Raw genomic sequence first — 56,576 nt, forward strand, 5'->3', positions numbered from 1 at the left:
CGTCCCTATATGTTGCCGACTTGTACTTCCCAAGCGCTTAGTACAGTGCTCTGCACACAGTAAGCGCTCAATAAGTACGATTGAATGAATGAATGAATATATGTTGCCAACTTGTACTTCCCAAGCGCTTAGTCCAGTGCTCTGCACACAGTAAGCGCTCAATAAATACGAATGAATGAATGTATGTTGCCAACGTGTACTTCCCAAGCACTTAGTCCAGTGCTCTGCACACAGTAAGTGCTCAATAAATACGATTGAATGAATGAATGAATATATGTTGCCAACTTGTACTTCCCAAGCGCTTAGTCCAGTGCTCTGCACACAGTAAGCGCTCAATAAATACGATGGAATGAATGAATGAATGAATATATGTTGCCAACTTGTACTTCCCAAGCGCTTAGTCCAGTGCTCTGCACACAGTAAGTGCTCAATAAATGCGATTGAATGAATGAATGAATATATGTTGCCAACTTGTACTTCCCAAGCGCTTAGTCCAGTGCTCTGCACACAGTAAGCGCTCAATAAATATGATTGAATAAATGAAAGCTAATTAGGTTGGACGCAATCCGTGTCCCACCTAGGGCTCACGGTCTTAACCTCCATTTTACAGGTGAGGTAGGTGAGGCACAGAGAGCTCAAGTGACTTTCACAAGGTCGCACAGCAGGCGAGTGGCGGGACTGGGATTAGAACCCGGGTCCTCCGACCCCCCGGGCTGGTGGTCTTTCCGTTAGGCCCCTCCGCTCCCCTGGGAGAGTACAATACAGCGTCCCCTGCCCATCGTGAGCTTGCTCTCCGCCCTGTACCCCTTCCACGTCCCGCGTCTCCGGGACGGTGGATTCAGACAATCGGAGATGCGTCACGTGGGAGAGCCGGGCCCGACGTTTTCCCAGATGTGGGAGTTCTCTCTCTCCGAATTCTGGGATCTTCGGCCCGGAGAGGGTCCCCTGGGACCGTCTCGGGATTGGTAGTCCTACCCCCGTTACCTGTAAAAGATGACGTGGCTCTGCCAGGCCGGTGAAACAGAGTAGGGGTGGGAGGAAAGGGCATCCGGATCCCATCCGGATGGGAGGAGAGGGCAGAGGCGGGAAAACCGAAATTGGAATGGCCAGAACCGAGGGGACCAGGAAGTTGGGCACAGAGGGGACTGAGTGGTGAAGTCCTCCCGCGGAGGAAAGCTGGGGATCGGTGGTCAGAATGGCACCCGTCCGAGCCGTCATTCATTCAATCGTATTTATTGAGCGCTTACTGTGTGCAGAGCACTGTGCTATCCGTCACTGGTGGATAAGGATGTGCCGCGTTGATACCCCGATATCTGCTCCTGCGAGGTGTGAAGCCCCCATCGTGCCATCCCCGTGGGCAGGGAAAGCGTCTTGTCCACTCTGTAATTTGTGAGAGTGCTTAGTATAGCGCTCCTCCCACATTAAGTGCTCGATATATACGATTGATTGATCTCTTATCTGGCTCCGATTGGCAAGTTGGTTCCCCCTGTTAAGGAATCCCGGGAAAGGACAGGCTCTGGGTGGAATAGGGAAGGGAAACAGAAGGGAGCTAGAAACAGTTCCACCAAAGCTGCCCTCCCTTTCCGCGACTTCCTCCAGCCTCCCTGTTTGCGGTAGGACAGGGAGGAGGATGAATAAAGTCCGGCCAGGAATGGATCTGAATCCGTGTCACTTTCACCACCCACCCTCGTTCAGAACCACGGGGAATTTGTCATGTGGGAATCCCAGGACAGGGAGGAGGATGAATAAAGTCCGGCCGGGAATGGATCTGGATCCGTGTCGCTGGAGGGGAACCTTTCCCCACCCTCCCTCGTTCAGAGCCTCGGCGAGCTCCTCATGTGGGAATCCCAGGACAGGGAGGAGGATGAATAAAGTCCGGCCAGGAATAGATCTGGATCCGTATCACTGGAGGGGAACCTTTTACCACCCACCATCGTTCAGGGCCTTGGCGAGCTTGTCATGTGGGAATCCCAGGACAGGGAGGAGGATGAATAAAGTCCAGCCAGGAATGGATCTGAATCCGTGTCACTGGAGGGGAACCTTTCACCACCCTCCCTCGTTCAGAGCCTTGGTGAATTTGTCATGTGGGAATCCCAGGACAGGGAGGAGGATGAATAAAGTCCGGCCAGGAATGGATCTGAATCCGTGTCACTTTGACCACCCTCCCTCGTTCGGAACCATGGCGAATTCGTCATGTGGGAATCCCAGGACAGGGAAGAGGATGAATAAAGTCCAGCCGGGAATGGATCTGAATCCGTGCCACTTTCACCACCCTCCCTTGTTCAGAACCACGGGGAATTTGTCATGTGGGAATCCCAGGACAGGGAGGAGGATGAATAAAGTCCGGCCGGGAATGGATCTGGATCCGTGTCACTGGAGGGGAACCTTTCCCCACCCTCCCTCGTTCAGAACCACGGCGAATTCGTCATGTGGGAATCCCAGGACAGGGAGGAGGGTGAATAAAGTCCGGCCGGGAATGGATCTGGATCCGTGTCACTGGAGGGGAACCTTTCCCCACCCTCCCTCGTTCAGAACCACGGCGAATTCGTCATGTGGGAATCCCAGGACAGGGAGGAGGGTGAATAAAGTTCGGCCGGGAATGGATCTGGATCCGTGTCACTGGAGGGGAACCTTTCACCACCCTCCCTCGTTCAGAACCACGGGGAATTTGTCATGTGGGAATCCCAGCACAGGGAGGAGGATGAATAAAGTCCGGCCGGGAATGGATCTGAATCCGTGTCACTGGAGAGGAACCTTTCACCAACCTCCCTCGTTCAGAACCACGGGGAATTTGTCATGTGGGAATCCCAGGACAGGGAGGAGGGTGAATAAAGTCCGGCCGGGAATGGATCTGGATCCGTGTCACTGGAGGGGAACCTTTCCCCACCCTCCCTCGTTCAGAACCACGACGAATTCGTCATGTGGGAATCCCAGGACAGGGAGGAGGGTGAATAAAGTCCGGCCGGGAATGGATCTGAATCCGTGTCACTGGAGGGGAACCTTTCACCACCCTCCCTCGTTCAGAACCACGGGGAATTTGTCATGTGGGAATCCCAGGACAGGGAGGAGGATGAATAAAATCCGGCCAGGAATGGATCTGAATCCCTGTCACTGGAGGGGAACCTTTCACCACCCTCCCTCGTTCAGAACCACGGCGAAGTCGTCATGTGGGAATCCCAGGACAGGGAGGAGGGTGAATAAAGTCCGGCCGGGAATGGATCTGGATCCGTGTCACTGGAGGGGAACCTTTCCCCACCCTCCCTCGTTCAGAACCACGGCAAATTCGTCAGGTGGGAATCCCAGGACAGGGAGGAGGATGAATAAAGTCCGGCCAGGAATTGATCTGGATCCGTGTCACTGGAGGGGAACCTTTCACCACCTTCCCTCATTCAGAACCTCGGGGAATTTGTCATGTGGGAATCCCAGGACAGGGAGGAGGATGAATAAAGTCCGGCTGGGAATGGATCTGAATCCGTGTCACTTTCACCACCCTCCCTCGTTCAGAGCCTTGGTGAATTTGTCATGTGGGAATCATCATCATCATCATCAATCGTATTTATTGAGCGCTTACTATGTGCAGAGCACTGTACTAAGCGCTTGGGAAGTACAAATCGGCAACACATAGAGCCAGTCCCTACCCAACAGTGGGCTCACAGTCTAAAAGGGGGAGACAGAGAACAAAACCAAACATACTAACAAAATAAAATAAATAGGATAGATACGTACAAAAAAATAAATAAATAAATAGAGTAATAAAAATACGAATGACTGAATCATCATCATCATCAATCGTATTTATTGAGCGCTTACTATGTGCAGAGCACTGTACTAAGCGTTTGGGAAGAACAAATCGGCAACACGTAGAGACAGTCCCTACCCAACAGTGGGCTCACAGTCTAAAAGGGGGAGACAGAGAACAAAACCAAACATACTAACAAAATAAAATAAATAGAATAGATATGTACAAGTAAAATAGAGTAATAAATATATACAAACATATATACAGGTGCTGTGGGGAAGGGAAGGAGGAAAGATGGGGGGATGGAGAGGGGGACGAGGGGGAGAGGAAGGAAGGGGCTCAGTCTGGGAAGGCCTCCTGGAGGAGGTGAGCTCTTGAAGGGCCCTACTGTATATTTTAAGCGCTCACCAGCCCGCTGAAGGCCGTGGCCTGTTCATTCAATCGTATTTATGGAGCGCAGGCAGTCTGGATCCTGAATCATCCCAGGACAGGGAGGAGAATGAATAAAGTCCGGCCAGGAATGGAATGGATCTGAATCCGTGTCACTGGCGGGGAACCTTTCAATCAATCAATCAATCATATTTATTGAGCGCTTACTGTGTGCAGAGCACTGGACTAAGCGCTTAGGGAAGTCCAAGTTGGCAACATACAGAGACAGTCCCTACCCAACAGTGGGCCCACAGTCTAGAAGGGGGAGACAGAGAACAAAACCAAACATATTAACAAAATAAATAGAATAGATATGTACAAGTAAAATAAATAAGTAAAGTAATAAATATGTACAAACATATATGCAGGTGCTGTGGGGAAGGGAAGGAGGTAAGACGGGGGGGGATGGAGAGGGGGACGAGGGGGAGAGGAAGGAGGGGGCTCAGTCTGGGAAGGCCTCCTTTCCCCACCCTCCCTCATTCAGAGCCTTGGCGAGCTCGTCACCCGCAGTCCGAGTGGGAATCCCCTTTCCCCGGAATGGACTTGGATCTCCATGGTCCCACTCTCTGGATTTCCACCCCATCGGAGGCCCTCTCAGATGTACGTCACTGGGAAATCTCTGCTCCGGAAGAGTCCTACGTGTCTCCCATTACCCACCCCTACTCTATCCCGCCGCCTCCTTGCCGGTCTGCGTTGGAGAGTTGTCGGGTGTCATCGCATCTGATGAATTAACGTCCAGAGACGCGCTCTCATCATCCCAACCCCTTTTTTGCCGTGATGTTTCCCTGTCCCCAGGTCCTGGCCTGCGCCCTTGGACAGGAAGTGCTTGGGGAGGATGCAGGGGCCCTGGAAACAACAGAAGAAACTTTTCCAGCTTCTCATGTCAGCTCTTCACTGGAAGGTACGGCGTTCAACTCCCTAGGGTGACCCATACGGCACTCATTCAGTCCGTCGTATTTACTGAGCGCTTACTGTGTGCAGAGCACTGGACTAAGCGCTTGGGAAGTCCAAGTTGGCAACATCTAGAGACGGTCCCTACCCAACAGCGGGCTCACCGTCTAGAAGCCTCCGCCAGTTGTCCGCTGTGTGACATTGGGCAAGCCACTTAACCTCTCTGTGCTTGTTACCTCATTCATTCGGTCGTATTTATTGAGCGGTTACTGTGTGCAGAGCACTGGACTAAGCGCTTGGGAAGTTGGCGACATGGAGACGGTCCCTACCCAACAGTGGGCCCCCAGTCTAGAAGGGGGAGATGGGGAACGAAACAGAACATATTAACAAAATATAATAAATCGAATAAATATGTACAAGTAAAATAAATAAAAAAAATAGAGTAATAAATCCATACAAACATATATCTGTATATACAGGTGCTGTGGGGAAGGGAAAGAGGTAAGGCGGGAGGGATGGAGAGGGGGAGAGGAAGGAGGGGGCTCAGCCTGGGAAGGCCTCCTGGAGGAGGTGTAAAATGGGCGTGAAGATTGTGAGCCCCACGTGGCTACCTAATATCTACCCCAGTGCTTGGCACGTAGTAAGCGCTTAACAAAAACCATCATTATTAGTATTATTATTATGAATATATGTTCCTGTATATATGTATATACGTTTGTACATATTTATTACTCTGTTTTACTTGTACATATCTATTTTATTTCTTTTATTTTGTTAGTATGTTTGGTTTTGTTCTCTGTCTCCCCCTTCTAGACTGTGAGCCCACTGGTGGGTAGGGACCGTCTCTATATGTTGCCAACTTGGACTTCCCAGGCACTTAGTCCAGTGCTCTGCACAGAGTAAGCGCTCAATAAATACGATTGATTGATTATTGTTGTTATTAATTATTTTATTCGTTGATAAATAATAAAAAACAATCGTCTGTTGTCCGTCTCCCCTTTCTAGACTGTGAGCCCATCGTGGGGTAGGGACCGTCTCTATAGATTGACGATTTGTACTTCCCAAGCGCTTAGTGCAGTGCTCTGCACATAGGAAGCGCTCAGTAAATCCGATTGAATGAATGGATGTATCTCAGTGCCCATCCTTCATCAGTCGTAGTTCATCAATCGTATTTACTGAGCGCTTACTATGTGCCAGAGCACTGTACGAAGCGCTCCTTCCCACCAGATGGTAAGCTTGAGGGTAGGGTGTGCGTTCAGCGACTCTGCCCTATTGTACCCTTCCAGCCCTCAGTGCAGTGGTTTGCACGCCGTGAGCACGCAATAAATACTGTCGATTGATTGGGAAAAAAACCCGTTCAGCGGCTCCCCTGCCTTCCAGCCATTAGCTGCGACTTCGGCCCGTCCCAATTTCGTGCCGTCTCTGATGGGAGGAGAGGGAGCGGTTGAGGGAGCCGCGGCTCCGTGGGGGCATTGCCGTCCTTTATCAGCCTCTAAGCAGCGGGACTCGCCCCTGGAATAAAGCCACCTCGGTCTCCCGGCCGACGGGCTATGGCGTAGCCGCGGAAACCCGGCCCAAAGACGTCGTGGAGCGTGACCGAATCGAGTTGGCCCCCAGCCATGCGGCGCCAGGGTCGGCTATCGGGCCGTCAGGGCCCCGGTTTAACCAAAAGATAAAAAATTAAAAAAAAAAATTGTGCCGTGTGAAGGTGGGTGGATCGCCACGTTAGGCGGACTCCGGGCCCCGGGAATGGTGAAGGGGACGGGTCGGGAGTGATTTAGAGGATAATCTTTTAATTAGGTTTAATGCTCAGTTGGCACGTCAAAGCCTGGCCTGGCGCAGGAACCGAACGGATTACGTTAAGTCCCTGGAGGAAATGGAGCCCTTATTTTCGAGGAAGCGCTCAAGGAGAGGAACAGGAAGCGCTCAATAAATACGATCGATGAGGAGGAGGAGGAGGAGGAACGTATTTCGCGTTTCCGGGGGGTTGGCCCGCACCAAAGTGCTGAGGTAACAGTAGGGGAAAATTCATTCAATCGATCGTATTGAGCGCTTACTGCGTGCAGAGCACTGGACTGAGCGCTTGGGAAGCCCAAGTTGGCAACGTCTAGAGACGGTCCCTACCCAACAGTGGGCTCACAGTCTAGAAGACTGTATTATTTATTCAGTCGTATTTATTGAGCGCTTACTGTGTGCAGAGCACTGGACTGAGCGCTTGGGAAGTCCAAGTTGGCAACATATAGAGACGGTTCCGTACCCAGCAGTGGGCTCACAGTCTAGAAGACTGTATTATTTATTCAGTCGTATTTATTGAGCGTTTACTGTGTGCAGAGCACTGAACTCAAAATAGGTTATAAATGAAGCAGGGAGGGCCTTCTGGAGGAGATGGGAAGAGCTCTGGTCCGTGGATACGAAGGAGGTGGGAATTCCAAGAGAGGGGAAGAGTGTGAGCTAAGGGGTCAGCGGAGAGAGACGTGAGACCCAGGACCGGCGAGTAGTTGAGCTTGAGGGAAGTCCGGGGCCTTCTGGAGGAGATGGGAAGAGCTCCCGTCTGAGGATGTGAAGGAGGTGGGAATTCCAAGAGAGGGGAAGAGCGTGAGCTAAGGGGTCAGCGGAGAGAGACGTGGGACCCAGGCCCGGCAAGTAGTTGAGCTCGAGGGAAGTCCAGGGCCTTCTGGAGGAGATGGGAAGAGCTCCGGTCCGCGGATGTGAAGGAGGTGGGAATTCCAAGAGAGGGGAAGAGCGTGAGCTAAGGGGTCAGCAGAGAGAGACATGGGACCCAGGCCTGGCGAGTAGTTGAGCTCGAGGGAAGTCCAGGGCCTTCTGGAGGAGATGGGAAGAGCTCCGGTCCGCGGATGTGAAGGAGGTGGGAATTCCAAGAGAGGGGAAGAGCGTGAGCTAAGGGGTCAGCGGAGAGAGACGTGAGACCCAGGCCTGGCGAGTAGTTGAGCTCGAGGGAAGTCCAGGACCTTCTGGAGGAGATGGGAAGAGCTCCGGTCCGCGGATGTGAAGGAGGTGGGAATTCCAAGAGAGGGGAAGAGCATGAGCTAAGGGGTCAGCAGAGAGAGATGTGAGACCCGGCGAGTAGTTGAGCTTGAGGAAAGTCCAGGGCCTTCTGGGGGAGATGGGAAGAGCTCCGGTGCTCCGGGAGATGTGTGCCAGATGATCCCAAAAGGCGATCCGGGCAGCGGAGGGTGACGAGGCAGACACACCATTTTGTGACGTGCCTGGACCAGTGTGGTGACAGTCCGGGTGAAGAGGATGAGAAGCAACCACGGCCTTGTGGACAGGACACCTGTCCGGAAGTCAGAAGGAGCCGGCTGTACCGGGTCTGCCGTGTGACCTTGGGAAAGTCACTTTGCTCCTATTTCCCTCGGTGACTTCATTTTCAGAGCGGTGAGCCCTCGGTGGGACAGGAACTGTGCCCAACGTGATTAGATCGTATCTACCCCGGGGCGTAGATTAGCGTCTGGCATATAGTAAGCACTGAACAGATACCATTGGAAAAAAAAATGGAAAAAAGACCAACGAGATGTGATGGAGTGAATATGGAAGTGGCAAGTCAAGGATAATATCGACTGACTTTGGTCGGGAAAGTGACGGTGACATCGGTGTTGGGGAAAGTTAGGTGGAGATTGGAAGGGAAAATGCCCTCAGCATCAGGCACTGAACTTCATTCATTCAATCGTATTTATTGAGCGCTTACTGCGTGCAGAGCACTGTACTAAGCGCTTGGGAAGTACAAGCTGGCAACATATATTCATTCATTCAATCGTATTTATTGAGCGCTTACTGTGTGCAGAGCACTGGACTAAGCGCTTGGGAAGTACAAGTTGGCAACATATATTCATTCATTCATTCAATCGTATTTATTGAGTGCTTACTGTGTGCAGAGCACTGGACTAAGCGCTTGGGAAGTACAAGTTGGCAACATATATTCATTCATTCATTCAATCGTATTTATTGAGCGCTTACGGTGTGCAGAGCACTGGACTAAGCGCTTGGGAAGTACAAGCTGGCAACATATATTCATTCATTCATTCAATCGTATTTATTGAGCGCTTACTGTGCAGAGCACTGGACTAAGCGCTTGGGAAGTACAAGCTGGCAACATATATTCATTCATTCATTCAATCGTACTTATTGAGCGCTTACTGTAGGTGACAGAGGAATATCCACAGGCAACTGGCTTGGAAATCCCCTCATTGAGTCGTATTTATTGAGCGCTTACTGTGTGCAGAGCACTGGACTAAGCGCTTGGGAAGTCCGAGTTGGCAGCATACAGACGGTCCTTACCCAACAGCGGGCTCACAGTCTAGAAGGGGGAGACGGAGAACAAAACCAAACATATTAACAAAATAAAATAAGTAGAATAGATATGTACAAGTAAAATAAATAGAGGACGGAGGGATATCCATAGGGAACCATCCTGGAAAGAAGAGGTGCGGAGTAGCTAGATAGATTTGGAAGCCATCTACAAACAGGTGGTAGTCGAATCATTCGATTGTATCGGAGCGCTTAGTCCAGTGCTCTGCACACAGTAAGCGCTCAATAAATACGATTGAATGAATGAAGCGTGGGTCAGACGCTGTTCTGAGTGCCAGTCATCTGCTGCTGCACTGGGCTAAACTCTTATTTGGGGCCGGGAAGTGGGAATTTCCAGACCCGTTCACGGTGATTCAGAGGGTGGCATTGGCCCGGAAGCGCCTTGCGGGCAGGGAAGGCGTCCGCCGACCCCGCGGTGTCGCACCCTCCGAGGTGCCTAGTCGAGCGGTTTGCGGAGAGTGAGTGCCCGCCAACCACTGTCAATTGGGTCGTTGCTCTTCTCTTGCCGCAGAGTGCCCCGCCATTCCTCAGGAGGGGAGCCCTGGAGACGGAGCGATGGGAGCCGCCGTTCACGAGGCCGGGACTCAGGTGAGTTTGGTTCTCTTCGCCTCGCCTCCGTTCCCGTTCCTCCACCGGAATAGCGATCCCTCCCCCCGGGAGCCTTTTCAGGACACCCCCATCCTGAAGACTCAGCCCGCTTCTCCGCCCGTTTTTCCCGTCCCCCCGGCCCTTATCCCGTCCGTTCCCCCCGGAGATCCCCTCCCTGCGGGGCCGAGGCGTGGGTTGATTCTCGGAGGTTGGAACTGAGCGGGCCCCGCGCGGTGTTTTCAGGACCTGGAGGATGCGGCGGTCCCCTTCGCCCGCAAGGAGAGGGGCCATTTGGTCCCGGCGCGGTGCAACATGCACTGGGGAATGATGCTGGGGAATTATCGGAAACGCTCCTCGCTCAGTAAGTACTCTCTCGCCGCTGCACGGGGGGGACGGGTTGGACGGAGGCACGAGGGATGCGATCGCGGCCGCGTCTTCCGTCTTTCCGCGTCGGCTTCTTACTGGGGATGAAGACCGCGAGCCCCCCGTGGGACAACCTGATCACCTTGTAACCTCCCCAGCGCTTAGAACAGTGCTTTGCACGTAGTAATATTTATACTCTATTTTACTTGTCCATATCTATCCTATTTATTTTATTTTGTCGGTATGTTTGATTTTGTTCTCTGTCTCCCCCTTTTAGACTGGGAGCCCACTGTTGGGTAGGGACTGGCTCTGTGTGTTGCCAATTTGTACGGAATTCCCAAGCGCTTCACCTTGTGACCTCCCCAGCGCTTAGAACAGTGCTTTGCACGTAGTAATATTTATACTCTATTTTACTTGTCCATATCTATCCTATTTATTTTATTTTGTCGGTATGTTTGGTTTTGTTCTCTGTCTCCCCCTTTTAGACTGGGAGCCCACTGTTGGGTAGGGACTGGCTCTGTGTGTTGCCAATTTGTACGGAATTCCCAAGCGCTTCACCTTGTGACCTCCCCAGCGCTTAGAACAGTGCTTTGCACGTAGTAATATTTATACTCTATTTTACTTGTCCATATCTATCCTATTTATTTTATTTTCTTGGTATGTTTGGTTTTGTTCTCTGTCTCCCCCTTTTAGACTGGGAGCCCACTGTTGGGTAGGGACTGGCTCTGTGTGTTGCCAATTTGTACGGAATTCCCAAGCGCTTCACCTTGTGACCTCCCCGGCGCTTAGAACAGTGCTTTGCACGTAGCAATATTTATACTCTATTTTACTTGTCCATATCTATCCTATTTATTTTATTTTGTCGGTATGTTTGGTTTTGTTCTCTGTCTCCCCCTTTTAGACTGGGAGCCCACTGTTGGGTAGGGACTGGCTCTGTGTGTTGCCAATTTGTACGGAATTCCCAAGCGCTTCACCTTGTGACCTCCCCGGCGCTTAGAACAGTGCTTTGCACGTAGTAATATTTATACTCTATTTTACTTGTCCATATCTATCCTATTTATTTTATTTTCTTGGTATGTTTGGTTTTGTTCTCTGTCTCCCCCTTTTAGACTGGGAGCCCACTGTTGGGTAGGGACTGGCTCTGTGTGTTGCCAATTTGTACTTCCCAAGCGCTTAGTACAGTGCTCTGCACATAGTAAGCGCTCAATAAATACGATTGATGATGATGATAGTAAGCACTTAATAAATGCCATTATTATTATTGGGTTTAAATGAAGGTGGCATTGGTATTCCAGAATTTCGTGGGGCGGGGGGCCCGGCGTTTGTCTTGCTGCTGACTAAAATCCCGTCTGGGAAGGATTTGACGGGATTAACGCACGGGCTTCCGTAGTCCGCAAGGAAAGAAGGCCGGAGAGAGCCCGGCTACTAACTGGGCTAGTCGCCCCCTCACACCAGAGGGAACTTGGGCCAAACTTCGGCCCACAAGAGATGGGTCGATCAATGGGCGCCGGAAGGTCCTGGGTTCTAATCCCGGCTCCGCCACCCGTCTGCTGGGTGACTTAACTTCTCTGCGCCTCAGTTACCTCTCATCTGTAAAATGGGGGTTAATAATAATACTAATAATGGCATTTATTAAGCTCTTACTATGTGCGAAGCACTGTTAAGACTGTGGGACCTTGTATCCCCTCCCGCCCAGCGCTTAGAAGAGTGCTTGGCACATAGTAAGTGCTTAGTAGATACCACCTGTATATATGTTTGTACATATTTATTACTCTATTCTACTTGTACATATCTATTCTATTTATTTTATTTGGTTAGTATGTTTGGTTTTGTTCTCCGTCTCCCCCTTTTAGACTGTGAGCCCACCGTTGGGTAGGGACTGTCTCTAGAGGTTGCCAATTTGTACTTCCCAAGCGCTTAGGACAGTGCTCTGCACATAGTAAGCGCTCAATAAAGACAATTGATGACGATGCTGATGATATTTATAAGCTCGTTGTGGGCGGGGAATATGTCGACCGACTCTGTTGTATTGCGCGTGAGAAGCAGCGTGGCTCCGTGGAAAGAGCCCGGGCTTTGGAGTCCGAGGTCATGGGTTCCAGTCCCGACTCCGCCGCGCTTAGCAAATACCGTAATTGTTCTTATTATCATCCTTGTCAGCCGGGTGACTTTGGGCAAGTCATGTCTCTGTGCCTCAGTGACCTCATCTGTAAAATGGGGATGATGACTGCGAGCCCCCAGTGGGACAGCCTGGTCACCTTGTAACCTCCCCAGCGCTTCGAACAGTGCTTTGCACCTAGTAAGCGCTTAATAAATGCCATCATTATTATGATTATTACTCTCCTTAGAGCGTAGTAAAATGCTCTGCCTTCAGTAAGCACTCAAGAAATACAGGCGATTGAGGGCTTGTCAATCAATCAATCGTATTTATTGAGCGCTTACTGTGTGCAGAGCACTGTACTAAGCGCTTGGGAAGTACAAGTTGGCAACATATAGAGACGGTCCCTACCCAACAGTGGGCTCACAGTCTCATCTGTAAAATGGGGATGAAGACTGCGAGCCCCCAGTGGGACAGCCTGATCCCCTTGTAACCTCCCCAGCGCTTAGAACAGTGCTGTGCACCTAGTAAGCGCTTAATAAATGCCATCATTATTATGATTATTACTCTCCTTAGTGCGTAGTAAAATGCTGTGCCTTCGCTAAGCCCTCAAGAAATACAGGCGATTGAGGGCTTACGTGCAGAGCACAGTAGAAAGCGCTTGGGATGAGACCCGAAAGGCTGGTGAGATTGGGCAAGTCCCTTCACTTCTCTGGGCCTCAGTTCCCTCATCTGCAAAATGGGGGTGAAGATTGGGAGCCCCCCGGCGGGACAACCTCATCATCATCATCCTCATCAGTCGTATTTATTGTGTCCTCCCAAGTGCCATATAATGGTAAGACCCCCTACCCCGGCAGGCCTTTCCCCCTTCCTGATGAATATGACGGGAAATGAGGCGACTTTTTCAAGCAGCGGGAAGTGAGGGATCAGTCAATCAATCAATCAGTCGTATTTATTGAGCGCTTACTGTGTGCCGAGCACTGGACTAAGCGCTTGGGAAGTACAAGTTGGCAACATCTAGAGACAGTCCCTACCCAACAGTGGGCTCACAGTCTATAAAGGGGAGACAGAGAACAAAACCAAACATTCTAACAAAATCAAATAAATAGAATAGATATGTACAAGTAAAATAGAGTAATAAATATGTACAAACGTATATACATAAAATAAATAGAATAGATATGTACAAGTAAAATAGAGTAATAAATATGTACAAACGTATATACATAAAATAAATAGAATAGATATGTACAAGTAAAATAAATAGAGTGATAAATATGTACAAACATATATACATATGTATACATATACACATATATATACAAACCTGATCACCTCGTAACCTCCCCAGCGCTTAGAACTGTGCTTTGCACGTAGTAAGCTCTTAATAACCATCATTATTAGTATTATTATGACAGTGCCTTTTGCACATAGTAAGCGCTTAACAAATACCCAAATTATTGTTATTATAAAGGTAGATAATTAACTAATGAACGCTCTCAATCACTGCCGTCCAGAAGAGTGTCCCAGGGAGGATTTGCCTATCAGCTGGCGACCCCAAGTTTTTACAACCTTGGCCACACCTGTAAATCTCTCTAGCCGCATGTCCACCACCGAATGATCGGGCGTCGAGGAGGCCGGAATATAATTTAATTAATATAAGCAAGGCCAGTATGAGAAAACAACAAACCTGCGTGGAACATAAGTCTCTTAGACTGTGAGCCCACTGTTGGGTAGGGACTGTCTCTATAGGTTGCCAATTTGTACTTCCCAAGCGCTTAGTACAGTGCTCTGCACATAGTAAGCGCTCAATAAATTCGATTGATGATGATAAGTAAACCTAAATCCTCTTATCAAGCCTTCATTATTGTATCTGTAACGTGTAAACAAAACCTGAAGTCATGAGGAAGTCCCATGCGGCTCTTTCTCCTAGTACCAGGCTGTCCCCCGTGAGCTCGTCCCGAGCAGGGAAGGCGTCTTTTCTGTTGGTATAGTGTCCTCTCCCAAGGGCTTAGTAATAATAATAATAATAATGGCATTTATTAAGCGCTTACTATGTGCAAAGCACTGTTCTACAGTGTTCTGCACACAGTAAGTGCTCAATAAGTACAAGCCCGTGTCCTAGAGACGAGGAGGGGAAAGAGAAAATAGTACCATCATCATCATCAATCGTATTGAGCGCTTACTATGTGCAGAGCACTGTACTAAGTGCTTGGGAAGTCCAAGTTGGCAACATCTAGAGACGGTCCCTAACCAACAGTGGGCTCACAGTCTAAAAGGGGGAGCCGGAGAACAAAACCAAACATACTAACAAAATAAAATAAATAGGGTTTATTTATAAATCCTGGATTTATAAATACCAGGCACCGCGGTCGTTGTTTGGACACAAGGGACAGTCCTTTGGTGTGCATAATAGGGCCCCCTTGCCGGCCTTTCAATCGCACAAACACGGCCAGAGGCCAGTGGTGTTGTCTTCAGTTCGAAGGCCGTCGACGTAGATGAAACCGGACTAGCCGAAAATAAAGTTTCAAAGTACGCTTGGACATTCTGTTTATATTCTCTTCCTCCCTTCCTCCCTTCAAGGCCCTGCTGAGAGCTCACCTCCTCCAAGAGGCCTTCCCACACTGAGCCCCTTCCTTCCTCTCCCCCTCGTCCCCCCTCCATCCCCCCCTTCTTACCTCCTTCCCTTCCCCACAGCACCTGTATATATGTTTGTACGTATTTATTACTCTATTTTATTTGTACATATCTATTCTAGTTATTTTATTTTGTTAGTATGTTCGTTTTGTCTCCCCCTTCTAGACTGTGAGCCCACTGTTGGGTAGGGACTGTCTCTAGATGTTGCCAATTTGTGCTTCCCAAGCGCTTAGTCCAGTGCTCTGCACATAGTAAGCGCTCAATAAATCCGATTGATCGATTGATTATATAATTTCAGAGTTCTGTCTCGGAAGGCTCCCTTTCCCCCCACTCCCGCACCCCAACTCCGTTAATCATCTTAACTGTTTCTGCCGCCGCGCAGGTCCATCCTAGCCGAAGCCCAAAGCAAACCCGGAATCTTATTTAAACATCACCTTCCGTTAGCGTGCAGATCCATCCTAGCCGAAGCCCAAAACAAACCCGGAATCTTATTTAAACGTCGCCTTCCGTTAGCGTAGCCGGCTCAGTAAGGGAGCGGCAAAGTGGAGGGTATAAAGGCCCAGTTTGGGGGCCAGTGTGGATTAGACAGTTGCAAGGTCGCGTGCTCAGAGCCCGGCGTTGTGAAGAATAGCGGGACACAAACCGGCTTGTCGATTCCCAGTCCTCGGAGAATTGAACCCGCTCCCCTCCGGCGCTCCTTTCTCCGACCCACTTCCCCGGCCCGAGTGAGATCCCTGGAGGGTTATCACCTATTGCGGATCTCGAGTGCGGCCTTCTGCCGGGTGCTCTATTAAAAGGTACTGGCGACTGTTACTTCAGACACGACGCCTGGTTCACGGCGGATTTACGGTCTGATCCTGGCAATCCAGCGCTTAGAACAGTGCTTTGCACATAGTAAGCGCTTAAATGCCATCGTTATTATTATTATTATCTAGGCCAAAGTTACTCCGGATTTATTCCATTAAATCATCATCATCAATCATATTTATTGAGCGCTTACTGTTAAAGAGATGACAGCCTCAGAAACAAGAGCCGCAGAACCCTCCTGCTGAAGGAACCTTTTTTTTCTCTTTCCCTTTGCTCTGGCCATAGCTTCCATCGTCTTAAGAGTTCATTTATTCATTCATTCAACCGTATTGAGCGCTTACTCGGTGCTGAACACTGTGCTAAGCACTTGGGAAGTGTGCGTCAGCAACATGTAGAGACGGTCCCTACCCAACAACCGGGCTCTCACTCTAGAAGGGGGAGACAGGCAACGAAACAAGTAGACAGGCTTCAGTACCGTCAGAATTAATAGAATCATAGCTATATACACGTCGTTAATAAAATAGAGTAGTAAATACGTACAAATAAATATAAAATAAATAAAAGTAAATAGTAAAATAGTATAAATGTATAGTTATATACACATTGTTAATAAAATAGCATAGTGGATATGTACAAATAAATATAAAATAAATGTAAATAGTATAAATGTATAGCTATATACACATCGTTAACTAAATAGCATAGTAGATATATACAAATAAATATAAAAGAAGTAAATGTAAATAGTAAAATAAATAGTATAAATGTATAGCTATATACATATTAATAAAATAGCGTAGTAAATATATACAAATAAATATAAAATGAATAAATTTAAATAGTAAAATAAATAGTATGAATGTGTAGCTATATACACATCGTTAATAAAATATAGTAAATATATACAAATAAATATAAAATAAAATCGTATTGAGCGCTTCCTCTGTGCAGAACACTGTACTAAGCACTTGAGCAGTGTGCGTCAGCAACATATAGAGACGGTCCCTACCCAACAACCGGGCTCTCACTCTAGAAGGGGGAGACAGGCAACAAAACAAGTAGACAGGCTTCAATGCTGTCAGAATAAATAGAATAGCTATATACACGTTGTTAATAAAATAGAGTAGTAAATATGTACAAATAAATATAAAATAAATGTAAATAGTAAAATAGATAGTATAAATGTATAGCTATATACACATTGTTAATAAAATAGCGTAGTAAATATGTGCAAATGAATATAAGATAAATGTAAATAGTATAAATGTATAGCTATATACACATTGTGAGTAAAATAGCATAGTAAATATATACAGATAAATATAGTCGTATTGAGCGCTTACTCTGCGCAGAACACTGTACTAAGCACTTGCGAAGTATACGTCAGCAACATATAGAGACGGTCCCTACCCAACAAACGGGCTCTCACTCTAGAAGGGGGAGACAGGCAACAAAACAAGTAGACAGGCTTCAGTACCGTCAGAATAAATAGAATCGTGTATAGCTATATACACTTAATGGCATAGTAAATATATACAAATAAATATAAAATAAAATCATATTGAGCACTTACTCTGTGCAGAACACTGTACTAAGCACTATAGAGACGGTCCTTACCCAACAGCTGGGCTCTCTAGAAGGGGGAGACAGGCAACAAAACAAGTAGGCTTCAAAACCGTCAGAATAAATAGAATCATGTGTATAGCTATATACACATCGTTAATAAAATAGCATAGTAAATATGTACAAATAAATATAAAATAAAATCGTAGTGAGCGCTTACTCTGTGCAGAACACTGTACTGAGCACTTGGGAAGTATGCGCCAGCAGCATATAGAGACGTGTATACGTATATACGTATACACATTGTTAAAATAGCATAGGAAATATGTACAAATAACTATAAATAAATGTAAATAGTAAAATAAATAGTATGAATAGTCAATAGTAATAGTAAATAGTAATATATTACTAATAGTAATATAGTAATAGTAAAATAAATAGCAATAGTAAATATATATAAACAGTATGAATGTATAGCTATATACACGTCGTAAATAAAATAGCATAGTAAATATGTACAAATAAATATAAAATAAAATCGTATATGCATATACGTACATGTGTAAATATGTACAAATAAATGTAAATAAAAGTAAATAGTAAAATAAATGGTATGAATGTATAGCTATATACACATTGTTAATAAAATAGTGTAGTGAATATATACAAATATAAAATAAATAAATGTAAATAGTATAAATGTATAGCTTACATTTAATAAAATGTATTAATACATTAATACATTAATACAATAATCGTTAATAAAATTGCATAGTAAATATATACAAATATAAAATAAAATCGTATTGAGCGCTTCCTCTGTGCAGAACACTGTACTAAGCACTTGGGAAGTGTGCGTCAGCAACATATAGAGACGGTCCCTACCCAACAACCGGGCTCTCACGCTAGAAGGGGGGGGACAGGCAACAACACAAGTAGACGGGCTTCAATGCCGTCAGAATAAGTAGAATCATAGCTATATACATGTCGTTAATAAAATAGAGTAGTAAATATGTACAAATAAATATAAAATAAATGTAAATAAAATAAACAGTATAAATGTATAGCTATATACACATTGTTAAAATAGTGTAGTAAATATGTGCAAATGAATATAAGTGTAAATAGTATAAATGTATAGCTATATACACATTGTGAGTAAAATAGCATAGTAAATATATACAGATAAATATAAAGTCGTATTGAGCGCTTACTCTGCGCAGAACACTGTACTAAGCACTTGGGCAGTGTGCGTCAGCAACATCTAGAGACGGTCCCTACCCAACAACCGGGCTCCCACTCTAGAAGGGGGAGACAGGCAACAAAACAAGTAGACGGGCTTCAATGCTGTCAGAATAAATAGAATCATAGCTATATGCACGTCGTTAATAAAATAGAGTAGTAAGTATGTACAAATAAATATAAATAAATGTAAATAGTAAAGTAGATAGTATAAATGTATAGCTATATACACATTGTTAAAATAGCGTGGTAAATATGTGCAAATGAATATAAAATAAATGTAAATAGTAAAATAAATAGTATAAATGTATAGCTATATACACATTGTTAGTAAAATAGCATAGTAAATATATACAAATAACTAAATAAATGTAAATAGTAAAATAAATAGTATAAATGTATAGCTATATACACATCGTTAATAAAATAGCATAGTAAATATATACAAATAAATATAAAATAAAATTGTATGGAGCGCTTAGTGCTGAACACTGTACTAAGCACTTGGGAAGTGTGCGTCAGCAACATACAGAGACGGTCCCTACCCAACAACCGGGCTGTCACTCTAGAAGGGGGAGACAGGCAACAAGACAAGTAGACGGGCTTCAATGCCGTCAGAATAAATAGAATCATAGCTATATGCACGTCGTTAATAAAACAGAGTGGTAAATATGTACAAATAAATATAAAATAAATGTAAATAGTAAAGTAGATAGTATAAATGTATAGCTATATACCCATTGGTAATAAAATAGCGTAGTAAATATGTGCAAATGAATATAAGATAAATGTAAATAGTATAAATGTATAGCTATATACACAAATAGCATAGTAAATATATACAGATAAATATAAAGTCGTATTGAGCGCTTGCTCTGTGCAGAACACTGTACTAAGCACTTGCGAAGTATGCGTCAGCAACATATAGAGACGGTCCCTACCCAACAACCGGGCTTTCACTCTAGATGGGGGAGACAGGCAACAAAACAAGTAGACAGGCTTCAGTACCGTCAGAATTAATAGAATCATAGCTATATACACGTTGTTAATAAAATAGAGTAGTGAATATGTACAATTAAATATAAAATAAATGTAAATAGTAAAATAAATAGTATAAATGTATAGCTATATACACATCGTTAATAAAATAGCATAGTAAATGTATACAAATAAATATAAAATAGGTAAATGTAAATAGTAAAATAAATAGTATAAATGTATAGCTATACACACATTGTTAATAAAGTAGTGTGGTAAATATATACAAATAAATATAAAATCAATAAGTGTAAATAGTAAAATAAATAGTATAAATGTATAGCTATATACACATCGTTAGTAAAATAGCCTAGTAAATGTATACAAATAAATATAAAATAGGTAAATGTAAATAGTAAAATAAATAGTATAAATGTATAGCTATACACACATTGTTAATAAAGTAGTGTGGTAAATATATACAAATAAATATAAAATAAATAAGTGTAAATAGTAAAATAAATAGTATAAATGTATAGCTATATACACATCGTTAGTAAAATAGCATAGTAAATATATACAAATAAATATAAAATCGTATTGAGCGCTTACTCTGTGCAGAACACTGTACTAAGCACTTGAAGTATGCGTCAGCAACATCTAGAGATGGTCCCTACCCAACAACTGGGCTTTCACTCTAGAAGGGGGAGACAGGCTTCAATACCATCAGAATAAATAGAATCATAGCTATATGTTAATAAAATAGCGTAGTAACTATGTACGAATAAATATAAAATAAATACATGTAAATGGTAAAATAAATAGTATAAATGTATAGCTGTATACACATCGTTAATAAAATAGAGTAGTAAGTATGTACAAATAAATATAAAATAAGTAAATATAAATCGTAAAATAAATCGTATAAATGTATAGCTATAGACACATCATTAATAAAGTAGCACAGTAAATATATACAAGTAAAGAGAAAATAAATACATGTAAATAGAAAAATAAATAGTATAAATGTATAGCTATATACGCATCATTAATAAAATAGCGCAGTAAATGAATATAAAATAAATGTAAGTAGTAGAAGAAATAGTATAAATGTATAGCTATATACACATGTTAATAAAATAGCATAGTAAATATATACAAGTAAATATAAAATAAATACATGCAAATAGAAAAATAAATAGTGTAAATGTATAGCTATATGCACATCATTAATAAAATAGCGTAGTAAATGAATATAAAATAAATGTAAATAGTATAAATGTGTAGCTATATGCACATCATTAATAAAATAGCATAGTAAATGTATACAAGTAAATATAAAATAAATACATGTAAATAGAAAAATAAATAGTATAAATGTATAGCTGTATACACATCATTAATAAAATAGCGTAGTAAATAAATGTAAATAGTAAAATAAATCGTATAAATGTATAGCTATATACACATCATTAATAAAATAGCATAGTAAATATATACAAGTAAATATAAAATAAATACATGTAAATAGAAAAATAAATAGTATAAATGTATCGCTATATACACATCATTAATAAAATAGTGTAGTAAATGAATATAAAATAAATGTAAATAGTAAAATAAATAGTATAAATGTTTAGCTATATACACATCGTTTATAAAATAGCATAGTAAATATATACAAGTAAATAGAAAATAAATACATGTAAACAGAAAAATAAATCATATAAATGTATAGCTATATACACATCATTAATAAAATATCGTAGTAAATGAATATAAAATAAATGTAAATAGTAAAATAAATAGTATAAATGTATAGCTATATACACATCGTTAACAAAATAGCATAGTAAGTATATACAAGTAAATATAAAAAAAAAATGCAAATAGAAAAATAAATAGTATAAATGTATAGCTATATACACATCATTAGTAAAATAGCATAGTAAATGAATATAAAATAAATGTAAATATAAATGTGTAGCTATATGCACATCATTAATAAAATAGCATAATAAATATATACAAGTAAATATAAAATAAATACATGTAAATAGAAAAAAAGTAGTATAAATGTATAGCTATATACACATCATTTATAAAATAGCGTAGTAAATGAATATAAAATAAATGTAAATAGTAAAATGAATAGTGTAAATGTATAGCTATATACACATTGTTAGTAAAATAGCATAGTAAGTATATACAAGTAAATATAAAATAAATACATGTAAATAGAAGAATAAATATAAATGTATAGCTATGTACACATCATTAATAAAATGGCGTAGTAAATGAATATAAAATAAATGTAAATAGTATAAATGTGTAGCTATATACACGTCATTAATAAAATAGCATAGTAAATATATACAAGTAAATATAAAATAAATACATGTAAATAGAAGAATAAATAGTATAAATGTATAGCTATGTACACATTAATAAAATAGCGTAGTAAATGAATATACAATAAATGTAAATAGTATAAATGTGTAGCTATATACACATCATTAATAAAATAGCATAGTAAATATATACAAGTAAATATAAAATAAATACATGTAAATAGAAAAATAAATAGTATAAATGTATAGCTATATATACATCATTAATAAAATAGCGTAGTAAAGGAATATAAAATAAATGTAATTAGTAAAATAAATAGTATAAATGTATAGCTATATACACATTAATAAAATAGCATAGTAAATGAATATAAAATAAATGTAAATAGTGAAATAAATAGTATGAATGTATAGCTATATACACATCATTAACAAAATAGCATAGTAAATATATACAAGTAAATATAAAATAAATACATGTAAATAGAAAAATAAATAGTATAAATGTATAGCTATATATACATCATTAATAAAATAGCGTAGTAAATGAATATAAAATAAATGTAAATAGTATAAACGTGTAGCTATATACACATCATTAATCAAATAGCGTAGTAAATATATACAAATGAATATAAAATAAGATCGTATTGAGCGCTTACTCTGTACTAAGCACTTGGGAAGTATGCGACAGCCAACATCTAGAGAGCTTCATGGCATCTCCAGAGAAGCAGCGTGGCTCAGTGGAAAGAGCCCGGGCTTTGGAGTCAGAGGTCATGGGTTCAAATCCCGGCTCCTCCACTAGTCAGCTGTGTGACTTTGGGCAAGTCACTTCACTTCTCCGTGCCTCAGTTCCCTCATCTGTAAAATGGGGATGAAGACTGTGAGCCCCCCCGTGGGACAACCCGATCACTTTGTAACCCCCCAGCGCTTAGAACAGTGCTTTGCACATAGTAAGCGCTTAATAAATGCTATTATTATTATTATTATTATTATTATTATTATTATTATTATTATTATTATTATTATTATGGCAGCTTGGGACCGGTCTTCATTGTGAGGGATTTTAGCCGCGGACATTTGCTCCGCTCGTCGTATTCGGCGACCGCTTAATGGAACAGGTCCCCTGCCCCTTTCCCTCTCGAGTGGGACGCGTCTTCATCCCCGTGGAGGAAGAACGTCGGGATGCACCTCGTTAATAAACTAGCATAGTAAATATATACGAGTAAATAGAAAATAAAGACATGTAAATAGAAAAATAAATAGTAGAAATGTCTAGCTATATACCCATCGTTAATCAAATAGCACGGGAAATGCGTGGGGTCGCGTCTTCTGCCGCCCCGTTCGGGTGGGTATAGTAAATATATACAAGTAAATAGAAAATAAATACATGTGAACAGAAAAATAAATAGTAGAAATGTATAGCTATATACACATCGTTAATCAAATAGCGCGGTAAACGCGTGGGATCGCGTCTTCTGCCGCCCCGTTCGGGTGGGTTGAATCTTCGGTAAACCTTTGCATCCCCGGCAGGACGCTAAATCGAGGCCCCCGTGGTTGCGGTATTCAGAAACTGCCCATACACCACCGGCAAAAAAAGCCTCTTTACGTGGCTCAATCGGTAATTTCGTGGCAGACTCCTGTGAGTCAGCTTGGACTGTTAATAAAAATAATAATAATAATAATAATGGTATTTAAGCGCTTGCAGGGTAGGAACCGTCTCTATATGTTGCCAATTTGTACTTCCCAAGCGCTTAGTCCAGTGCTCTGCACATAGTAAGCGCTCAATAAATATGATTGATTGATTGGGCTAGAAAGAAGGTAATCAGGTTGCCGCCTGTGGGGCTCAGTCGGCATCCCCATTTGACAGATGAGGGAACCGAGGCCCGGGGAAGTGAAGCCACTTGCCCCAGGTCATCATCATCATCAGTCGTATTTATTGAGCGCTTACTATGTGCAGAGCACTGGACTAAGCGCTTGGGAAGTACAAATTGGCAACATCTAGAGCCAGTCCCTACCCAACAGTGGGCTCACAGTCTAAAAGGGGGAAGGTCGTGGGTTCTAATTCCGGCTGTGTGACTTTGAGCCGGGATGGGAACCCAGGTCCTCTTGACTCCTGAGCCTGGGCTCTTGCCACTAAGCCACGCTTAACACGTCACAGGGTGGATCTAATCCCAATCAATCAATCAATCGTATTTATTGAGCGCTTACTGTGTGCAGAGCACTGTACTAAGCGCTTGGGAAGTACAAGCTGGGAACATATAGAAACAGTCCCTACCCAACAGTGGGCTCACAGTCCAGAAGATACGTAGGTTCCCCGTATTAAAAGCGTCACCTCTCAGCGGGGCGAGGGTAGATAAACAATCCATCATATTCATATGATGCATATTTATATGATACGAGAAGCAGCGTGGCTCAGTGGAAAGAGCCCGGGCTTTGGAGTCCGAGGTCATGGGTTCGAATTCCGACTCCGCCACATGTCTGCTGTGTGACCTTGGGCCGGTCGCTTCACTTCTCTGAGCCTCAGTTCCCTCATCTGTAAAATGGGGATGAAGACTGGGAGCCCCACGTGGGACAGCTTGATCACCTTGTATCCCCCCGGCGCTTAGAACAGTGCTCTGCACATAATAAGCGCTTAACAAATGTCATTATTATTATTTTTATTTATTGAGACCGTAGTGTGTGCAAAGCCCTTTCCTAACCGCTCCAAAAGAGTACAGTGCAATAGAGTCGGGGGCCTCCTTCCGATGCCGTGATTCCCGGGGTCACGTCGAGCTCCGAGTTTTCCAGACGCTATAATGCCCAGCTGTTCGGAGACCCCTTTCTGATGCCGTGATTCCCAGGGTCACGTCGAGCTCCGAGTTTTCCAGACGCTTTAATGCCCAGCTGTTTGGAGACCCCTTTCCGATGCCGTGATTCTCAGGGACACGTCAAGCTCCGAGTTTTCCAGAAGCTTTAATGCCCAGCTGTTTGGAGACCCCTTTCCGATGACGTGATTCCCAGGGTCACGTCGAGCTCCGAGTTTTCCAGACGCTCTAATGCTCAGCTGTTTGGAGACCGCTTTCCAATGCCGTGATTCTCAGGGTCACGTCGAGCTCCAAGTTTTCCAGACGCTTTAATGCCCAGCTATTTGGAGGCCCCTTTCCCATGCCGTGATTCCCAGGGTCACGTCGAGCTCCGAGTTTTCCAGACGCTTAAATGCTCATCTGTTTGGAGACCCCTTTCCGACGCTGTGATTCTTAGGGTCACGTTGAGCTCCGAGTTTTCCAGACGCTTTAATGCCCAGCTGTTTGGAGACCCCTTTCCGATGCCGTGATTCCCAGGGTCACGTCGAGCTCCAAGTTTTCCAGACGCTTTAATGCTCAGGTGTTTGGAGGCCCCTTTCCAATGCCGTGATTCTCAGGGTCACGTCGAGCTCCGAGTTTTCCAGAAGCTTTAATGCCCAGCTGTTTGGAGGCCCCCTTCCGATGCCGTGATTCCCAGGGTCACGTCGAGCTCCGAGTTTTCCAGAAGCTTTAATGCTCAGCTGTTTGGAGACCCCCTTCAGATGCCGTGATTCCCAGGGTTACGTCGAGCTCCGAGTTTTCCAGACACTTTAATGCTCAGCTGTTTGGAGGCCCCCTTCCGATGCCGTGATTCCCAGCGTCACGTCGAGCTCTGAGTTTTCCAGAATGCTCAGCTGTTTGGAGACCCCTTTCCGATGCTGTGATTCTCAGGGTCACGTGGAGCCCTGAGTATCCAACATTATGCTCCGAGCGCGGCAGCTGTGGTCTGTCCATCTGCCGCTCCGGGATGCCACTCTCGAGGTGGATTTTTTAATCCGGAATATCTGGCCTAGTCGCTCTCAGCGACTAGTACTAAGTACGCCCTTACTGTTGAGTTTATCGATCCCACGCAGACTGTCCGTGCGTGGAGATCACTTCCCACTCCGGCGTTTGTCGCACCCAATTGCGACGAATTTGAGCTTGTCAGACTATAGAGGTGGTTTTTTGGGTTGGTTTTTGATGCGTCGAGCACTTTTGTCGCAGGGACAGACGTAATGGGATGACATTACGTCGCTGGGTGCCGCTGAGTAGATTTGGAAAACTCTCTGTTAATGACTGACTGGAAATCCAGCTCCTGGTGGGCCTGGTTCTCAAGGGGAAGATGAGCTGGGCTTCTTCTTTCATTGTCTAATCTCACTTAGCGCTTCCCTTAAAGGCCGCTGACTTTCTTCATCATCACGCAGGCTCGGGATATTTCTTGACACCAGTTATTTCGCCGCACTCAGCGCTTGGGAGAGCGTAATGTAACGGAGTCTGCAGGCACGTTCCCTGCCCACGTGAAGCTTAACGGTCTAGAGTGGGAGACAGATATTAAGGAAATTATGGTGACGCGCAGAAGGGCCGTGGGGTCGAGGGTGGAGAGAATAAAAGGTCCAAATCGGGTGACGCAGAAGAGACGGAGTGGGGGAAATGAGGGTTCAATTGCAGAGGCGTCACAGCCAAGTAGGGGCCGGAGCGGGAAGGGACAGGAGGCGGAGAAGTCGGCAAGGAGGCCGATTTGGTAATGGAAGTGGGATGGGATAAGCGCTTGGATCGGCGTGTGGAAGTTTGGAGAGGGAGGGGTGGATTTTAGCAACATCAATAAGGTAGAACCAACAGGATTTGGTGACGGATTGACTATGTGGATCGTAGGAGAGAGATGAGCGGAATGGCTGGGTTCCGGGCCTTTGAGACGGGACGGTGGAGTCGTCCGTGGTGACGGGAAGGTCGGGGGGGAGGACGGGTTTTGGGTGGGAATATGAGGAGTTCCGTTCTGGACGCGTTAGATCATCATCCTCAATCGTATCTATTGAGCGCGTACTGCGTGCAGAGCACCGTACGAAGCGCTTGGGAAGTCCAAGTTGGCAACGTCTAGAGACGGTCCCTACCCAACGGCGGGCTCACAGTCTAAAAGGTTAGATTTGAGACGTTGGCGGGACGTCCAAGAAGGGACGTCCCAGAGGCGGGAGGGAAATGTGAGATTGCGGAGAAGAGAGGGCGAGGCTGGAGAATCATCCACGTAGATGTGGTCTAGCCGAAGCTATGGGAGCGAATGAGTTTTCCAAAGGAGATGGAAAATAGAAACCAAGGCGGTTTACCAGCGAGCTGTGTTTGTAGGAAGCGGGCCATTTTTAGGGGCGCTTTTTCTTTTTCCCTTTGGATTTGGGGTGAGCGGGGTTGCCCGGCCGTGCAGGGTGCCGGCGGGCAGTGGTGCTCCCTTTTGAGTACCGGTGTGGCCTAGTCGTGGAAGAAAATCATCCCGTAGGCCGTCCGACGCAAACCTTTCTCTTCCCAGTTGTTCCCGTTGGGTGTGGAATAAGGGAGTCCCTTTTTTATCAGGATTTAAGCGCTCGCTAACGTGTCAAACCCTGTTCGAAGCTCTGGGGTTGATCCAGGTTACCGTTGAGAAGTGAAATGGAAAGGAGTGGTGTGCCCGTGCACGCCCCTGGACCGGTCAAGGGTTCGAATCCCGCCACTTGGCAGCTGGGTGGCCTCGGGCGAGCCGCTTCTCCGTGCCTCAGTGACCTCATCTGTAAAACGGGGGTGAAGGCCGTGAGCCTCCCGTGGGACAACCTGATCACCTTGTATCCCGCCAGCGCTTAGAACAGCGCTTCGCACATAATAAGCCCTTATATTTATTACTCTATTTATTCATTTTACTTGTACATATCTGTTCTATTTATTTTATTTTGTTAGTATGTTTGGTTTTGTTCTCTGTCTCCCCCTTTTAGACTGTGAGCCCACTGTTGGGTAGGGACCGTCTCCATATGTTGCCAATTTGTACTTCCCAAGCGCTTAGTCCAGTGCTCTGCACATAGTAAGCGCTCAATAAATACGATTGATGATGATGATGATGATGTTTGTACATATTTATTACTCTATTTTACTTGCACATATCTATTCTATTTATTTTATTTTGTTAGTATGTTTGGTTTGGTTCTCTATCTCCCCCATTTAGACTGGGAGCCTGCTGTTGGGTTGGGACCGTCTCCATATGTTGCCAATTTGTACTTCCCAAGCGCTTAGTCCAGTGCTCTGCGCACAGTAAGCGCTCAATAAATGCGATTGAATGAATGAATGAATGAGTGACTATGGCTAGAACAGCAGTATTAAGTGTTTAAAAGGGTACAGGCCGTGCCAGCCTAGGAGTCCACAGTCCAACGAGAGAAGCAAAATGAATTCACCTGTATATATGTATATATGTTTGTACATATTTATTACTCTATTTATTTTACTAGTACATATCTATCCTATTTATTTTCTTTTGTTAGTATGCTTGGTTTTGTTCTCTGTCTCCCCCTTTTAGACTGTGAGCCCGCTGTTGGGTAGGGACCGTCTCTATATGTTGCCAATTTGTACTTCCCAAGCGCTTAGTACAGTGCTCTGCACATAGTAAGCGCTCAATAAATGCGATTGATGATGATGATGATGTTTGTACATATTTATTACTCTATTCATTTTACTTGTACATATCTATTCTATTTATTTTATTTTGTTAGTATGTTTGGTTTTGTTCTCTGTCTCCCCCCTTTTAGACTGGAAGCCCACTGTTGGATAGGGACTGTCTCTATATGTTGCCAATTTGTACTTCCCAAGCGCTTAGTACAGTGCTCTGCACACAGTAAGCGCTCAATAAATACAATTGAATGAATGAATGAATGAGTGAATATGGCTAGAACAGCAGTATTAAGTGTTTAAAAGAGTACAGGCCGTGCCAGCCTAGGAGTCCACAGTCCAACGAGAGAAACAAAATGAATTCACCTGTATATATGTATATATGTTTGTCCATATTTATTACTCTATTTATTGATTTATTTTACTTGTACATATCTATTCTATTTATTTTATTTTGTTAGTATGTTTGGTTTTGTTCTCTGTCTCCCCCTTTTAGACTGTGAGCCCACTGTTGGGTAGGGACTGTCTCTAGATGTTGCCAATTTGGACTTCCCAAGCGCTTAGTCCGGTGCTCTGCACATAGTAAGCGCTCAATAAATACGATTGATAATGATGATGATGATGTTTGTACATATTTATTACTCTATTCATTTTACTTGTACATGTCTATTCTATTTATTTTATTTTGTTAGTGTGTTTGGTTTTGTTCTCTGTCTCCCCCTTTTAGACTGGGAGCCCACTGTTGGGTAGGGACCGTCTCCATATGTTGCCAATTTGTACTTCCCAAGCGCTTAGTACAGTGCTCTGCACATAGCAAGTGCTCAATAAATACGATTGAATTACCGCTAGGAAAAAGAGAGTGGGAAATTGGCTAGGTTGATGGCTTCAGTGCTTAAAAAGCGGAGTATGGCGGTGGAAGTGGCGCAGAATTGCCGAGATGGAAGCTGGCGTGACCTGGAGAGATGGAAAGTCGACCGGGAAAGCAGACTGTGAGCCCGCTGTTGGGTAGGGACTGTCTCTATGTGTTGCCAACTCGGACTTCCCAAGCGCTTAGTCCAGTGCTCTGCACACAGTAAGCGCTCAATAAATACGATTGATTGGTTGATTGACACACCAGGGAAGCAACAAGCCTCTCCTTCCCCCCCCCGCCTCCTGCTTTCCAGGCAGGGACCGTCCCCGCGGCTGCGAGGAATAACTGCGTGGCTTCCCGTTCCCGCTCCGGACACTGAATGCGGATTTGGCGGGAGGGAAGGAGGGAGGGGAGGGGAGAGCGGGAGGTGTGGCGTTTGTGTGTGGGTGTGAGGCCTTCCTTCCTCTCCCCCTCGTCCCCCTCTCCATCCCCCCCATCTTCCCTCCTTCCCTTCCCCACAGCACCTGTATATATGGATATATGTTTGTACATATTACTCTATTTATTTATTTTACTTGTACATATCTATTCTACTTATTTTATTTTGTTAATATGTTTGGTTTTATTCTCCGTCTCCCCCTTGTAGACTGTGAGCCCACCGTTGGGTAGGGACCGTCTCTATATGTTGCCAACTTGGACTTCCCAAGCGCTTAGTCCAGTGCTCTGCACACAGTAAGCGCTCAATAAATACGATTGATTGATTGATTGGGCCTCAGTTACCTCATCTGGAAAATGGGGATTAGGACTAGTGAGCCCCCCGTGGGACAACCTGATCACCTTGTAAGCTCCCCAGCGCTTAGAACAGTGCTTTGCACATAGTAAGCGCTTAAAAAATGCCATCATTATCATTATTATCTTTGGCCGGGAGGCTTCTCAGCCCTCCTGAGCCCAAGACCCAGAACCCTGTCCTGGGAACATCTCCTGCCCCTTCCCATCGATCAGTCACTCAATCAGTCGTATTTATTGAGCGCTCACTGTGTGCAGAGCACTGGACTAAGCGCTGGGGAAGTACAAGTTGGCAACATGCAGGGACGGGGGCTATGACGGGGCCCTGGGGGGACAAGCGGAAACCACCATCTCCCGATTTCTCTTCCCGTAAGCAGGACGTTCAATTCCCAGACCTAACCTCATCTCCCAGCTGAAAGAGGAAGATCCGTGTAACCTGGATATGCGGGAAACTGAGGAAAGCGAGACCCGGAGAGACGCCTTCATAGGTAAGTGACTCCCATCCAACCCCCCGATGATGGGCTTCGAAGCAGTCGCTCTCTCCCGCTTCCCTGTCCGCTCTTTCCCCTGCTGCTTCACAGCCCCCGCTTTTCACTCCTTTGCTCTTGACTTATCTATAATAATAATAATAATAATGGCATTTATTAAGCGCTTACTATGCGCAAAGCACTGTTCTGAGCGCTGGGGAGGTTACAGGGTGATCAGGTTGTCCCACGGGGGGCTCACAGTCTTAATCCCCATTGGGATGAGGGAACTGAGGCCCAGAGAAGTGAAGTGACTCGCCCAAAGTCACCCAGCTGACAGTTGGCGGAGCTGGGATTCGAACCCATGACCTCTGACTCCAAAGCCCGGGCTGTTTCCACTTGAGCCACGCTGCTTCTTTGCTGAATGAGCAAATCCGGGCAGGCCATACCCGGTCGACTTTCTGATTTAGCGCACCGTGATCGTAAACAAGGTCAGCTCTTACACGGTCGGAGATTCATTTCGGCTTTCATGTCATTACAGAGTGCGCACTGTGTTTTGTATATACTTATCCGCCGAACCTCAGTTTTCCCCAACCCCGAGCCGTCCTAAAATCCCACCGGCCATCCGTAGTATTGTTGTTCAGCCGGTCACGGACTGAAAATGTGCCGTATTACAGAAAACGGTCCCCGGAAAAGCTCAGCCCATTACTTTAATTCAGTCCATGTGTGTCGGCTACACTGTTGTAGAGGGCACCTAACTTAACTTACCTGTATATATGATTGTACATATTTATTACTCTATTTATTTTACTTGTCCATATCTAGTCTATTTATTTTATTTTGTTAATATGTTTGGTTTTGTTCTCTGTCTCCCCCTTCTCGACCGTGAGCCCGCTGTTGGGTAGGGGCCATCTCCAGATGTTGCCAACTTGGACTTCCCAAGTGCTTAGTACAGTGCTCTGCACACAGTAAGCGCTCAATAAATACAATTGATTGATTGATTGATCAACTTACCTGTATATATGATTGTACATATTTATTACTCTATTTATTTTACTTGTACATATCTATTCTATTTATTTGATTTTGTTAATATGTTTGGTTTTGTTCTCTGTCTCCCTCTTCTAGACTGTGAGCCCGCTGTTGGGTAGGGACCGTCTCTAGATGTTGCCAACTTGGACTTCCCAAGCGCTTAGTACAGTGCTCTGCACACAGTAAGCGCTCAATTAAATACGATTGATTGATTGATTGATCAACTTACCTGTATATATGATTGTAAATATTTATTACTCTATTTATTTTACTTGTACATATCTATTCTGTTTATATCATTTTGTTAATATGTTTGGTTTTGTTCTCTGTCTCCCTCTTCTAGACTGTGAGCCCACTGCTGGGTAGGGACCGTCTCTAGATGTTGCCACCTTGTACTTCCCAAGCGCTTAGTACAGTGCTCTGCACACAGTAAGCGCTCAGTAAATACGATTGATTGATTGATTGGTTTTGTTCTCTGTCTCCCGCTTCTAGACTGTGAGCCCACTGTCGGGTAGATACCGTCTCTAGATGTTGCCAACTTGGACTTCCCAAGCGCTTAGTACGGTGTTCTGCACACAGTAAGCGCTCAGTAAATACGATTGATTGATTGATTGATTGATTGAGGGTAACCCTCATCCAGCAGAGATTCCCCCTTCGATCCGTCTGTGATTATTCAGGGAAGTGGCGCAGAAAGACGTGATGTCTTTTAGACTGTGAGCCCACTGTTGGGTAGGGACCGTCTCTATATGTTGCCAACTTGTCCTTCCCAAGCGCTTAGTACAGTGCTCTGCACACAGTAAGCGCTCAATAAATGCGATTGATGTTTATATCTTTTACTCATTGTAGATTACGAGCCCGGAACCGACCCCCGGGAGCCGGTTTCCCCCAAGCCAGACATTTTCGAAGAAGCCGATTCGTCCAGAGCGCTGCTGCTCAAACTCCCGCCGAACAGCGTCATGGTCTCCATGGACGAGAACGCGTCCGACCCCGAGGACGGAAATCTCCAGGAAGCCCAGGAGTCCTACGAGTGGGGCTCGTTCGTCGTGGACCCGCAGCAGCTCACCGCCGAAGAGAAGCCCTACAAGTGTGGCGAGTGCGGGAAGGCCTTCAATCACCCGTCCGCCCTGGTCAAGCACCAGAGGATTCACACCGGAGAGAAGCCCTTCCAGTGCAACGAGTGCGAGAAGGCCTTCAGCCGCCACTCCACCCTCATCGTGCATCAGCGGATGCACACCGGGGAGAAGCCCTACCAGTGCAACGAGTGCGGGAAGGCCTTCAGCCACCACTCCACCCTCATCAGACACCAGAGGATCCACACCGGGGAGAAGCCCTACCAGTGCAGCGACTGCGGCAAGGCCTTCAGCGACCACTCCAACCTCATCAACCACCAGAGGATCCACACCGGGGAGAAGCCCTACCAGTGCAACGAGTGCGGGAAGGCCTTCAGCCAGCTCTCGGCCCTCATCGAGCACCAGAGGATGCACACCGGCGAGAAGCCCTACCAGTGCAACGAGTGCGGGAAGGCCTTCAGCCGCCACTCGACCCTCATCGTCCACCAGAGGATTCACACCGGGGAGAAGCCCTACCAATGCAGCGAGTGCGGCAAGGCCTTCAGCCACCACTCGACCCTCATCATCCACCAGAGGATCCACACCGAAGAGAAGCCCTACCAGTGCACTGACTGCGGCAAGGCCTTCAGCGACCATTCGAACCTCATCAATCACCAGAGGATCCACACCGGGGAGAAGCCCTACCAGTGCAACGAGTGCGGAAGGGCCTTCAGCCAGATCTCCGCCCTCTTCGAGCATCAGCGGATGCACACCGGGGAGAAGCCCTACCAGTGTAACGAGTGCGGGAAGGCTTTCAGCCGGCGCTCCACCCTCATCAGGCACCAGAGGATCCACGCCGAGGGGAAGCCGTACAGGCGGAACGACCGCGGGAAGGGCTTCGGGCAGCAGGCGAGCCTCATGGACCACCAGAGGATTCAGACCGGAGAGAACCCCTACCAGTGTAACGAGTGCGGGAAAGCCTTCAGCCAGCTCTCGGCCCTCATCATCCATCAGAGAATTCACACCGAGGAGAAGCCCTTCAAATGCAACGACGGCGGGAATGCCTTTAACCTGCACTCGGCCCTTATTGGACACCAGAGGATTCACACCGGGGATAAACCCTACCAGTGTAACGAATGCGGGAAAGCCTTCAGTCAGTACTCGGCCCTAATCAAGCATCAGAGGACCCATACTGGAGAAAAGCCCTACAAATGCAACGAGTGCGGGAAGGCCTTCAGTCACCTCTCGACCCTGATCAAGCACCACAGGATCCACACCGGGGAGAAGTCCCACAAATGCCATTAACGCGGGAAGCCCCGGGGGAGCGTTCGACCCTTGGCCGTCGGAGGATTCGAGTGGGAGAAGAACCCTACAAATGTGACGAACGGGAAGAAGATCAACCACCCGACCCTTAGTGAGCCGTAGCGGATTTGAAACGGAAGAGAGCCCTACACGTGCAGCGACCGCGCGAGAGCCGTCGTCCCGAACTCGGAGCCTCCCAGCCGTCTCCCCGAGGGGATACCTCCCCGGCAACGTTGAGCGTCCCCGAGGCCGGGCTGGTGTCCGGAACTGGCCGACCCGGGGTGCCGTGACTGGTCTTGAGCCGCTCCCTTTGGGCTCGGGGTAAAGCGAAGAGCCGCTCGAAGCTTAGGAGAGTGGGGTGAGGGGAAGGCGAGGGAGGCCTCCCCCGCCACCTTTTCCCCCCGCACTTAATCATTCGTGTCGTAGTTTCCCGTAATATTTAATTTCCTTTCCTTCAGATTAGCGGTAGAGCGACTGACGGCAGACCCCGCTTCCCACGAGGGTAGAGCCCGTCCCTCCTAGTTCGCGGTTGATGCGACGCCAGAGAATGAGAAACGAAAGGAAGCCATCCGGATGTAATGAACGCGACCCGTTCCTCGTTGGCCGCTCAAGATTATGCAAGTGGTTCACCCGGTCCGAGATTTCTGTCCTAAAGCAGAAGCGAAGGAGGATGAGAGCAACACCCGGCGCGACCGCGGTGGCCCGCGCCGGTCCGGGAGGTGCCGTCCGACCGACATCCTGAACTTCCACCGAAGTAGACCCCGGGTCTCGGCGTACTACGACCCGACTCCTCTTGAAGCTACTGATGATTTTGGTCTGCACTACTTTCCCTGCTAACATTTTGTGTCTTACCGCCTGCGACAAGAAGAAGCGTATTTTTGATTCTGTTGAACCTATCCACTGGATGCCCATTGAATTCTGTCGTAGCGGGATGGAGTGAACAACGATTCCAGGTGTCACCTTTCAGCCTTACTCTTTTCCGAACAATGACTCCTAACTTTTGTCTTTTTTCTTTTAGATAGAAACATCCACACCAAAAAGATAACCTTTGCTTAGAACTTGAAACCTGTTAAGTAGAAGAGAATTCGTGCCGAAAAGAGAAGCGGGGGGGGGGGGAACCTTCGCCCCGGAGCGGGCGCGACTCTCGGAGAATGCCTCCCGGATTAGGAATTCTCTCAAAGCTCAGTCGACTCGTCGTCGAAGGATCGGACTTCGTTGTCAGTGAATTGGGGGATGCTACAGTTAGGGAGGAACGGGAGACCGAGTAAGACGGCCCCCTTGAAATCGGGCGGAAGAGCGGACCGCGCCGAGGTTTACGCGTGTCGCTCATTCATCCAGTTCTGCGAGTCGGAGAAGCGTCGTGGGCCTCACACTACCCAGAAAGCTAGCTTTTCCAGCGGAGAGCCGGGCGTTTACCCCCCCATAAGCTATTATCGAAACGTCAGGACACGCTCCGCCTGGAATGACTGAACGCAGACGACGGGCAACGGACACCCGGGCTGCTGCTGCTGCTGCTGCTGCTGCTGAATTTTGAGCACAGACGGAATAACCGCGAGCAGGTTAACCCTTGAGCTCCACGGAAGCGTGACTTCAGATGAGGCCACGGCGATGAGGACTGTCGAGGGGAGAAAGAGGCAACAGGGAAACCCGCCGGCCGGCCATCCGGACCCATCCCGGCTGCCTCGGTGGCGGTTTTAAGGACATCCAAGATCTCCCCTTGGGAGCGCCCTCCCTCAACCCGTATTGCTTCCCGCTGCCGTTCTCGTCCTTGAACGGCCGGCCGGCTCCCGTTTCCTCACTCGCTTGGCTCCTGGTCGGATTTTTGTGCTTCTTACTCCGGCAGAGTGCACCGGGTCGCTCTTTCCCCGCAAGACGTTCTCTTCCCGAACACTGGATCTCGTCCGCCTCCCGCCCTCCCTCGAAACCTTTTCCTGACCCGAGTCTCGGGGCCGTCACCCTCTCTCCCAGCTCCCCGGCGTCTTTCCTGCACTGTCCCCTTGTCCGTGAGCTCTGATCGCCCTTAGTCTCTTTCTCCCCGCCCCGGGTGATTCCCCGTTTCCGTCTCTGAACTCTTAACTTGCCCCGTTTTTCCGAAGCAGCGCCTAGATCTTTTAGTTCCTCTCCCGCCCCCAGAACGCCCTGACTCTCTCCATCTCCGCGGCCCTCGGGAGAAGTCAGCCCTTCTCCCGCGCCAACCGGGATTCCTGCCGTGCCTTGCTCCAGCCGGGGAGGGTGAGGACGCCGAGGTAGCGCGGAGCCCCGCTTCCCTACCGTCGGAGCGCCGGCTGTGACCCTTCCGACTCCTCGGGCGCCGGGGAGGCCGCGACCGTTGGATTCGGAACCACCCTGCCTGGGCAAGCGAGGAGCCTGAGACGTTCCCGAATTATCCTTCTCGTATTTATCGTTTCTTCACGTCTCTCGGTTCGATCTCCCCCCGCGTGGTCACCCGCCGGCCCCCCTCCCCTACTCCCCTTAGTAGATTGTGAGCCCCGCGGGGGGCCAGTGGCCGGGCCTCATCTTCCTCCTCGTGTATTTTCCTCAATGCTTAGTACAGTGCTTTGCACACAGGTGCTCAATAAAGACTATTGAATGAATGAATGAATGAATACCTCACGTTCCTAATCTCTCATCTTCTGATTTTTAGCCCTCTGACACTACTTTATCCAATCTGTTGCCAAAAGCTTCCCGGTTCGCTCAGATAACGTGGCCTTCGGCCTGTCCCTCGTCTAGTCCGTTGCGCTCGTCTTTCCGGGGGCTTTCGTCCGCCACCGGTGTGGTTTTCCGGCCGCTCCGGGCTACGTACGGAACGCATTTCTTCCCCCCGTCGTTGCTTTCCCACCCCCGCTGCCCGAGGGACCCCCCCGTCACCCCGGGGCTCTCCTGGTCCCCGCTGCCGTGGCCGGGACGGCGAAGGAGCCTGCCCGGGCGACGGGCCACCGTCTTTAAAAAGGAACGGGTGAAGATTTGGTAGTAGGTTGGATAAAAACGTTTCGGGAAAATAAGATTTAAAAAAATAATAATAATAATAATAATCTAGCACTCTTTTGTTTTCCATAGTTTTAAAAGGAATTCTATGTCTGTGAAATGAAAATGACCAAAGAAACGACGAAGAGGTGATCGGTCGTATTTACGGAACTATGTACGATGTCAATAAATTAAGTATAATTGAGTTCGTATCCTACTTATGTACCAATTATTAAACACTTTGACTTTCCGTTGCCCGTTTCTTTCGTTTTTAGTCCTGGTCTTCGCACTGCAGGGAGGAAACTGGCACTTTTTCCAAAAGATGTGATTTCGAAAACGGGGGCGGTGGGGTTTGGCCTTGATTTGTGGCTTTTCTCGGTATTCCTTCGTTTGTTTTCGGCATCGCTACCGTCCTACAAGTGACCGGGACGGCCTGGCTTGGGATAAGAGGCGAGCTGGGGTCCGTAAATCAATCAATCGTATTTATTGAGCGCTTACTGTGTGCAGAGCGCTGTACTAAGCGCTTGGGAAGTCCAAGTTGGCGACATATAGAGACGAGGACTTGGCGATCTCTCCGTGCCCTCTCACCGTGGTATCTTTCCGTCCTGCGTGGGAAAGCGGGACGGAAAGAAGTTGCGTTGCCAACTTGGACTTCCCAAGCGCTTAGTCCAGCGCTCTGCACACAGTAAGCGCTCAATAAATACGATTGATTGATTGATTAAAGCGGGGGGATTGAAGCGCGGGTCGTCGCCTGTCCGTACTTTGCTCTCCCTCTCCTCCGCCAGCTGGTAACGGCAGCCCTGGAGGAGGGATTGTGGCCGATCGGGATCGGGATCGGGATCGGGATGGGCGTCTCCACCTCCGTCTCCGGAACCGGGTTAAGGAAAACCAGGACAAAGCCGGTGGCCAAACTACAAGCGCGGTTCTCTGCCCTATCCAGTAGCGGTGTTCCTCCTTCCCTTCCCCACAGCACCTGTATATATGTTTGTCCATATTTATTACTCTATTTTACTTGTACATGTATATATGTTTGTCCATATTTATTACTCTATTTATTTTACTTGTACATATCCTATTTATTTTATTTTGTTAGTATGTTTGGTTTTGTTCTCTATCTCCCCCTTCTAGACTGTGAGCCCACTGTTGGGTAGGGACTGTCTCTATAGGTTGCCAACTTGGACTTCCCAAGCGCTTAGTCCAGTGCTCTGCACACAGTAAGCGCTCAATAAATACAATTGATTGATTGAGAAGCAGGGAGCCTACTGAGCGCTCACCTCCTCCAGGAGGCCGTTGGGTAGGGACCGTCTCTATATGTTGCCAGCTTGGACTTCCCAAGCGCTTAGTACAGTGCTCTGCACACAGTAAGCGCTCAATAAATACGATTGATTGAGAAGCAGGGAGCCTACTGAGCGCTCACCTCCTCCAGGAAGCCGTTGGGTAGGGACCGTCTATATGTTGCCAACTTGGACTTCCCAAGCGCTTAGTCCGGTGCTCTGCACACAGGAAGCGCTCAATAAATACGATTGATTGATTCATTTCCAGGCTGAGCTCCCCATCCCCCCCCCCCCGCCTTACCTCCTTCCCCTCCCCACAACACCTGTATATATCATCATCATCATCAATCGTATTTATTGAGCGCTTACTGTGTGCAGAGCACTGTATGAGTATGTTTGTACGTATTTATTGCTCTATTTTATTTGTACATATTCTATTTATTTTATTTGGTTAATTTGTTGTCCGTCTCCCCCTTCTAGACTGGGAGCCCGCTGTTGGGTAGGGACCGTCTCTAGATGTTGCCAACTTGGACTTCCCAAGCGCTTAGTCCAGTGCTCGGCACACAGTAAGCGCTCAATAAATACGATTGATTAATTGATTGCAAAGCGCTGGAATGAAATCTAAGTGGGAGTGCAGTGCTCTGCACACAGCAAATGCTCAGGCAGCTCCTGCTTCTCCGGCGGGATGGCCGGAGCCCAGAACAGAATTCCCAATCCCCAGGTTTCAGGCTCCTCAGATTCCTCAGGCCCCTCAGCCTTTCCCTGGAGAGGGCAGCCATTCCATGGAAACACAGAATCTCCATTCAGGAGAGCTGCCGTGCCACGGCTCATCTGTGGGGATCAATGAATCAATCAATCGTATTTATTGAGCGCTGCCTGTGTGCAGAGCACTGTACTAAGCGCTTGGGAAGTCCAAGTTGGCAACATAGATGAATCCAGCTTTTGTTTCCCGTCCCCGGATGCCGCTGTCTGAATCCCAGACCGACCCCGTCTCCCCCTTTTAGACTGTGAGCTCACTGTTGGGTAGGGACTGTCTCTATATGTTGCCAATTTGTACTTCCCAAGCGCTTAGTACAGTGCTCTGCACATCGTAAGCGCTCAATAAATACGATTGATGATGACCCCACCGCCTGCTTCCTGGGGACAGTCTATTAGACTGTAAGCCCACTGTCGGGTAGGGACTGTCTCTATATATATTGCCAACTTGGACTTCCCAAGCGCTTAGTACAGTGCTCTGCACACAGTAGGCGCTCAATAAATACGATTGATTGATTGATTGACAGTGGGCCGCAGCTGGGATGAGGATGGCGTTGATCCAGCCAGGACCACAGCCGGAAGAAGGGGAAACCCCTAGTCTGACACCAGAAAATCAATCAATCAATCGTATTTATTGAGCGCTTACTGTGTGCAGAGCACTGGACTAAGCGCTTGGGAAGTCCAAGTTGGATCAATCAATCAATCAGTAGTATTTATTGAGTGCTTACTGTGTGCAGAGCACTGGACTAAGCGTTTGGGAAGTCCAAGTTGAATCAATCAATCAATCATATTTATTGAGCGCTTACTGCGTGCAGAGCACTGGACTAAGCGCTTGGGAAGTCCAAATTGGATCAATCAATCAATCAATCGTATTTATTGAGCGCTTACTGCGTGCAGAGCACTGGACTAAGCGCTTGGGAAGTCCAAGTTGGATCAATCAATCAATCAATCGTATTTATTGAGCGCTTACTGCGTGCAGAGCACTGCACTAAGCGCTTGGGAAGTCCAAGTTGGCAGCATCTAGAGACGGTCCCTACCCAACAGCGGGCTCACAGTCTAGAAGGGGGAGACAGAGAACAAAACAAAACATATTAACAAAATAAAATAAATAGAATACGTATGTACAAGTAAATAAATTTATTTATTTATTTATTTATTTATATTTATTTATTTATTTATGTTTAACCCCACCAGAGTCGGGAGGGTCATCTGGATGGGAATTATTATTATTATTAGTAGTAGTAGTAGTAGTAGTATTATTATGGGAATGACGATTGAATAAGTAAATACTGTGGTGTTTGTTAAGCACTTACTATGTACCAGACGCCGTACACTAAATGCTGGGATAAATACAAGATTATTAGGCCAAACTCAGTCCTTATCAGGTCAGACTTGAAGAGTGCAAAGTCTAAATGGGAAAGGACACCACACATTTAATCCCCATTTTACAATTAAGGAAACTGGGACTCGGGGGCAATATAACACTATATTATAATAATAATAATGATGGCATTTATTAAGCGCTTACTATGTGCCGAGCACTGTTCTAAGCGCTGGGGAGGTTACAAGGGGTGGCATTTATTAAGCGCTTACGATGTGCAAAGCACTGTTTTAAGCGCTGGGGAGGTTACAAGGTGTGGCATTTATTAAGCGCTTACGATGTGCCAAGCACTGTTCTAAGCGCTGGGGAGGTTACAAGGTGTGGCATTTATTAAGCGCTTACTATGTGCCAAGCACTGTTCTAAGCACTGGGGAGGTTACAAGGTGATCAGGTTGTCCCACGGGGGGCTCGCTGGGGAGGTTACAAAGGTGTGGCATTTATTAAGCGCTTACTATGTGCAAAGCACTGTTCTAAGCGCTGGGGAGGTTATTAGGTTGTCCCACGGTGGGGGGCTCCCAGTCTTCATCCCCATTTTCCAGATGAGGGAACTGAGGCCCAGAGAAGTGAATTGAGCCCCACGTGGGACCCCATTATCTACCACAGCATGGCTCAGTGGAAAGAGCCCGGGCTTTGGAGTCAGAGGTCCTGGGTTCAAATCCCACCTCTGCCAATTGTCAGCTGTGTGACTCTGGGCAAGTCACTTCTCTGGGCCTCCGTTCCCTCATCTGTAAAATGGGGATGAAGAGTGGGAGCCCCCCGTGGGACAACCTGATCACCTTGTAGCCTCCCCAGCGCTTAGAACAGTGCTTGGCACATAGTAAGCGCTTAGTAAATGCTATCATTATTATTATTATTATTATCCCCATTTTATAGTGAAGTGAAGTGACTCGCCCAAGGTCACACAGCTGACAATTGGCGGAGCCGGGATTTGAACCCATGACTTCTGACTCCAAAGCCCGGGCTCTTTCCACTGAGCCACGCTGCTTCTCCAATTATATGTATAATAAATACCATAATATAACACTACAGAAGACACATCCCCTGACCAATCAATCAATCGTATGTATTGAGCGCTTACTGTGTGCAGAGCACTGTACTAAGCGCTTGAACCAACAAGCTTACAGGCTAGTGTGGGAGACAGACATTAAGTAGAAATAAATTATGGATAATGGATTTGCACATAAGCGCTGTGGGACTGGGATGGGGGTGAATAGCGTGGCTCAGTGGAAAGAGCCCGGGCTTTGGAGTCCGAGGTCATGGGTTCAAATCCTGCTCCGCCAACTGTCAGCTGGGTGATTTTGGGTGAGTCACTTCACTTCTCTGGGCCTCAGTTATCTCATCTGGAAAATGGGGATGAAGACTGTGAGCCCCCCGTGGGACAACCTGATCACCTTGTATCCTCCCCAGCGCTTAGAACGGTGCTCTGCACATAGTAAGCGCTTAACAAATGTCATCATTATTATTTAATAAATAATAAATGAATTAATAAATAATGTTTTATTGAATAATGATTAATAAATAATAAATAAATAATTGTTAATAAATGATGATAATAGTAATAAAGGGAAGAGAAGTGAAGATGTTTGCCCCGGATCACACAACAGGGAAGCGGCCTAGCCGGGATTGAAACCCAAGCCCTGGGCTCTTTCCATTAATCAATCAATCAATCAATCATCATCATCAATCGTATTTATTGAGCGCTTACTGTGTGCAGAGCACTGGACTAAGCGCTGTAGCCCGTGCTGCTCCCCAAGAAACCAACTAAATAATTGATAATAAATAATTAAGGGAGGAAAAATAGCAAAACTACTTCTTCCTTCCCCTCCCCTATGGTTTGGATGGAGGGGATGCACCCTGGGGCCCGGGGAATCTTTGCCGAAAGACTTATTTAAAAGTTTCTTTAATGAAATGATTATTAATTTTTTCTTTTTTTGCAGTCTTGGTTATTTAATGGTATCTGTTAATTGCTCACTATTTTTCGAGCCCTGTTCCAAGCCCTGGGGTCGATGCAGAGCTGCGCTTGAACTGATGAGCTTTGGACATTTGCTATTTACTCCACCTTCAGCCCCACAGCACTTAGGTACAATCAATCAATTGTATTTATTGAGCGCTTACTGTGTGCAGAGCACTGTACTAAGCGCTTGGGAAGTCCAAATTGGCAACATATAGAGACAGTCCCTACCCAACAGTGGGCTCGGTGAATCTTTCCCGAAAGACTTATTTCCAAGTTCCTCTAATGAAATGATTATCAATTTTTTCTTTTTTTGCAGTCTTGGTTATTTAATGGTATCTGTTAATTGCTAATTGTTAACAAAATTGTTAATTTTGACAACAAAACCAAACAGACCAAAACAAAATAATGTTTTGTTGTCCGTCTCCCCCTTCTAGACTGTGAGCCCACTGTTGGGGAGGGGTATATATGTTTGTACTTATTTATTACTCTATTTATTTGTACAGATTTATTCTATTAATTTTATTAATATGTTTTGTTGTCCGTCTCCCCCTTCTAGACTGTGAGCCCACTGTTGGGGAGGGGTATATATGTTTGTACGTATTCATTACTCTATTTATTTGTACAGATTTATACTATTAATTTTATTAATATGTTTTGTTGTCCGTCTCCCCCTTCTAGACTGTGAGCCCACTGTTGGATATGTTTGTACATATTTATTACTCTATTCATTTGTACATATTTATTCTATTTATTTTATTAATATGTTTTGTTGTCTGTCTCCCCCTTCTAGACTGTGAGCCCACTGTTGGGGAGGGGTATATATGTTTGTACGTATTTATTACTCTATTTATTTGTACAGATTTATTCTATTAATTTTATTAATATGTTTTGTTGTCCGTCTCCCCCTTCTAGACTGTGAGCCCACTGTTGGGGAGGGGTATATATGTTTGTACGTATTCATTACTCTATTTATTTGTACAGATTTATACTATTAATTTTATTAATATGTTTTGTTGTCCGTCTCCCCCTTCTAGACTGTGAGCCCACTGTTGGATATGTTTGTACATATTTATTACTCTATTCATTTGAACATATTTATTCTATTTATTTTATTAATATGTTTTGTTGTCTGTCTCCCCCTTCTAGACTGTGAGCCCACTGTTGGGGAGGGGTATATATGTTTGTACGTATTTATTACTCTATTTATTTGTACATATTTATTTTATTAATACGTTTTTTTGTCCGTCTCCCCCTTCTAGACTGTGAGCCCACTGTTGGGGAGGGGTATATATGTTTGTACGTATTTATTACTCTATTTGTACATATTTATTTTATTAATACGTTTCGTTTTCTGGCTCCCCCTTCTAGACTGTGAGCCCACTGTTGGGGAGGGGTATATATGTTTCTACGTATTTATTACTCTATTTATTTGTACAGATTTATTCTATTTATTTTATTATGTTAATATGTTTTGTTGTCTGTCTCCCCCTTCTAGACTTTGGGCCCACTGTTGGGGAGGGGTATATATGTTTGTACGTATTTATTACTCTATTTATTTGTACATATTTATTTTATTAATATGTTTTGTTGTCTGTCTCCCCCTTCTAGACTGTGAGCCCACGGTTGGGTAGCGGTATATATGTTTGTACGTATAGATTAATCTATTTATTTGTACATATTTATTCTATTAATTTTATTAATATGTTTTGTTGTCCGTCTCCCCCTTCTAGACTGTGAGCCCACTGTTGAGTAGGGGCATATATGTTTGTACGTATTTATCACTCTATTGATTTGTACATATTTATTCTATTTATTTTATTTTGTTAATATGTTTTGTTGTCCGTCTCCCCCTTCTAGACTGGGAGCCCGCTGTTGGGGAGGGGTATATATGTTTGTACGTATTTATTACTCTATTTATTTGTACAGATTTATTCTATTAATATGTTTTGTTGTCCGTCTCCCCCTTCTAGACTGTGGGCCCACTGTTAGGGAGGGGTATATATGTTTGTACGTATTTATTACTCTATTTATGTGTACATATTTATTCTATTTATTTTATTTTGTTAATATGTTTTGTTGTCCGTCTCCCCCTTCTAGACTGTGAGCCCACTGTTGGGGAGGGGTATATATATGTTTGTACGTATTTATTACTCTATTTGTACAGATTCATTCTATTAATTTTATTAATATGTTTTGTTGTCCGTCTCCCCCTTCTAGACTGTGAGCCCACTGTTGGGTAGGGGTATATATGTTTGTACGTATTTATTACTCTATTTGTACATATTTATTCTATTTATTTTATTTTGTTAATAGGTTTTGTTGTCTGTCTCCCCCTTCTAGACTGTGAGCCCGCTGTTGGGTAGTTTATATATGTTTGTATGTATTTATAACTCTATTTGTACATATTCATTCTATTTATTTTATTTTGTGAATATGTTTTGTTGTCCATCTCCCCCTTCTAGACTGTGAGCCCACTGTTGGGGAGGGGTATATATGTTTGTACGTATTTATAACTCTATTTCTTTGTACATATTTATTCTATTTATTTTATTTTGTTAATATGTTTTCTTGTCTGTCTCCCCCTTCTAGACTGTGAGCCCACTGTTGCGTAGGGGTATATATGTTTTTACGTATATATTACTCTATTTGTACATATTTATTATATTTATTTTATTAATATGTTTTGTTTTCCGTCTCCCCCTTCTAGACTGTGAGCCCACTGTCGGGGAGGGGTATATATGTTTGTACGTATTTATTACTCTTTATTTGTACTTATTTATTCTGTTAATTTTATTAATATGTTTTGTTGTCTGTCTCCCCCTTCTAGACTGTGGGCCCACTGTTGGGGAGGGGTATATATATTTGTACGTATTTATTACTCTATTTGTACAGATTTATTCTATTCATTTTATTAATATGTTTTGTTGCCCATCTCCCCCCTTCTAGACTGTGAGCCCACTGTTGGGGAGGGGTATATATGTTTGTACGTATTTATTACTCTATTTATTTGTACATATTTATTCCATTTATTTTATGAATATGTTTTGTTGTCCGTCTCCCCCTTCTAGGCTGTGAGCCCACTGTTGGGGAGGGGTATATATGTTTGTACGTATTTATTACTCTATTGATTTGTACATATTTAGTCTATTTATTTTATTAATATGTTTTGTTGTCCGTCTCCCCCTTCTAGACTGTGAGCCCACTGTTGGGGAGGGGTATATATGTTTGTATGTATTTATAACTCTGTTTGTACATATTTATTCTATTTATTTTATTAATATGTTTTGTTGTCCATCTCCCCCTTCTAGACTGTGAGCCCACTGTTGGGTAGGGACCGTATTTATTACTCTATTTGTACATATTTATTCTATTTATTTCATTTTGTTAATATGTTTTGTTGTCCATCTCCCCCTTCTAGACTGTGAGCCCACTGTTGGGGAGGGGTATATATATGTTTGTAAGTATTTATTACTCTATTTATTTGTACATATTTATTCCATGTATTTTATTAATATGTTTTGTTGTCTGTCTCCCCCTTCTAGACTGTGAGCCCACTGTTGGGGAGGGGTATATATGTTTGTACGTATTTATTACTCTATTTATTTGTACATATTTATTCCATTTATTTTATTAATATGTTTTGTTGTCCGTCTCCCCCTTCTAGACTGTGGGCCCACTGTTGGGGAGGGGTATATATGTTTGTATGTATTTATAACCCTATTTATTTGTACATATTTATTCTATTAATTTTATTAATATGTTTTGTTGTCTGTCTCCCCCTTCTAGACTGTGAGCCCACTGTTGGGGAGGGGTATATATGTTTGTACGTACTTATTACTCTATTTATTTGTACATATTTATTCTATTAATATGTTTTGTTGTCCGTCTCCCCCTTCTAGACTGTGAGCCCACTGTTGGGTAGGGGTATATATGATGATGATGATGGCATTTATTAAGCGCTTACAATGTGCAAAGCACTGTTCTAAGCGCTGGGGAGGTTACAAGGTGATCAGGTTGTCCCTCGGGGCGCTCACAGTCTTCATCCCCATTTTCCAGAGGAGGTAACTGAGGCCTAGAGAAGTGAAGTGACTCGCCCAAAGTCACACAGCTGGCAGTTGGCTCAATGGAAAGAGCCCGGGCTTGGGAGTCAGAGGTCCCAATGGGGACATTTTACAGATGAGATAACTGAGGCCCAGAGAAGTGAAGTGACTTGCCCAAAATCACCTAGTTGACAATTGGCGGAGGCAGGATTTGAACCCATGACCTCTGACTCCAAAGCCCGGGCTCTTTCCACTGAGCCACGCTGCTTCTCTATATATATGTTTGTACGTATTTATTACTCTATTTATTTGCACAGATTTATTCTATTAATATGTTTTGTTGTCTGTCTCCCCCTTCTAGACTGTGGGCCCACTGTTAGGGAGGGGTATATATGTTTGTACGTATTTATTACTCTATTTATGTGTACATATTTATTCTATTTATTTTATTTTGTTAATATGTTTTGTTGTCCGTCTCCCCCTTCCAGACTGTGAGCCCACTGTTGGGGAGGGGTATATATATGTTTGTACGTATTTATTACTCTATTTATTTGTACAGATTCATTCTATTAATTTTATTAATATGTTTTGTTGTCCATCTCCCCCTTATAGACTGTGAGCCCACTGTTGGGTAGGGGTATATATGTTTGTACATATTTATTACTCTATTTGTACATATTTATTCTATTTTCTTTATTTTGTTAATAGGTTTTGTTGTCTGTCTCCCCCTTCTAGACTGTGAGCCCGCTGTTGGGTAGTTTATATATGTTTATATGTATTTATAACTCTATTTATTTGTACATATTCATTCTATTTATTTTATTTTGTTAATATGTTTTGTTGTCCATCTCCCCCTTCTAGACTGTGAGCCCACTGTTGGGGAGGGGTATATATGTTTGTATGTATTTATAACTCTATTTCTTTGTACATATTTATTCTATTTATTTTATTTTGTTAATATGTTTTCTTGTCTGTCTCCCCCTTCTAGACTGTGAGCCCACTGTTGCGTGGGGGTATATATGCTTGTACGTATATATTACTCTATTTGTACATATTTATTCTATTTATTTTATTAATGTGTTTTGTTGTCCGTCTCCCCCTTCTAGGCTGTGAGCCCACTGTTGGGGAGGAGTATATATGTTTGTACGTATTTATTACTCTATTTATTTGTACATATTTATTCCATTTATTTTGTGAATATGTTTTGTTGTCCGTCTCCCCCTTCTAGACTGTGAGCCCACTGTTGGGGAGGGGTATATATGTTTGTACGTACTTATTAATCTATTTATTTGTATATATTTATTCTCTTAATTTTATTAATATGTTTTGTTGTCCGTCTCCCCCTTCTAGGCTGTGAGCCCACTGTTGGGGAGGGGTATATATGTTTGTACGTATTTATTACTCTATTTATTTGTACATATTTATTTTATTAATATGTTTTGTTGTCCGTCTCCCCCCTTCTAGACTGTGAGCCCACTGTTGGGTAGGGGTATATATGTTTGTATGTATTTATCACTCTATTTATTTGTACATATTTATTCTATTTATTTCATTTTGTTAATATGTTTTGTTGTCTCTCTCCCCCTTCTAGACTGTGAGCCCACTGTCGGGGAGGAGTATATATGTTTGTACGTATTTATTACTCTTTATTTGTACTTATTTATTCTGTTAATTTTATTAATATGTTTTGTTGTCTGTCTCCCCCTTCTAGACTGTGGGCCCACTGTTGGGGAGGGGTATATATGTTTGTACGTACTTATTACTCTATTTATTTGTTCATATTTATTCCATTTATTTTATTAATATGTTTTGTTGTCCGTCTATTTATTTGTACATATTAATTCTATTTATTTTATTAATATGTTTTGTTGTCCGTCTCCCCCTTCTAGACTGTGAGCCCGCTGTTGGGTAGGGGTATATATGTTTGTACGTATTTATTACTCTATTTGTACATATTTATTCTATTTATTTTATTTTGTTAATATGTTTTGTTGTCCGTCTCCCCCTTCTAGACTGTGAGCCCACTGTTGGGGAGGGGTATATATGTTTGTACGTATTTATTACTCTATTTATTTGTACAGATTTATTCTATTTATTTTATTAATATGTTTTGTTGTCCGTCTCCCCCTTCTAGACTGTGAGCCCACTGTTTGGGAGGGGTATATATGTTTGTACGTATTTATTTGTACATATCTATTTTATTAATATGTTTTGTAGTCTGTCTCCCCCTTCTAGACTGTGAGCCCACTGTTGGGTAGGGACCGTATTTATTACTCTATTTATTTGTACATATTCATTCTACTTATTTTATTTTGTTAATATGTTACTCTACTTGTACATATTTATTCTATTAATTTTATTAATATGTTTTGTTGTCTGTCTCCCCCGTCTAGACTGTGAGCCCATTGTTGGGTAGGGGTATATATGTTTGTACGTATTTATTACTCTGTTTATTTGTACATATTTATTCTATTTATTTTATTTTGTTTATATGTTTTGTTGTCTGTCTCCCCCCTCTACACTGTGAGCCCGCTGTTGGGTAGGGGTATATATGTATGTTTGTAAGTATTTATTACTCTATTTGTACATATTTATTCTATTTATTTTATTTTGTTAATATGTTTTGTCGTCCGTCTCCCCCTTCTAGACTGTGAGCCCACTGTTGAGTAGGGACCGTCTCTAGATGTTGCCAACTTGGACTTTCCAAGCGCTTATTACAGTGCTCTACGCACAGTAAGCGCTCAATAGAATTAGAGAATCAGCCTGGCTCAGTGGAAAGAGCCCGGGCTTTGGAGTCAGAGGTCATGGGTTCAAATCCCCGCTCTGCCAATTGTCAGCTGTGTGACTTTAGCCAAGTCACTTCACTTCTGGGCCTCAGTTCCCTCATCTGGAAAATGGGGATGAAGACTGGGAGCCCCCCGCGGGACAACCTGATCACCTTGTAACCTCCCCAGCGCTTAGAACTGTGCTTTGCACATAGTAAGCGCTTAATAAATGCCATCATTATTATTATTATTATAAACACGATTGAATGAATGAATCTGTGTGTGTCTTCTAGACTGTGAGCCCACTGTTGAGTAGGGACCGTCTCTATATGTAGCCAACTTGGACTTCCCAAGCGCTTAGTCCAGTGCTCTGCACACAGTAAGCGCTCAATAAATACAATTGATTGATAGTAAGCGCTTAAGAAATGCCATCATTATTATTATTATTATAAACACGATTGAATGAATGAATCCGTGTGTGCCGTGAGCCCGCTGTTGGGTAGGGACCGGCTCTAGATGTTGCCAACCTGGACTTCCCAAGCGCTTAGTCCAGTGCTCTGCACACAGTATGTGCTCAATAAATACGATTGATAGTAAGCGGTTAATAAATGCCATCATTATTGTTATTATTATAAACACGATTGAATGAATGAATCCGTGTGTGCCGTGAGCCCGCTGTTGGGTAGGGACCGGCTCTAGATGTTGCCAACCTGGACTTCCCAAGCGCTTAGTCCAGTGCTCTGCACACAGTATGTGCTCAATAAATACGATTGATAGTAAGCGGTTAATAAATGCCATCATTATTATTATTATTATTATAAACACGATTGAATGAATGAATCCGTGTGTGCCGTGAGCCCGCTGTTGGGTAGGGACCGGCTCTAGATGTTGCCAACCTGGACTTCCCAAGCGCTTAGTCCAGTGCTCTGCACACAGTATGTGCTCAATAAATACGATTGATAGTAAGCGGTTAATAAATGCCATCATTATTGTTATTATTATAAACACGATTGAATGAATGAATCCGTGTGTGCCGTGAGCCCGCTGTTGGGTAGGGACCGGCTCTAGATGTTGCCAACCTGGACTTCCCAAGCGCTTAGTCCAGTGCTCTGCACACAGTATGTGCTCAATAAATACGATTGATAGTAAGCGGTTAATAAATGCCATCATTATTATTATTATTATAAACGATTGAATGAATGAATCCGTGTGTGCCGTGAGCCCGCTGTTGGGTAGGGACCGGCTCTAGATGTTGCCAACCCGGACTTCCCAAGCGCTTAGTCCAGTGCTCTGCACACAGTATGTGCTCAATAAATACGATTGATAGTAAGCGGTTAATAAATGCCATCATTATTGTTATTATTATAGACACGATTGAATGAATGAATCCGTGTGTGCTGTGAGCCCGCTGTTGGGTAGGGACCGGCTCTAGATGTTGCCAACCTGGACTTCCCAAGCGCTTAGTCCAGTGCTCTGCACACAGTATGTGCTCAATAAATACGATTGATAGTAAGCGGTTAATAAATGCCATCATTATTATTATTATTATAAACACGATTGAATGAATGAATCCGTGTGTGCCGTGAGCCCGCTGTTGGGTAGGGACCGGCTCTAGATGTTGCCAACCTGGACTTCCCAAGCGCTTAGTCCAGCGCTCCGCACACGGTAGGTGCGAGCGTGGCTCAGTGGGGAAGAGCCGGGGCTTTGGAGTCAGAGGTCCTGGGTTCAAATTTAGCTGTGTGACTTCGGGCAAGTCACATAACTTCTCTGGGCCTCAGTTCCCTCTTCTGTAAAATGGGGATGAAGACTGTGAGCCCCCGCCGTGGGACAACCTGATCATCTTGTAACCTCTCCAGCGCTTAGAACAGGGCTCTGCGCATAGTAAGCGCTTAACAAATGCCGTTATTATTATTGATTGATTGATTGGCGGCAGGTTCAGGGGGCTGTGGCCACCTCTGCCAGCTGTTTGCCCTTGCGGGCCTTTGGACTGGCACAGAGCGTGTCCCGCAGGGCAAACATGCGGCGGCCGTGTTGGCGGATCCAGCCGTAGAGTCCGGCCAGGGCCTCGTCGCAGTGCCAGGGGTTGCCGGAGAGGTCGAGGCCTTGGCCGAACTCCTCGCCCAGCCGCCGGGCCTCGTCCAGCAGGCCCGGGGGCAACCGGGCCAGGGAGTTGTTAGCCAAGTCCAGGGTGTCCAGACCCCGGAGCGGCCTCAGCAGCCCGGCCGGCAGGTCGGACAGCCGGTTGCCCTGCAGGAAGAGGAAGCGCAGGCCGGGCACGGGGGCGAAGGTGGCCTCGGCCAGGGCCCGCAGCCGGTTCCCGGCCAGGTCCAGCCGCTCCAGCCGGGCCAGGCCGTCGAGCAGGCCCGGCGGGAGTTGGCACAGGCCGTTGTGGGACAGGTCCAGGGCCCGGAGGGCGCTGAGGTTGCGGAAGGCCGCGGCGGGCAGCTCCCTCAGCCCGTTCTCCGCCAAGTCGAGCCACCGCAGGGCACGGAGGGCCCCTTGCCAGGCGGGTGGCAGGGCGGAGAGGCGGTTGCCCTTCAGCGCCAGGTGCGTCAGGGCCCCCGCGGAGGCGAAGAGGCCTTCGGGCAGCCGGGCCAGGGCGTTGTTGGTGAGGTCCAGGACCAGCAGGCCGGGCACGGGGGCGAGGAAGCCCGAAGGCAGGGCCCGCAGCCGGTTGCCCGCCAAGTGCAGCTCCTGCAGGCCTGGCAGCCCCTGGAGCAGGCCCTCGGCCAGCTCCGACACGTTGGCCATCTCCAGCGACAGGTGCGTGGTGGAAATGGGCAGCGGGGCGGGCGAGGGGACCTCCAGTGACCGGCACACCACCGAGCTGGCATTGGGCGACGTCGAGCAGCGGCAGCCCGACGGGCAGCCGGCCTCCTGGGGCAGAGGCAGGGCCTGGGTCAGCGCCAGGGCCAGGGCTAGCACCAGAAGAGGTGGGCGACCGCTGCAGGGGGCCGGAGGGAGCCCCGTTGGCACCCTCCGCACCCCCGTCCCCACGTCGCCCGGGTACCTGCGGCGGTTGGCGGGCATGGTCCCCCTGCCAGGCTCCCTTCGCACCTGCTCGGGCAGCTGGGCCACTGCAGGGCCTTCTTATGGTCACCTTGGCCCCGGGGGCGGGGAGAGCAGAGGGGGAGGAATTAGGGGAGGAGCAGTTGGGGATGATATATTTGTACTTTTATGACGATGGCATTTGTTATTTGTTATGTGCAAAGCACTGTTCTAAGCGCCGGGGCAAACACAAGGTGATCAGGTTGTCCCATGTCACAGGCTTAATCCCCATTTTATAGATGAGATAACTGAAGCTCAGAGAAGTTAGGTATATATGATATCAAATGTGATATATTTGTACTCTTATATACATAAATAGATTTGTATATTTGTGACTCCACCTGCACGGATTGATCACCCTAATAAGGATGGCGTTTGTTAAGCGCTTACTATGTGCAAAGCCCTGTTCTAAGCGCCGGGGCGAACTCAAGGCGATCAGGTTGTCCCATGTCACAGGCTTAATCCCCGTTTTACAGATGAGGGAACTGAGGCTCAGAGAAGTTAGGTATAAGTGATATCAAATGTGATATATCTGTACTTTTATATACATAAATAGATTTGTATATTTGTGACTCCATCTGCACGGATTGATCACCCTAATAAGGATGGCGTTTGTTAAGCGCTTACTATGTGCAAAGCCCTGTTCTAAGCGCCGGGGCAAACACAAAGTGATCAGGTTGTCCCATGTCACAGGCTTAATCCCCGTTTTACAGATGAGGGAACTGAGGCCCAGAGAAGTTAGGTATGTATGATATCAAATGTGATATATTTCTACTTTTATATACATAAATAGATTTGTATATTTATGACTCCATCTGCATGGATTGATCACCCTAATATGGATGGCGTTTGTTAAGCGCTTACTATGTGCAAAGCCCTGTTCTAAGCGCCGGGGCGAACGCAAGGCGATCAGGTTGTCCCAAGTCACAGGCTTAATCCCCGTTTTACAGATGAGGGAACTGAAGCTCGGAGAAGTTAGGTATAAGTGATATCAAATGTGATATATCTGTACTTTTATATACATAAATAGATTTGTATATTTGTGACTCCATCTGCACGGATTGATCACCCTAATAAGGATGGCGTTTGTTAAGCGCTTACTATGTGCAAAGCCCTGTTCTAAGCGCCGGGGCAAACACAAAGTGATCAGGTTGTCCCATGTCACAGGCTTAATCCCCGTTTTACAGATGAGGGAACTGAGGCCCAGAGAAGTTAGGTATGTATGATATCAAATGTGATATATTTCTACTTTTATATACATAAATAGATTTGTATATTTGTGACTCCACCTGCACGGATTGATCACCCTAATAAGGATGGCGTTTGTTAAGCGCTTACTATGTGCAAAGCCCTGTTCTAAGCGCCGGGGCGAACGCAAGGCGATCAGGTTGCCCCATGTCACAGGCTTAATCCCCATTTTACAGATGAGCGAACTGAGGCTCAGAGAAGTTAAATATATATGATATCAAATGTGATATATCTGTACTTTTATATACATAAATAGATTTGTATATTTGTGACTCCATCTGCACGGATTGATCACCCTAATATGGATGGCGTTTGTTAAGCGCTTACTATGTGCAAAGCCCTGTTCTAAGCGCCGGGGCAAACACAAGGTGATCAGGTTGTCCCATGTCACAGGCTTAATCCCCATTTTATAGATGAGATAACTGAAGCTCAGAGAAATTAGGTATATATGATATCAAATGTGATTTATTTCTATTTTTATATACATAAATAGATTTGTATATTTGTGACTCCATCTGCACGGATTGATCACCCTAATAAGGATGGCATTTGTTAAGCGCTTACTATGTGCAAAGCCCTGTTCTAAGCGCCGGGGCGAGCACAAGGTGATCAGGTTGTTCCATGTCACAGGCTTAATCCCCATTTTATAGATGAGATAACTGAAGCTCAGAGAAGTTAGGTATATATGATATCAAATGTGATATATTTCTACTTTTATATACATAAATAGATTTGTATATTTGTGACTCCATCTGCACGGATTGATCACCCTAATATGGATGGCGTTTGTTAAGCGCTTACTACGTGCAAAGTACATCTGTATATATTTTGTTCTCTGTCTCCCCCTTTTAATCAATCGTATTTATTGAGCGCTTACTGTGTGCAGAGCACTGGACTAAGCGCTTTTAATTAGGCACCGCTGGGGATGATGTATTCATTCATTCATTCAATCGTATGTATTGAGCGCTTACTGTGTGCAGAGCACTGTACTAAGCGCTTGGGAAGTCCAAGTTGGCAACATCTAGAGACGGTCCCTCCCCAACAGTGGGCTCACAGTCTAGAAGGGGGAGACGGAGAACAAAGCAAAACATAGTAACAAGATAAAATTATTAGAATAAACATGTAGAAATAAATAAATAGAGTAATAAATCCGTACAAATATATGTACATATATACAGGTGCTGTGGGGAAGGGAAGGAGGAAAGATGGGGGGGATGGAGAGGGGAAGAGAGAGATGGATGTATTTGTAACAAAATAAAATAATTAGAAAAAACATGTACAAATAAAATACATAAATAAATAGAGTAATAAATCCGTACAAATATATGTACATATATACAGGTGCTGTGGGGAAGGGAAGGAGGAAAGATGGGGGGGATGGAGAGGGGGAGAGAGAGATGGATGTATTTGTAACAAAATAAAATAATTAGAATAAACATGTCCAAATAAAATAAATAAATAGAGTAATAAATCCGTACAAATATATATATACATATATGCAGGTGCTGTGGGGAAGGGAAGGAGGAAAGATGGGGGGGATGGAGAGGGGGAGAGAGATGGATGTATTTGTACCTATGTATTACTCTGTTTGCACACATTTATCACTCTGTTTAATAAGAATGATAATCATGGTGGTACTTGTTAAGCGCTTACTATGTGCAAAGCACTGCTTTTTGTTTTGGTTTGGTTTTTTAATGGCATTTATTAAGCGCTTACTATGTGCAAAGCACTGTTCTAAGCGCTGGGGAGGTGACAAGGGACCGTCTCTAGATGTTGCCAACTTGGACTTCCCAAGCGCTTAGTACAGTGCTCTGCACACAGTAAAAGCTCAATAAATATGATTGATTAATAATGATAATAATGGCATTTATTAGGAGCTTACTATGTGGAAAGCACTGTTCTAAGCGCTGGGGAGTTTACAAGGTGATCAGGTTGTCCCATGGGGGGGTTCCCAGTCTTCATCCCCATTTTCCAGATGAGATCACTGAGGCCCAGAGAAGTGAAGCAACTCGCCCAAAGTCACACAGCTAACAGTTGGCGGTGGCGGGATTGGAACCCATGACCTCAGACTCCAAAGCCCGGGCTCTTTCCACTGAGCCACGCTGCTTCTGTAAAATGGGCATGAAGACTGTGAGCCTCATGTGGGACAACCTGATCACCTTGTCACCTACCCAGCGCTTAGAACAGGGCTTTGCACATAGTAAGTGCTTAATAAATGCTATTATTATTATTATTATTATTATTATTACTATTATTATCCCTTTTCTCTCTCCTCCTCCCCATCCCCCTCATCCTACCTCCTTCCCCTCCCCACAGCACCTGTATGTATATTTGTACAGATTTATTGCTCAACTTGTAATACTTTACTTGTCAATATTTACTGTTCCATTTATTTTGTTAATGATGTACATAGTGGGCTCAGTGGAAAGAGCCCGGACTTTGGAGTCAGAGGTCATGGGTTCAAATCCCGGTTCCACCAATGGTCAGCCGGGTGACTTTGGGGAAGTCACTTCACTTCTCTGGGCCTCAGTTCCCTCCTCTGTAAAATGGGGATGAAGACTGTGAGCCCCCAGTGGAAAAACCTGATCACCTTGTAAACTCCCCAGCGATTAGAACAGTGCTTTGCACATAGTAAGCCCTTAATAAATTCCATTATTATTATTATTATTATCCCTTTTCTCTCTCCTCCTCCCCATCCCTCCTGCTCTACCTCCTTCCCGTCCCCACAGCACTTGTATATATATTTGTACAGATTTATTACTCTATTTTACTTGGCCATATTTACTGTTCCATTTATTTTGTTGATGATGTACATAGAGAAGCAGTGTGGCCCAGTGGAAAGAGCTTGGGAGTCAGAGGTCATGGGTTCAAATCCCAGCTCCGCCAGTTGTCAGCCGGGTGACTTTGGGCGAGTCACTTCACTTCTCTGGGCCTCAGTTCCCTCATCTGTAAAATGGGGTTGAAGACTGTGAGGCCCCCCCATGGGACAATCTGATCACCTTGTAAACTCCCCAGCGCTTAGAACAGTGCTTTGCACATAGTAAGCGCTTAATAAATGCCGTTATTATTATTATTATTATTATTATTATTATTATCTGTAAAAATGGGGATGAAGACTGTGAGCCCCACGTGGGACAACTTGATCACACTGTATCCCCCCCAGTGCTTAGAACAGTGCTTTGCACATAGTAAGCGCTTAATAAATGCCATTATTATTATTATTATTATTATCCCT

The 56,576-nt window shown here is 45.0% G+C and overlaps 2 protein-coding genes across 2 annotated transcripts; one reads left to right on the forward strand and one right to left on the reverse strand.

Moving 5' to 3' along the window:
- The first annotated feature begins 4,985 nt into the window (after positions 1–4,985).
- LOC119941888 (zinc finger protein 260-like) lies at positions 4,986–36,462 on the forward strand. The gene is given in 6 exon segments (XM_038762418.1): positions 4,986–5,069; positions 9,897–9,973; positions 10,217–10,334; positions 30,442–30,552; positions 32,407–33,909; positions 33,912–36,462. Coding segments are annotated over 5 exon segments (1,878 nt in total). The 5' UTR covers positions 4,986–5,069; positions 9,897–9,940; the 3' UTR covers positions 34,025–36,462.
- Positions 36,463–50,927: 14,465 nt separating this feature from the next.
- Positions 50,928–52,090, reverse strand: LOC119941893 (leucine-rich alpha-2-glycoprotein-like). Its single transcript, XM_038762427.1, has one exon. The coding sequence runs from the start codon at positions 52,073–52,075 to the stop codon at positions 50,981–50,983; it is 1,095 nt and encodes a 364-aa protein (XP_038618355.1). The 5' UTR covers positions 52,076–52,090; the 3' UTR covers positions 50,928–50,980.
- Between the last annotated feature and the right edge of the window lie 4,486 nt (positions 52,091–56,576).

Source organism: Tachyglossus aculeatus, chromosome 21, assembly GCF_015852505.1.
Source record: "Tachyglossus aculeatus isolate mTacAcu1 chromosome 21, mTacAcu1.pri, whole genome shotgun sequence".
Classification (NCBI taxonomy): Eukaryota; Metazoa; Chordata; class Mammalia; order Monotremata; family Tachyglossidae; genus Tachyglossus; species Tachyglossus aculeatus.

Bases quoted from the DNA above. Each gene is read 5' to 3' on its own strand.
- LOC119941893 (XM_038762427.1), bottom strand. From the start codon at position 52,075: ATGCCCGCCAACCGCCGCAGGTACCCGGGCGACGTGGGGACGGGGGTG.